Raw genomic sequence first — 72,089 nt, 5'->3', positions numbered from 1 at the left:
CAGACTGGTACATGGATAGGTGGTTGGGGTAAATATGTGTTGGAAGTAGATGCTGTCTCACTTGGTGGAGTACTGTTAGTTGGGTTGGGTGCTAATGAACTTTTACATTTTGCAGAGTTGCTTTTTGCATGTATTTGAGAAGAGTCGCCAAACAAGATATGGATCTGAGAAAAGGTGAATAATATGATAGATTGAAGTGTTTAATTCTGAAATTGTCTAAAAGGTCACATTTAATGACAACTATGTGGTGTGGTTGTGATGATTTGCTAATTTTAAATTATAAGGGAGAGACATTTAGAAAGCTTATTAACCAATTAGAATTGTAGGTGACATCATTTTGTAGTTACTAACAATGTAGGTCTCAAAAGTGTACAACAACTTAATATGCATGTGTTTCTTTCTCTTTAAAATAGAGAAATAGTGTGAATTAGATTAAAGTGCCTGGCTTGCTGGTCTGTTGTAGCTTTCCATGGCTAATTGGTGTAACATTACAAGGACGAAGTCTGCTGCGTGTTTTTGCAGGAGTGTAAATGTTCTCATTTATTTATATTTTATATTGTACTTCCTTTCAGCATAAAGTACATTCAAGAAAATGTTGCACAAAGAAACAAATTAATTAAATATTTTTTGGAATTATTATTTTCTTTCTGGTAGAAAGGTTTGTGACTTTAATGTTTGCCCACTCAGATAGTCATAGTGTATTGCATTTGGTATTTGTATTTTAAAATGGCAAATGTGAGGGAAAGCAAAAGAAAATGGTTCTATTTTCCAGTTACATTTCAGTTTCTGTTCCTGTAGTTGACAGAATGTTGTGTGTTAGACTTTTCATCCTTGGCGTGGTCTCCCTTAACAGCTTGCCTCTGTTTCTCAGGTTGTTGATGTATGCTGGACTCTGATTTTGCTGTTTTTGTTGCTCTTGGCACTTTACCACTGCTAACCAGTGCTAAAGTGCAAGTGCTGCTTTACAAAATGTGTATGTAATTAGTTTATCCATGATTGACATATTTGGTTTATTAGTAAGTTCCTAGTACAGTGCACTAGAGGTGCCCAGGGCCTGTAAATCAAATGCTACTAGGGGGCCTGCAGCACTGGTTTTGCCACCCACATAAGTAGCTCTGTAATCATGTCTCAGACCTGCCATTGCAGCATCAGTGTGTACAGTTTTAACTGCAAATTCAACTTGGCAATTGTACCCACTTGCCAGCCCTAAACCTCATCTTTTATTACATGTCAGACACCCCTAAGGTAGGCCCTAGGTAGCCCCAAGGGCAGGGTACAGTATATGGTTAAGGTAGGACATATATAGTAATGTGTTTTATATGTCCTAAAACTGAAAAACTGCTAAATTTGTTTTTCACTATTGCAAGGCCTGTCCCTCTCATAAGTTAACATGGGGGCTACCTTTAACTCCGATTAAAGTGTAGATTTCCTTTGGGATCAGATGGACATGTGGAGTTTGGGGTCTCTGAGCTCACAATTTAATAATACATATTTTAGTAAAGTTGATTTTAAGATTGTGTGTTTGAAAATGCCACTTTTAGAAAGTGAGACTTTTTGTTCTTATACTATTTCTGTGACTCTACATGTTTGTGGATTCCCTGTCTGGATCAGTTTGACAGTTGGTCTGGTTGTACCCCACACTAGACAGTGACACAAAGGGAGCTGGGGTGTAGTCTGCATTTCCTGATGAGCCATCTGTGCTAGAAGGGAGGGGAGGAGTTGTCACTCACACTTGAAAGGGCTGTGCCTGCCCTCACACAATGCAGTCTCCAACCCCCTGGTGTGTGTCTGGGGCCTGGCCTGGGCAAGGCAGGATTTCACAATCAAGAGAGACTTTCCTTTGAAGTAGGCCTACTTCAAAGGGCAAAATAGGTAGAAGAAGGGCACCCAAAACAACAGACTTTAGAACACTTCTGGAAACCAAGAGGAAACTCTGCCTGGAGAAGAGCTGAAGAGCTGAGGAAGAAGAGCTGCCCTGCCTGTGACTGTGCTTTGTGGAGCTATCCTGAAGTTGCTGCCTCTGCCTGTGCTAGAGGACAAAGACTGGACTTTGTGTTGCCTTCCTTCTTGTGAAGATCTCCAAGGGCTTGATTTAGAGCTTACCTCCTGTTATTTGAAGTCCCAGAGACAGCAAAGACTTCTCTCTGCCAGCACCTGGAGTCTCTGGAGAGACTCCTACTCTGCCAAGTGACGCCCATCCAGTTCCTGGGACCCTGAAAGGAGAAGCTGGCAGCCCAAGATTGAGAAATCCACGCACAGAACGCCGTGCGGGGAAAATATCGACGTGACTCCGATCTGCGGCTGAAAAATCGATGTGCCGCCGGCTTTGTGCCTGAAAATCGACGCTCGCCTGCAACGTGACCCAAAGATAGATGCCCAGGGCTGGAGAAACGATGCACAACATCGCTGACGGAGGCTGGTGAGATCGCAACTCTCGCTGGGTTGTTTTCAGATCATCGTACGGCTGGATTTCTGAGGCAAACACCACTGGGTGTGCAAAAATTACACAAGGCCTGCCCAAACCCGAGAGTGCTGCATCGCTCTCCTGCAGAGATAAGAAATGACGCACGCCAACATGATGAAAGGAGAAACGACGCAAGGTCTCGCTCGTGAGCGAAATTGACCCATCACAAGCCCTTTTTGACGCACACTCACTCGTGCTGGGTTATTTTTGACGAACCCAAGGTACATTTTCACGCTAACAGCATTAGTGTGTGTTTAAAATTACATGAAAACTCTTTTTATATTTTTAGTGATAACTTGACTTGTGTATTGTGGATTTTTGTTGTTTTGGTCTTGTTTTGTTTAGATAAATAACTTCTATTTTTCTAAACCTGTGTTGTGTCATTTTATATTGTTTTCATTAAGTTACTGTGTGTGTTGGTACAAATACTTCACACTTAGCACTCTGAAGTTAAGCCTACTGCTCGTGCCAAGCTACACAGGGGGTAAGCAGGGGTTAGCTGAGGGTGAAGGGTGATTCTCTTTTACCCTGACTAGAATGAGGGTCCTTGCTTGGACAGGGGGTAACCTGATTGCCAACCAAAGACCCCATTTCTAACATTGGTGATCAGCGGTTGGGATTGGAGTTGTATTTGTACTTGACATACAGTTGATTTCAGACCACTACGTGACCACATATTACTTGTCTTGTGATTTTTGCTTTTCTCTCTGGGACTTCTTTTTGTTCTACTTCTTGCTGATCCCTTGATTGACTTTTTTTTTAACTTCATTTGGGAACTTGTTTTTCTGCATCTGGAACTTTGCACTTGTTTTAAATCTTCATCATGTCCCAAGCTGGAGATGCATCAGTTGGAGCTGCTTTTGACCTAGAGAAATTGGAGAGCTATACCAAGGCTCAGTTAAAGCAGTTCTGTAAAACTTTTGACTGTCCCATTAAGAGCTCATCTAAGAAGGAGGAGCTGCAAAAGGCGCTGAGGGTCTGGGTCACTGCCTAGAGCACTAAAGAGCACACAGAGGATGAGGGAGATGCGGAGGGGGAGGAAGAGTGTTCCATACACAATAGTATTGTGGATGGGCCTGTTATGTCCGGGGAAAAGGTCTCCAGGGCAGGTAGCAGTGTCTCATCTAAGGGTCTGACACCTGAAGAGTTGCATGACAGAAAGGCAGAGAGAGTTTACCAGTTGGAGTTGAAGAAGCTCACTCTAGAGATGGAAGAGAGAAGGATGGCCGTCAAGGAAAACAAGATACTGCTGGTTCATGAGCTTTGCTTAAAAGAGTTAGATCAGAGGAGCCAGTCCAGTAGAGATGGTGGCAGCAACAGTACAGTGCAGCTAGTACATCCCAAAAGACCAAGTGAAGGATTACAAGACGGAGGATGACATATACTTGTGGTTCAAGGGGTATGAGTCTGCTCTCCACATGAATCTGGTCCCTGAAGCTTATTGGGGGGCGGGGCTGTGGAAGCACTTTGAGGTAGAGGGGAGGGATACACTGACAACCTTAGGGGATGCTCAGAATCCCACCTACACTATCATGAAGGATGCCCTACTCACAAGGTATGGTCTCACCCCTGAACAGTAAAAGGATAAGTTTAGGTCCTATAAGAAGAAGGAATCCCAAACATGGTTGGAAGGTGTTGATTCTTATTGCAGGCCACTGTATGGTTGGGTAACGGGCAGTAAGGTAACTACGTATGAGGGGCTTTACAATCTGATTGCTTGGGAGCACTTGTACAGTTTATGTTTTCCAGAGCTGCGCCAGCACCTTTTTGACAGCAAGCTGACTGATCCCAGGAAGCTTGCGCAGGAAGCGGACCGCTAGTAGACCACCAGGGTCCAAAAGAGGTATGGGGGAGACCACGCCAAGAGTGGGCAGGGTCCCTCTCAGAAGAAAGGGGGTGGAGGGTAAGGGTAAACAGGGGTAGTTCTCTAAAGGGCCCCAAACTGATTCCCAGGGTAAGGATTCCGTACCCCCTAGTGAGAAGAAGCCATGGTTCTCCAAAGGGAAGCCAGTGGTCCCTCACGTAAGTGCTATGCATGTGGCCAGGTGGGTCATGTGAGGGCGGAACCCAAATGCCCCGAAAGTACACCAGCACCCACTGGTGCGCCGTCCCAGGGTTTCGCTAGTGTGGCGCTTGGGGACGAGTTGGTTCCAGGTGGGAGGGAGCCAGCTGAGATGACCCTTGTCTCACTAGGGGACAGTGACATGGTCCAGAGAACCCTTGTGCCTGAGAACACTAAGAAGTACAGGAAGTTGGGTGACCATCAATGGACAGAGGGTGGAGGCTCTGAGAGACACAGGAGCCAGTTTGACCACAGTGAGAAGTCAACTGGTGTCTGAAGAGCAGATTGATCTCCAGGTACTTCACCAAGTAGTTGCAGTGGACAACTCAGAGCGCCTGTGCAGAGTGGCACAGGTTCCCTTTGAATGGGGGGGGGGGTCTCAGGTTCCTTGAAGGTAGCTGTGAGTCCAACCATGCCTGTTGATTGTTTGCTAGGCAATGACCTGGAGGATTCCTCTTGGAAGGAGGTGAAACACAGGTCTGACTTGGAGATGTTGGGTCTGCCTGGGTGGGTATGCGTATCCACCCGGTCAATGGCAGACCATCAGGGTGGTCAAGAGCCCCTGGAGCCTTAAACAGTGGCCCAGGGGACTGCCAAGAATCGGAAGGGCAGGGGGCATGGGAAACCGGCCCCAGAAGTTCCCACGGTCCTAGAGGAGGCGGAGCCTGAGGATGACGAACCTGAGCCTACAGGGGAACAGGTGGCTGAACTGGGGGAGGTCCCTGAACTGTTGCAGTGGCAGCAGGAAGGGGACCCACCAGGGAGGCATTCTGTGAAGCACAGAAAACGTGCCCTACTCTAGAGGGACAGCAGCAGCAGCAGGCTGCAGCCCAGGTGGCTGGCGAGGAGCACAGTACTCACCTGATCTATTGTGAGGATTGCCTCCTGTATAGTGAGCCTAAGGTTCCTGAGTCTGGGTCAGCTCGTATGCTGGTGGTACCCCGGTGCTTTAGGGCCTTCCTACTGGGGTTGGCTTATGATGTGCCTTTGGCAGGACATCTGGGGCAGGACAAGACCTATAAGAGACTTGTCTCCCACTTCTATTGGCCCCAGATGCACAAGCATTCTGCTGCACACTGTAGGTCTTTCACAACTTGTCAGGCAAGTGGCAAGAGTGGGGGGAAATGTAAGGCTCTCCTCCAACCTTTACCTGTTGTTAGTACTCCCTTTGAAAGGGTAGGTATTGACATTGTGGGGCCTCTGGATCCCAAGACTGCCATGGGGAACAGGTTCATCCTGGTCTTGGTGGACCATCCCACCCGGTACCCAGAAGCCATTCCTCTGAGGTCAGTCACTTCCCCTGTGGTGGGTTATGCACTGATTGCGGTTTTTACCCGCATGGGGTTTCCCAAGGAAGTGGTATCTGATAGGGATAGGGATAGGGATACCAACTTTATATCCTTGTATATGAAGTCTCTGTGGAAGGTGTGTGGGGTAACTTACAAGTTACCACCCCCAAACTAATGGTCTGGTTGAGAGATTCAACCGCACCTTGAAGGGCATGATCATGGGCCTGTCAGAGCCCTTGAGGCAGAAGTAGGACGTCCTCTTGCCATGCCTTCTGTTCGCTTACAGGGAGGTGCCTCTAAAGGGACTTGGGTTTAGTCCCTGTGAGCTCATCTATGGCCACCCTGTGAGGGGACCTTTAAGTCTGGTCAAGGAGGCTTTGGAGAAAGCGTCTAGTAAACCCCCCCGGGTTGTATTTAGCTACATGCTGGCTTTGAGAAACCAGATTGCCCGCTTCAGGAGTCTCGCACAGCAGAACCTGGAAGCAAGCCAGGAGGATATGAAACGCTGGTATGACCAGAATGCCACTCTGGTCGAGTTTCAACCTGGTCAGAAAGTGTGGGTGATGGTGCCAGTGGAGCCTAGGGTGCTCCAGGACAAGTGGACTGGGACATTTGAGGTAGTGGAGTGCAAAAGTGAAGTCACCTACCTGGTGGACTTGCAGTCTCCAAGAAACCCTTTAAGGGTCCTGCATGTCAACCGCCTCAAGCAGAACTTTGAGCGGACTGAACTGTCCATGCTCCTTGCGACAGATGATGGGGTGGAGGAGGAGAGTGAGCCTCTGCCTGACCTCCTGTCTGCAGGAGAAAAAGATGGGTCTGTGGAGGGAGTGATCCTCTCCCCCTCCCTGACTAAGGAGTAGCAGGGTGACTGTTGCCACGTGTTGGGACAGTTTGCCTCACTGTTTTCCCTGATCCCTGGAGTCACACACTTGTGCACACATGATGAGGACACTGGGGACAGTACACCCAATAAACAAACGAATTACAGGGTGACTGACAGGGTCAGGGCTCGCATTAAGGATGAAGTATCCAAAATGTTAACCCTAGGGTTATTGTGCACTTCAGCAGTCCTTGGGCTAGCCCAGTGGTATTGGTCCCAAAGATTGTTGCACTTGGTGCCACTCCAGAACTCAGGTTCTATGTGGACTACCGGGGACTCAATGCAGTCAGCAAGACTGACGCACACCCCATCCCCCGAGCTGATGAGCTCATTGACTGGTTGGGAGCTGCCAAGAACCTCAGTATGTTTGACTTAACATCTGGGTACTGGAGAGGTCAGCATTCTCTACCCCAGATGGACACTTTCAATTTAATGTCATGCCATTTTGGATTAAGAATTCCCCTGCCACCTTTCAGAGGTTGGTCAGCCAGGTGTTGGTTGGGCTGGATGAGTTCAGTGCCGCCTATCTGGATGACATTGCTGTGTTTAGTTCCACATTGGAGGAACATTTGCAACACCTCTGGAGAGTGTTAGAGGCCCTGCAGAAGGCAGGCCTCACTATTTAGGCAAGCAAGTGACAAATAGGACAGGGTTCTGTGGTGTACTTGGGACACCAGGTGGGGAGTGGCCAGTTGGCAACCCTACATCCTAAGATCAATACCATTCTGGCTTGGGAGCCTCCCAAGACCCAGACTGAAGTGAGAGCCTTCTTAGGTCTAACAGGATACTACAGGAGGTTTGTCAAGGGGTATGGTACCATTGTTACCCCCTTGATTGAGTAGACTTCTAAGAAGCAACCCAGGAAAGTGATCTGGACAGAGTCTTGCCAGAAAGCTTTTGATGCCCGAAGGCTGCCATTTGCACAGCACCTGTGCTAAAGGCACCTGACTACTCCAAGGAGTTTGTTGTGCAAACAGACGCCTCAGAGCATGGTATTGGAGCAGTACTCTCACAGCTTAATGAAGAAGGCCTGAATCAACCCGTAGCCTTCATTAGCAGGAGGTTACTTCCCAGGGAACGTAGGTGGAGTGTCATAGAACATGAAGCGTTTGCTGTGTTCTGGGTACTGAAGAAGCTAAGACCCTACTTGTTTGTGACTCACTTCCGGGTTCAGACTGACCACTGGCCCCTCAGATGGTTAATGCAGATGAGGGGTGAGAATCTAAAACTGTTGAAGTGGTCCATTTCTCTACAGGGGATGGACTTTACGGTGGAACACCATCCTGGTACAGAACATGCCAATGCTGATGGTCTGTCTAGGTTCTTTCACCTTAGTGATGAGAACTCCATTGAGGTTGGGTAGTTGCTCCCCACTTTCAGCTGGGGGGGACACGTGTTGGACTTTTCATCCTTGGCATGATCTCCTTTAACTTTTTTCCTCTGTCTCCCAGGTTGTTGATGTGTGCTGGACTCTGTTTTTGCTGTTTTTGTTACTCTGGGCACTTTTACCACTGCTCACCAGTGCTAAAGTGTAAGTGCTCCTATACAAAATGTGTATGTAATTGGTTCATCCATGATTGACATATTTGATTTACTAGTAAGTCCCTAGTACAGTCCACTAGTGGTGCCCAGGGCCTGTAAATCAAATGCTACTAGTGGGTCTGCAGCACTGGTTGTGCCACCCACATAAGTAGCTCTGTGATCATGTCTCAGAATTGCCACTGCAGTGTCTGTGTGTGCAGTTTTAACTGTAAATCCGACTTGGCATGTTTACCCACTTGCCAGGCCTAAACTTTCCCTTTTCTTACATGTAAGGCACCCCTAAGGTAGGCCCTAGGTAGCCTTAAGGGCAGGGTGCAGTGTATGGTTAAGGTAGGACATATAGTAATGTGTTTTATATGTCCTGATAGTGAAATATTGCTAAATTCGTTATTCTCTGTTGCAAGGCCTGTCCCTCGCATAGGTCAACATGGAGGCTACCTTTAAATATGAATAAAGTGTAGATTCCCTTTGAGAGCAGATAGACATGTGGAGTTTGTGGTCTCTGAGCTCACAATTTAAAAATACATATTTTAGTAAAGATGATTTTAAGATTGTGTGTTTGAAAATGCAGTCTTCATTTCCAGATGAGCCATCTATCCTAGGAGGGAGGGGAGGAGTGGTCACTCACACCTGAAAGGGCTGTACCTGCCCTCACACAATGCAGTCTCCAACCCCCTGGTGTGTGTCTGGGACCAGGCCTGGGCAAGGCATGATTTCACAATCAAGAGAAACTTTCCTTTAAAGTAGGCCTACTTCAAAGGGAAAAATGGGTGTAAGAACGACACCCAAAACCACAGACTTTAGAACACTTCTGGAAACCAAGAGGAACCTCTGCCTGGAGACGAGCTGAAGAGCTAAGGATGAAGAGCTGCCCTGCCTGTGGCTGTGCTTTGTGGAACTATCCTGCAGTTACTGCATCTGCCTGTGGTAGAGGACAAAGACTGAACTTTGTGTTGCCTTCCTTCTTGTGATGATCTCCAAGGGCTTGACTTAAAGCTTGCCTCCTGTTATTTGAAGTCTCAGGGACAGCAAAGACCTCTCTCTGCCAGCACCTGGAGTCTCTGGAGAGACTCCTACTCTGTCAAGTGGTGCCCATCCATTTCCTGGGACCCTGAAAGGAAAAGCTGGTAGCCCAAGAGTGAGAAATCCACGCACAGAACGCCGTGCGGTGAAAAGATCCATGCGACTCGGCTCTGCGGCTGAAAAATCAACAGGCTGACGGCTTTGCGGCTGAAAATCGACGCTCGCCTGCAACGTGACCCGAAGATTGACACCTGGGGCTGGAGAAACGACTCACAGCATCGCTGACGGGGGCTCGTGAGATCGCAACCCACGCTGCATGGTTTTTGGATCATTGTGCGGTTGGATTTCTGACGCAAACACCGCCTACCCTGACCATAGAGTGCTGCATCGCTCTCCTGCGGAGAAAAAAACCGACGCACGCTGACCCAACAAAAGGAGAAATGGCGCAAGGTCTCGCTCGTGAGTGAAATCGATGCATCGCAAGCCCTTTTTGATGCACACTCGCCCGTGCGGGGTTATTTTTGACGCGCCCAAGGTACATTTTCACGTTAACAGTGTTAGATTTTTGACATTTTGGTCTTGTTTTGTTTAGATAAATAACTTCCATATTTCTAAACCTGTATTGTTTCATTTTGTAGTGTTTTCATTAAGTTACTGTGTGTGTTGGTACAAATACTTTACACCTAGCACTCTGAAGTTAAGCCTACTGTTCGTGCCAAGCTACCAAGGGGGTAAGCAGGGGTTAGCTGGGGGTGATTCTCTTTTACCCTGACTAGAGTGAGGGTCCTTGCTTGGACAGGGGGTAACCTGACTGCAAACCAAGGAACCATTTCTAACAGTTTCCAATCAAAAGCTAGCACTTATTACATGTAGTAAGGCAACCCAATGTTGTCCTATAGGAAAAGGAGGCCCCACAGTAGTGAAAAATGAATTTAAGAGTTTCACTACCAGGAGATGTAAAACCTAAAAAATACATGTCCAAAATTGTAATTACAAAGCACCCTGCCATGGGGGCTACCTAGGACAGGGTGACTTATAAGAAATAAAAAGAGAGTTTAAGGCTTTGTAAGGAGGTATATTACCCAATTGAATTGGCAACTTAGAATTACATTCAGGATGCAATGGCTGGCCTGGAGCATGTTTAAAGGGACTGCGCAAGTGTGTGGCACAATAGGTATTGCAGACCCTCCAGTAGCATTTAATTTACAGGTCCTAGGTATGTGGTGTACCACTTTATAAATACTTATAAGTAAATTATATATGCCAATTAGATGTGAGCCATTTTTACTATGTTTATGGGAGTGAACACATGCAGCAGGAGTAAAGTGCTCAGAGCCCTAAAACCATCAGAACAAAATCTAGAAAATTAAAAAGGTGAAGGCAAAACGTTTGGGGGAAGCTAACCTAAGGCTTGCAAGTCTAACACTGTCACTTTTATATGTTCTCTGTTGCTCCCTTTTTGAGCTGGCTAGAAACAGCTTTAGCTATTTCCAAAGCATAAATAAACAAATGATATATTTATAAAGGGGCTTTAGGTGAGCTCCTTCCAGCTACTGGCTTGTATGGGTCTGTCTCCTATAGCATATAGTTAAAGAAATCGTCATTCACATTTTGGATTAGCCCTGATGAATATATTGGATTCACAGTGGTGTTACAATCACATTGGCTGTTCCCTTCACTTAGTTTGCATAAGAAGTGCTCCCCATTGAAATACATGGAAGTTGAAACAATAAGCGGGGGCACATAGCTCCAGCATATTCTGCAACATGTGCTCTAGTCCATGGGACATGGCTTCAGTACTGTCAGCTGCCTGCAGGTAGGCAGGAAGTGAATAGGTGTCTTAGGGTCAGCAGAGGGTGCAGCTTGGGCTAACATCCTGCCTCTCATTTGAGGGACAACAACATATTGGTAGCAGAAGAGAGGAGACACCACCGGGACAAAGGACAAAGCACCCAGCGATCGCTTGCCGACCTACTTATTCACCGTTTCACGCTCCCAACAGCCTCCACAACATTGGTACCAGGCGGCTTATTTACAATTCAGAGCAGTACTACTAACAACCCACCCATTCACTATTGAGAGCATCAGGCAGCCTTCCCTGCGACTGCTACTAAATCAACAGCATTTTGCGGGCTGACTCACAAAGTTAAATGTTTCACAATAAAAGTCTGCCATAATGGGTCAGGCTGAACACAGAGCGCAAGGTAGACAGTCACCGACAGCCTCCAAAATACAGTACTGGCCCCCCATGTGCAGCACAAAGCATAGTTCTGGTGTGTCTCTGCCATACGAGCGTTGATGCTCTGTTCTGAGGCATATCAATCCCGCCAGACACAAACCAGCTCTGCTAGAGCCTGTAATGTTTAAACAACTATAATATTGGTAATTATTCGCTGTCTGAGGCCTTAGCCGATAACGTTAGTGCCACCTCTCTGCATCCATCCCTGCATTCACTCACACTCTCAACCACTCAAGCAGCTACCTATTCATCCAGGCATGTATCACTGCACTCTCCATTCATCCATTCATGTATCACTGCACTGACATATACTCAACCATTCATCATTGCCGACATTGTATTCAACCTTTCATCGTTACACACGCATTAATTCAACTATTCATCAATCCACTCACTCATTCGTCAATCTGCGCATTCATTCACACATCCAAGCATTCACTCATTTTCAGATTCACCTCTCATCACATCCACATACAGAAACTCCTCAAAGAATGAACACTCACTTTTACTTATAAAATACCCAGACTTGTTCGCTTTGCCAGTGGTAGTTTAGAGAGAGTAAGTATTTTATTTTGCTGCCACGAAATATCATTTTATTATAGACGTGTTCGCCTGCATTGGAACAGCAGGCGGTTGGTGTAACTCAGAATTAAAATGCATTAGCACATTTGTTTACGGTTGTCCATACTGGATGTAGGTTCTGCAGTTCAGGAACGCGATTCTCTGTCAGAGAGCTCTTTCTTGGTATCTGCAGCAGAAAGAGGCATACTGGATAAACTAATGGGGGAGTTCCGCACATGAACTGTAGCTCAGGAATGAGGTACATGGGAAATGTTTTATGGATCTCACTTGGAATAGCAGGAGTGCAGCAGCAGCACAGAACTCAAGTGATCTGGGATGACCTTCGACGACCTTTCTTCCCCTAGGAATACATGTCAAGGCTTGGGAGGCAGATAGTCAGTATATTTCAATGCGTCTTGGATAGCATGAGACGGTATTGACAGGTAACTAGACTGACTACCATGAACCATGGTTAAACCTCTGGATCATCAGAGCGCGCCGAGGAACCTCTGAGAGGACCGCTGTGATGTGTAGTGGTCTCTTCCATCTCCAAGTGTGTGGTACTTAGTGTTGCGTTTGGGTGATATCAGAGGCCCTGAAGTAAAGATGGCCTCTAAGTGCATGTCACAATCTGCCATGCTTTTGAATTCTGGCATGTGTCTCATGTACACAAACATGGCCCTGGCTCTGTTGTCTCTTCCCCCAGTCAGCAGTTGCTGTTGCTGTTGCACGCTCACTTGTTCAGGGTACTTCTAGATATCTTCCAGTTTAAAAATACGTGTTAAAAAAACTGAAATTAAAAAAAGGATAGACGTGACAATTCATGTCACAGAACAACAGTGCTTTCTAGTTCTTACTTTTACAAATTGCAGTCACAGAATCACAGCATTCCTTAAAACAAATGTGAGACAAATTTAAAAGGAGCTAATGAACTGCATATCCTGACGTCAAGTTGGATAATGTGTATTCGTGAGTGAAGGTATGCTTTGATTGGTTCATAATATATTTCACCTGGGAATTATTTGTCAAACTGTTTTTATAATTTTGGTCTTAAAATATCTGGGCCTTTGCTGTGGACTAAGACTTGTTTAACAGGTCTCTGTGGCAACTGTTTTGCAAAATTATGCAGTGTAGCTTCTGCTACTGGCCACTGGGAGGGCTGGCTTGATTACCTGTTAGAGCCTCAAGCCAATGCCAGAGTATGTTACAATACTAATAACTAGCACACTGTGAGGCAGCCATAGAAAGTTTTCGTTTGCATCTCATGGATGATGGTGGCAGTTGTCTGTCCTAGGGATAATGTAGCTTGGAATAAATTTGGTCCGATTTCAGTTTTGTAGTCTGATATTTATGTGACATGAGAAATCTGACGTTTCAGCCAGTTTAGGTAATTTAATTAGGTATTCCCACTTGTGAATGTTAAATACTTATGCCACCTGCCGGCTTAGAGCTAACAAGTTTGTATATGTTATAGTCTCTAGATTTAGAGAAGTTTTGCTTTCTCTACTGGTTTTAGTTTGATAGTGATGGAATCTTCCAAACCAAACTTATGTCATGAAGTCATCCATTCTGGCCTTTGCTTTTTGAGACGTCCCAGGAAAGTGTGAGCAGAATGTTTTGGAATGACCTTGAAGTAGAATGAGCTGCAGGGGTTAGTGTTTGGTAGAGTTGCAGGATACAAGACAGCCTGTTCGTAAAACGTGCACCTGAGGAGCCTGAAGTTCAAGAGAATGTACTGTGCACAGTTATAGTTTGAATTGTATAACCCCGGTATTTCCAGAAATTTGATGGTCATCTATCTAATTTGACCACATTTTTACATAGTTTACTGTATCTTTATCACTGATGCGAGCAGCATTTTCCTCAAAGGTACACAAGGATTGTGAGTCCACTATCTTTTAGGCTGTAGGCCATTGTATCGTTCTCCCGTATGCAGTCTAAACCAGGATTGACAAATTGTTTGTGAATTAGGTGTCTTTTATTATAGGTAGAGTGTTTTATGTGTGTAATGTTTTTGATGCGATCCCTTAATGTAGACTGATGGGCAAGATAACCTCCAAAAGGATAACTTCTGTGATTTTTCTTGTGTTTTAATTCTTTTGTATACTGAATACAATTTCAAATTGTTTTGGCATCACATAGAAGAGGAATAGGTTCTATGACAGGATTATGTAGAATTATTGAATCCATAGCCAAAAACACATTAATACAAAAGAACCAAGAAAACATTACATATGAATATTGGAACTAAGAGCTTAATAAGCTCGATCTTTAGATGCATTTGTGTGAGTTGAGTAGTTTGTAGACTTTCCCACAGAAAGTAATGGTGTAATATAATGGAAATGCTGGTGAGAATAATATAAAATATGGCAACGTGTACTTTACAATGAGGGCGCATTTACAATTTTTGTGGAAATGACAGCATAATGATGAAGTATTGAGTCAAATAAAAACTCAAGATTTCTTTCTAAGTTGCCTTAATGGCTGACGATGATGATACTCAAAAAGTGCACATATGCATCTACATACCACTCTTAAGAAGTTTACCTCAACAGTGCAGCTGTCACCAGACTTTGTGATCAACCTAAAAAAGGGCTTTATGAGGTACTGCCAGGAGAAGGGCTGAGGCTCCATCCACATTTTGGTAGCCACAAGTATAATTGTTGATTTGACAGAAGTTGTTTGCTTCCAGAAAAAATACTCGCCCGCCACACAGCTGTAATTATGTTTATTTATCAAGGTCCCTGAGTTTAAATTGTCAGAGGCATGCACATGCAATGTAATGCTATTAAAGTGCCTTGCATAACTAGATCATTTTCTGTGTTTGTGTTTTTTTTCTGGCAGCTGCACAGATGGGAGGAAGGTTCTCATTAACCGTAGACTTTAGAATTCAGTTTTGTGTTTGAGATTCTACACAGATTTTTAGCTCTGGCTTGACAGTGCAACTGTTGCCTGACCTTATGTAAACAAAAAAAGATCTTTCAGAATCATACTGGGAGATTGACTTAGGTTCTGCCCTCATGTTGATTCCCCTGAGTACAAGATTTGATTGGGCCATATATGTATACTTAGAGGACTGTGACGTGCTAAACATTCCCTGGTTCAAGCACATTAGAGATAAGTGCCAACTTATTAAAGTAGATGAGGTGTGGAGAGATCCCCACAATCTAACAAAGGAATGAAAGGTACGAATAAGGCGGTGTTACTGGGAGTTAATTTTGACCCAACTATGGTCCAAAAAGGACCATGGTAGTGGAACGTTACAGTTTCTAGACCACAAATGTAGCCCCAAGTTTGAGGCCTATATGGACAATATTAATCCCCGCTATGCTAAAACCCGTTTTTTATCAAATTTAGGTTAGGAACACTGCCTTTTAATTCATTCATTGCAAAATGGTGCAAGGAGGTCCACAATCCAAGTTTCTGCCACTTCTGTCCTGAGCAACCAGTCATTGGCTCATGTTATGTTTTTTTGTCCTAGATATTCGGTGCCCAGAAAGAAGTGGATAATCCCTTTATGTAGACAACTGGGGACAAGGGAGCATATTACATCCTTGCGAATCCTTGCAAGCGACACAAGCGACAAGGTGGTTTTTGCCGTTGCCAGGTACTTACAAAATGCATGGGCTATAAGAACCAGAGGAAATAATCCTGACCTATCGGATTAGCCATAAATAACCGATTATCACGGTCATCGAATCATGAGGGCTTGCTTGTTAAAGAAAAAGGAATAGTGACTTTAATTTTGTATTATTACTACAACCAAGCGTTCGAACAGCTCATTTTAGCTTAGATTATAGTAGGAAGAAACAGACTACCCTATGTAATTAAGTCCAGCCTGGCCCCTAGGATTTTAAAAATAATGTTAGTTGTTTTGAACCGTTTTATAAATAGAGTTTTAACATTTTTGTCTTGTGGAATTATCGCTTTTGCTTCTAATGTTTTATGTGGAGTTCTGTATTTTTTACTAAATTATCATTGTATTGTATGGTTATTGTGTTGCTAATGGCTTTTATGGCTTTTAGCCGAAATAAAGTTATTTATTGATTGATTGGACTTAGGTTCTGCCCTCATGTTGATTCCCCTGAGTACAAGATTTGATTGGGCCATATATGTATGCTTACAAGAAAAAGACTGCTTGTACTCTGTACACATTTTATCTTACCACAATTTCTGCTAAGCCATGCAGTGCCCCTTCCCACCTGACATCTTGCATGCATCTACCAGTCTTTCAGCAACTGTGTGATCTGTGGATGTGTATAGATATAGTAAACTGAGTATGTGCTGGAAATTCTAGAGTGCCAATCTGAGAACTAATTTGTCATTTTCAAAAGGCCATGCCTATTATTAAGTTTCTTGACACTTACCGATGAAACAAGACAATATGGAAACATTATTACAAATTAGTATTTACAGTAAGTCATATGCACAACTGGTGAAGGCAAAGGCATTCCTGCACATGTTTTGTCAAGCTAAGATGTATATTTTTGATTTTTGGGACTCAAAGCTGCATTGATCTTACACTACTGTGATCTCTACATGCAACCCATCAAAATCTCAACCTGTAATTGGTTCTGCCTTGTCATGAGGGTTGAAATATATTGGGTCTTCGAAGATGAGCTCTGGCTCTGCTAGCTGTTAAAACTGTCTCTGTAGTGCTGACAATTCTACATTCTACCTCAACTCATTGTTTTGAGTTCATTCTTGCAACACATTGAAACAAAAACATTCTGTTGTTAGACATTTAAAACGAATTTAGATACAATAAAGCTTAATTCATCAGTACAATGCAGAAGTGAAAAAATATTCAAGGAGAAATATTGTGTTCACATAAAATTTATTGCCATATAGACCTCTGTGTATGGTACATTATGTACAGTATATAGTCAATCCCAAAGTTATCCATATTATATGAATATCCTCTGCTTTGGACTTTAACACCTCCTTATTCTTCAGCCTTCTGTAAGAAAAAGAACAATGTTGTGATTCCCATGTTTACCAATTGCATTTCGAAAAATAATGAGCACATGAGCAATTTCAAAGAAGCGTACATTGAGTTGGATGTATGATGCATACAGTGGGCTGCACACTGTTAAGGAAGGCTGGACTTCCCAGTAATCTCTTCAGTTATAAGAAAGGATAGCTTGAGGATTATAATATATTAGGTAAAGCACTAGCATAAGGATTCATTTTACTGCTCTACTAATAATATATGTTTGTCATCAAAAGCGTACCAAGTAAGCCAGGTGTCTCTTCAATGTTTGCAAAAAAAGGTTGTACAAACACTGGAGAAAGTATCTGGAAAAGGAGCATACTGGACGCTCAAAGGGCTAATTAAATATATTTATTGGCTAGCCTGACTTTATTTGTACGGGATACTTTACCATAAGGCGACTCAAGATTAATTCTTCAGTGTAACCATGTCTTGCAAAATAAATATAGCCCTTAGGTCATGTGAACGTAATTAGTGATTAAAGAGCATATGTCCTTTATATGTCCTCAAAGAGCAGGCGTATTATCTGTAAACTCGTGAGTGTAATTCAATATTTCAGTGGTAACACGATAAAGTGTTACCTAACTTATCATTGGCAGGCTTCTAACTAGTTAAGTTGTTCAGACGACCTTTTATTTAATGAGATTAAAAGTCAGAGCAATCATTTCATTTCCACCAAAGTTTCTAAAGTAAGACAATTTGAAGCCCCTTGTTTGTATGCAAATAATCCCATCCCAACGAATTCCAACAAGCATTTGGGGCTTCGAACCTCGATTTGCACATCTTTATTACTCTTAATGTCATAAAAAAGGTCAAACAAAACCACTCTTACCTTGCCAATGTCCCGGCTCTTGACTCTCAGTTTGTTGACCTGAGACTCTGCGATGTCTGCGCGCTCGGCAGCCTCCTCCAACTCATGCTGAGTCTTTCTGAATCTAGAGAGGTGGGTGTTGGATTGTTCCTCCTGAAACAATTAGAATACTGGTACAATCTAGAACTGGAGTTTCAGAAGCTTCAGACAATTTTGTATTGAGATGTTTAAAACAATGTAAAGAAGAGCCAAGCCCTTTATATTGGATAATAATTAAAGTATGTGTAAAAATGAAAATAATGTACTCAAGTAATACTTTCACAAGTTCAATCAATCATATGTGCGAACAAATAACATTCGTGTTATGGATAGATAATATTCGTTGCTTGGGAAATAAAAGCAAAAACAAACTGATGTCAAAATTGCAATTAAACAGCAGGGGTTTCAAAAAGGTCCACTGTGACCTGTCTGATACCTCATATAGAATCTGTAACTGAGAATGGCGTAGGGCCAGAGTACCATTTCGTCCCAGCCTCACATCCAAAGAGAGTCTCAAATTCATACACGTTTTATTATTTATTTTAAAAGGCAACACACGTTACTGGGGCATGGAAAGCTGGTGTAGGTGCAATGTCGGTGGACCTTTGTGAAGAGCAAGATTACCCAGTTGTAACATTTATTAGTGAAATAACTCGTACATTACAACAGTATCCCAGCATTTCTTTCTTCATAAGTTGACACACTGTTTTCATCCTTTAGTTATGCTAATTTCCACAATCAACTCGAGGTTATGAATTTCTTGAAACGTAATCATTTTGTCCTTTGAAAGTCGTTTCCTACAATTTCCGGGAAATAGTCAGTCCCACTCTATCATTGAATTCAAGAAACAAGTGAGTTCTGATGTCAGATATTGTTGAGTAATAATACGCAACTGTAATCGTCAGATTCCAAATATAAGCAAGGTGTGTTACTCCTGTATTATCCTTGTTGCCGGTTTGGAACAATGTTAACGTTTGCTGTTGCATGAGGTCTGCTAAACAGGTTCCGGCCAATGCATTCCGTTTAAACTGTGCACGCTTAGTTACTATTTTGTGTCTTGGGCCCTGGCACTAGTTTAACATTGAGGGGTGTCCATTGAAAACCTACACTTTTGTAAGGCAATTACACATGCATTGGTCATGTTGCAACTTGATGTTTATAAGGCTGTGTTAGTAAGAAACAAAACCCTTCAACCTAATATCATATGTCATCAAGTGTCCTAGTCCTCAACTGACAGCCAACCATCTCTCTGCAGTTACATGACTCAGATAAGAAATATAGAAATATCTATACTGGAAGTAGGTTACAGAGATAGCCAGCAAGACCTAACTGGTTTATGGATGGAGTTTAGCCTAGAAGTCAAGTCTGTTGTCAGATTTGATCTAAGTATTTTATTTTGCATACTTCTGAGATAATTATTGCTTGAAGCTAGCCAGATTGGTGTACTGAGTTATTAGCACCATTGGTTGTGGAGAGCAGAAACCCAGCCTTAATTTGTAATCAAGCAGTCTGACAGCGGTCAGGCTGGGAAAATTCAAAGTGATTGTCTATATTGCCTCTAGGTTGGGTGAGAGACAAAATTGTGATGCTCTCTTGGCACTTTGCCGTTTTTTAATGAGGCTATCTGTTAAACACTCCTGGACTTCTAGGCTTTGTGAGATAACGCCCTTCAAAGGCATAGCAGATGGGGTTATTAATGCCTTTCAAATGGAAAGGGCCAAGCTGAGCTGCAGTGGGTGGAGCTCTATGGCCAACTTGAAGGAAAACTGTTCTCGTGATTCGACACATATTTTTGCTTTTTATTGGTGTTTGAAAAAATTACTTACAGCCTCCTCTGCTTGTCTCTTGTAGGCTTTCACCTTCAATTGTAACTTGTCCACCAAGTCCTGGAGCCGTAAGACATTTTTCTTGTCCTCTTCAGACTGTGAATAAAAGAATTAGCATTAATTGAGAACATAATCGTTTATATGCTCTGTTTATAATCTGAAGAATTTCCCACGGCCAAGGATGTTATGTTTTACCTGATAGGTGACCTCCTTGAGGCGCCGTTCGTACTTGCGCACTCCCTTAATAGATTCTGCTCCACGCTTCTGTTCTGCTTCAAGCTCATTCTCTAGTTCCCGCACCTGCAACAAAATATTCTTGTTAAGAATTCCTGTTAATTGTAGTAAGGAATACATTGGTATAACTATTGTACCATACACAGAACACACATAGAAATTCGGATCTAGCTGGGTTTCTTCCATTGTCACCAGAGTGAAGGATGTAAATTGAATTCGGCAGAGAAGACTGTATGGATGACCTATGTTTGAAAGCAGATTGTTGACGTCTTACATGCATCACAAGTGAATTATAGAATTTACAAAACCTCTTTTCAAATTCCTTTCCAGCACAAATGATTTTAGGATTGGTATGAGATAGCTTTTGATGGCTAAGTATAGCTGATTTGTTGGAAGTATTTATTCTATAGTGATAGAAGTGCAGTTGTCTGGTGTGTTGGCCTTAAATTGTAAGAGAGAGAGAATCCACAACATAACAGTAAAGTATGATGTTCACAGATAGCAGTTGTTAACTGAAACTTCATGACACTCTAGCATTCCTAAGGACCTTTTCATCTTTGCACTGTTACTTATATGTATGCCTGGGTGTGCTACAAGTGTAGCTGCATTTTATACTGAACACATGTATATTTGAAATATTGTGCATGCTTGGGTTTCGGTCCTGGAAAATCCAAGTCTAGTCCGCTATGTTTATATCCTCAATTGTTCAATGTTCTTTGTGTGCCTCAGTTGCCCAATGATTGCAATAATTACCGCCTGGCATATACTTACATCTAAAGAAGCAAGACTGTCTCAATGTGCAGACATCTTGATGGAGTCTGTGTTACAGTCTTAGTGGTAATTAAAATGCTATCAAAGTGTGAACCAAAGCTAACCACTTGCATCACTGCAAATCAATAAAAATACCAACACTTCTGATCTGAGATGGCATGGTACAGGGAAATGATAATGAACATTACTTGGGTCGGAATGGAGTCTGTATTTTATAAAAGTAGTACAAGGCAGACTAAATTGGTGAATTAATATTGCTCTCCTCTTGTAAATAAATTGACCCTCAGCACGTGTAGCAGATGGTTAAAATGACTATCATTTATTCAACAACATGTTCTACTTCAATGCGTACCCTAGCTTCCAGTTTCTGAAGCTGCTTCTTGCCACCTTTCAGAGCCAGTTGCTCAGCCTCATCCAGGCGGTGTTGGAGGTCTTTCACGGTCTGATCTAAGTTCTTCTTCATTCTCTCTAGATGTGAACTTGTGTCTTGTTCCTTCTTGAGCTCCTCTGCCATCATTGCAGCCTACAAAGGGGAAGTAATAATTTATAAATATCAATAAAGCCTCATTAAACAACGTAATTAATTTTGAAACTGGTGACATGATTTGGTCAATGAATATAACAAAATGATGGAATTATACACACATTCAGTTTGAGTCTCAACAATTTAGGACAATAGGCATAACTTACATCTGTGATCGCCTTTTTAGCCTTTTCTTCTGCGTTTCTTGCCTCCTGGATTGCTTCTTCTACTTCACTCTGAAGTTGTGCATTATCCGACTCCATTTTTTTCTTTGTGTTAATGAGGCTAGTGTTCTGTTGATTATATTTGAAACATATTTAATCATTTAATTTTCACACTGTTTTTAAACATTTTGAAAGCATATATGTTTAACTTTTGTTTGTTTTTTCATTAAAATAAATTACTTTGTTGACAGGATTTCCCTATAATACAGGCCATCAATTTACACAATCATCACAATGTCGATTGGACAATGTTGCACATCAAAAGAAAGATAATGCACCAAATGCAGTAGAGCGGTCCAGAACTGCTAGTGAAAATTTATGACTTTTTTTTAGCAGAGTGTATTAAATAGGATTTGGGAGCTGCACTAATAAAATCTGGTAATGTGATGAATTTAAGAATTTATGTTATTTTAGGGTTACAAATCTGAAGCATGATTTACAAGTACACTGAGCGATTTGGAACAGGTTTTATAAATGTAAACTAGAACAAGTTAGCACCTTAAGGGAAACTGAGTACGACAAACAATTGATCATTTCCCTTATTGTTCTTGATTAATACATGTAAGAATTAGCAATAGAAAATGGAACCATTGACAATTGCTTGAAATGGAATTACATCCTACTCCAACAATCCCAACAACAGGGATAGATGGAGGCAAGATAAAGCATTTCAGTCTTGTAACGTGAAGACAATTCAAGCAGAAAATGTTTGAGTGTCATGGAGCTGAAACGAGAACATGGTGGATATGTGAGGGAACGCACAAAGATGCTTAAATTGCATCCTGTAGATGAAAAAAGTAAAACATTTGGAGCTAAGTGAATGGAAATCTGTGAAACACCTCTGACATGGTATACCTGAGAGTGTAAGAGCTGCACACGCTCTGTAACATCAATAAGTTCCTGTTCAGCTACTTTGCGGCCACGCTCAGTCTGTTCTAGAGCAGCTCTCATTTCCTCAATTTCAGCTGCCATCAGGTTGCTTCTGCGCTCTACCATAGCCACTTGTTCTTTCAAATCTTCATTGCTTCGAAGAGCATCATCCAGGTGAATTTGAGCGTCCTATGTGGGAAAAATAAAGGAGGTAAACATATGCGATCTAACATTCTTGGAAGCAGATGTTAATAGTTAGCATCTTTATAAAGAAGCAATACCTTAAACTGTCCCTGAACGTTTCTCAGCTGTTTCTGAGCTTCAGCTGCCTGGCGGTTGGCATGTCCCAACTGAATTTCCATCTCATTCAGATCTCCTTCCATCTTCTTCTTTAGCCTTAGGGCATCATTCCTGCTCCTGATCTCGGAGTCTAGGGTGCTCTGCAAGGATTCCATTGCCCTCTGACTATTCCTCTTAATTTGATCGATCTCTTCATCCTTCTCAGCCAGCTTTCTATCTATATCCGATTTCACCTGGTTTAGTTCCATCTGAACACGAAGGATCTTTGCTTCTTCATGTTCCAGCGATGCCTGCAAGTGTGTAGATGCATTACTTACTTGATATTATATCTCAAGTTGGAAACATTATTAATTCACATTCCCTAATTTACCTTAAATAGTTTAAAATGCCCTGGTATGACAGTAAGATAAACTCGTACTTACCTCTGCCTCTTCCAGTGCAGAATGAAGATCACTCTTCTCTTGTTCAAGTTGTTTCTTGGATTTTTCCAACTCATGAATACTCTTTCCACCTTCAGCAATTTGTTCCGTTAAGTCAGAAATCTCCTCTGAAATTGAAATAAACATGTAATTAGAGAAAAGGCACACAAGATTAACAGCTTTTTTTTTTTTTTAAATGAATACAAGATGCATGGAACACTTTACACTTCACTGAACACCAACCACAGAGGATTGCACATTGAAAGCTAAATTAAGCACTTTTCTATGAAACCTTTGCTTCTAAGCAACGGTGCTGTGGTAAGACAGCACATTTAGAGGTTTGACAGGGTGGGAATACAAGAGAGGATGCAACATTTTTACTGTGTGGATGTGAAATACCAAAGCCAAAGCATACATTTTGTTCTATGTGAAAATACCCAAAATTGTAAATTATAATGCACTAAGTGAGAAATGTTAATTTCTAAGAGATTGACATATATGTATCCAAAAGAAAGTCCTTTAATTTTTAAAGAAATACACTGTTTATTACAATATTTCACCCCTTGAACTTCTAGATGATATACATTTCAGTATGGAATCAAAAACTTTGCCCTATTCTCCCAACTTTTAAATCCCAGATTTCCATTGCCTCCTTTTTACAACTCCTCATATGTACCTTCAATTCGGAAGAGAGATTTGGCCATGAGGCAATGTTTGTATGATAACTGAAATCCAGTAACCAGCAGCGTGGGGCATAGGTAGGATGAGGGGAGTGTTATAATGCCCTCAATACACCTCTTCCCAATACTGACTCGCAAACTTAAATTGTGATCCTGTAACAGGTTACCAAATCGCTATTTGGGCTTGGTACATAATAAAATGTCTTGTTGCTTTTGCAAACGGGCCGATTCTGTGAATCGACACATTTGCGATAAAAAAAAAAAGCTTTATACATGTGGCCCCAAATCACAAATGGTATCAATGGACACAATGCATCTAAATTAAAAGACATATCAAACACTAGAATTTTGAATGCTAATTTATAATGCATTGAGTACTTACGTTGAAGGTTTTTGTTTTCTCTCTTGAGAGTCTCAAGATGGTCCAGTGATTCCTCGTATGCATTTTTTATTTTGAAGACCTCAGTACTCAGTGATCTTGACTCCTTCAGAGCTGCTTCAAGCTCAGCCTGTGCTTCATCATGCTTCTGCTTCCAATCTGCCAATACCTATATAAGTTGGCATGACACAAACCTTATCAATGATATATCCATTTGAGCTAGAAGAGACCATAAAGTACTTCTGTACAATGTAAAATTCAAGCTTCGTCATCTGTGTTTGGTAGCTACAGAATCATACAGAACACACAAACCATAATATAAGCAAGAAAAACAAGCGTTAAAGTTTGAAAACCATGCTTCATGTTCTTTGGTCTTTGTGACATTTGGAGCCATATTTATCAACACTGTGCTGATGCAAAGTCACTAAAAATGAAGCAAACGATTCATTGCAAATTGCAAAATGATGATTTAGTATTTACTTTCCAGAGCAAACTTTTTTTGTGCTGGAAAGATACCTAAACGAAAAAAACTTAGGGGTTTCTGCTGCTTTACATTACTATGCATCAAGAGGGGTCCCATGGGTGATGCAAGTACATTTCCACACTATCATCCACAGTTTTTTTTCAATGGAAGCCCAATTTACTAACAATGGTAAGTAGGACTTTGTGCACGAAATCATGCTTACTCGAGCCAGGTGCAAAGTTGGAGAAATGTTCCCAAACTTTGCAAGTGTGCTGCACTGTGTAATACCCATACAAAGCTGGGTATAGTTTTCTTAGCCTAAGCATATTATTTTGTACCAGAGGAGTACTCTCCAAGAGCAACAAGCAAGAAACTGAACAAACCTCATTCAGTAACATAAACCTAATTGGCTTCGAACCCCAACTTTCACTGAATGCTATGGCACTTGGATTCACTCTGGACACCAACCTCAACTTCAAGGGACAAATTGCAAAAATCGCAAAGATGGCCTGGTACCAGCTCTCTTCTAAAGAGTCTATTCTGGACACAAACTTCAAAGCTTTCATTGAAGTCCTCCTACTGTTACATCAGGAGAGTGGTAACTCCCTACTTCACAGCATCCTAGACTCCACATTGGCACCACTGAAGGGCATCCTACATGTAGCAGTCTTGGTGAAACTCCATTGGTTCCTCTTGCCAGACTACACCATCATCAAATCCAGTTATATCTTTAACAAAACCAACATGAAAAGCTAACCATCTCTGGTGGTTGTCGGCATACCTGTTGCCAGCACACCATCAGACTCCAGACTAAGAAGTGTAGAAAAGAAAAACAAGACAGAAGCCTTTTTCAATCTATGCACTTGGGGTCATTGAAGATACATCTCTTTGAAGAACACTGTATCACAATGCGTTATCAGTCCACAAACCAGCCACCTTTCTTATAGCTCATTTACTTTATTTCTGTTTTTGATCCTGTACAGCACCTTGCTACATCTTGGCTAGGTTTGTGCTATAAAAATACAATGTACATACATACAAAACATATGCTTGATATTATGTACACACCTTTCACTTTGGTGGAAAGGTATGTGTGTCTCTAGTAAGTCAGCGTTTGAGAAGAAAGCAGCAGCACCACATCTTTGTAGATATGGCACTGTCCCGCTCTGTTCCTTTCATGCAACACAGCACAGCAACTTTGCTTGTTCCACTTCGATGCTTGACCTTATAATGCATTTGCCCCTTTGTTCCATCTTGGGAATAAACTTCAAGATTTCACTACTTAACCACTGACTCGGTGTATTGGAATGATGCATTTTTGTAACTCTTGCTTTAAGGAATACATTTTTCTGGGCTGAGTTGAGATCCAACCCAGGATCCCTGAGATTGCTTGTCTTCTTTTTATATGCTCAATTACTAAACAGTAGGTATGTCCTCTACTTTAAGGTATAGGAACAATTCAAAGGCATCTTCAAATGAATAGGAACACTCAACATTATAATTCAGCTATGTATTTTCATCGTAAGACAATCCTCTGAATGGAACATATGTTGTGGGTTTTCAAGTAGTACATATGAAAATCTGTAACACACGGAATACCAAAAGATGCTCACGATGATCCAAGGCATAACTATGCCTCTTGCATTACCTTGTCAAAGTTCTTTTGCTTCTTGTCAAGAGCTGCACAAACTGAGTTTGACCTCTCTACATCAATCATAAGATCCTCAACTTCACCTTGAAGTCTCTGTTTTGTCTTTTCCAGTGAGGCACATTTAGAATTAACAGCCTCAATTTGCTCCTCTGCTTCCTGTAGGCGCTGAGCAAGCTTTTTCCTAAAAAGGAAAGAGATTTAGATTTTTAGAACAAGTGCTATATTAGACCTTAGAAATGTATAAGGATACTACTATCTTTTAATGCTTTGCTCCACATTTGTGTTTGTTGCAGGAAGGGAAGTCTTCTCTCAGATGTTTTGCAGTGAAGTGTTGTTCTGTGCCATGCAGCAGGAAATGTTTCTATTGTACTGCACATAAAGTTTGACAGTACTGATTTTATATAAAATGTGACAAGCTATGCTCAATGTTTCAAATAGGAATTTGAACACTGAAGATATTAAGTAGTTGACATGCAATAAAGTTACACCATATTTTAATGGAATGTATTGCAACAGAGTCTAGAAAAATACTGAACTACTTCTATGTCGTTTACTTCCCCATTTGATGAAAATATTTATACTTTTAATGTATTCATATTTGGCTAGTTATATTGCAGACTTATACATATTTGCTTTTATGTTCAAGAACAAAATATACTTAATGTTTTCAAGTTCTTAATGTACTCTTTAAAGATTTGTCTGTATTACATTATTATTATGTTAAATACAAAAAATGAAGGGAATATTTACTTGGCCTCTTCCAGCTCCTCTGTTCGTTGTATAGCATCTGTTTCATACTTGGTTCTCCACTGAGCAACTTCCCCATTAGCTTTGGATAGTGCTCTTTGCAACTCAGCCTTGGCCTCCTGCTCCTCTTCATATTGTTCACGGAGTAAGTCGCAGTCATGGCGGGAAGATTGCAGGCTATGTGCCAAAGCATTTTTAGCCTGTAGCAAGCAATTAAATGTCATTATTTTTTTTAAAACTTTTTTTCTTCCTGATCCAGAATAATGTCAAATATAGCAAACAAGCAAACACGTGTTTTTATGCATTGTCTGAATGGTCACAGTACCTAAAATGTCCAATATGTGACAGTGGGTGAATCTGTTTACTTATATCTATGTTATCTATGCAACTGCCCACACATGTGGTTGATAACTAAGTGAGGAAAATGTAAATTATGTTTGAAAAACTAATTTATCATAACATGGTAAAATAAATGAAAGAATATGCCTTAATGACTGCCGCAACACAAGTGGCATGCGATTGAAGAAATTATGTATTTGTACTCAACAAACATATAGACAAGCATAGGTGCTAGAGCATAGGCATTGGGTAAAGTGATAAAGTAGATGACAATCGAATTGCTTGTAGATTATTAAGACCAAAATCAGTATTGAACCCATAAGTGAGTACTACAATAAAGTATGTGAGCCCAATGACACTAGAGTAGATCTAAATCCGTTATGCAGTTTTTATTCATATGGGTAAATGCGAATTCATTATCAGATGAAATTTAATAAGAGAAGTAAATGCCATTTATGTAATGATGACTTCAAATATGGGTAGGCTGGGCTCTGGGCATGAGATTGTTTACTACCATTGAAATCTATTGTGATAATAGCCTCATAATAATATCTGAAATCGCCATACCATTGTAACTGGAAACGTATGATGAGACCTACTGTACATCTTTCTGTATTCTTTCTCAGTTCTTTCACCCACCAAAAGCCCCTGCACCATTTATAATATGGTCAACAGCGTACATGCAAAACAGTTGTTTTCAAGCTATCACTTACTGAACGGCTTGTGCAAACTCACACCTAATATAAATTCTATTAAAGAATTGTGAAGTTGTGTACATCTCACATATTTGCATGAAGCAATGTACTGAACTATTTTCAGTTATACACAATGTCCTTGTCTGCCATTTTTACATCACATGAATACAGGTCTACAAATATAATAACGATATTATGGATTAATTTGGAGTTCTGGCCTATAGCCTCATACAGTATTTGTAGGCACATAATTCATTTTTATAACACAACAGCTGCATAAGATGCAATTAGAGGAATTCTATTAATCATATCCTGACTCTGAAGCATGATTAATATTCGTTTGTACATAGATACGTTTTTAGAGAAAATATCTTCTCTCTAAATTGGCTAAAAATAGGTACATAACATCATACAAAACTTTGCTGAAACAACTTCATACAGGGTGATATTACCTACCTTTATCTCTTCCTCAAGGTGCCTTTTAAGCTCCTCCAGTTGCTGGGTAAAAGCTTGCTTGCTTCTGCTTAGCTGAGAAATTAAAGACTCTTTTTCATCTAACTGGCGAGAAAATTCACCTGAAAGCACAAATTATTAAAGAGTTACAATTTTGTTCTGACATATGCTGTATGTATGTTATTCTCAAAGCAAAATCATACTTATTATAATTTGAATTTACCATTCTCTGTTGATAGGCGAGCTTTCTGTGAATTGAGATCATTGATTATTCGTTGATGCTCTTCATCTTTTGACTTAATTTCACTGAGTTGATCCTCAAGGGTTCTGCATGTTTTCTCTAGGTTAGCCTTTTAAAAATTAAATATATTCAGATTTTTTCTGACAATGTTTTGTCAATATTTCACCACAATTTAAATTATTTAAAATCCATTTCCCCACCTGTGTAGAAGTAAACCTACTTTTGATTTAGTGACTAACTCCATGTTGCTTGCCAGGTCATCAATCTCCATTTTTAGTTCACTTTTCTCCTTTTCCAGCTTCTGTTTGACTCTTTGCAAGTTGTCAATTTGCTCCCCAAGTTCTGCTACACTGTCTGCATGCTTCTTGCGCAGAGCAGCTGCTGTAGCCTCATGCTGCAAAGTTGACTCTTCCAGATCACGGCGCATTTTCTGGAACTCTGCCTCTCGCTTCTTGTTCATTTCAATCTGAGCTGAGGTGGCCCCACCTGCTTCCTCCAGCCTCTCACTGATCTCTTCAAGTTCTCTTGAGAGATCAGCTCTCTGTTTCTCTGTTTTAGCTCTAGCTGCTCGTTCTGCTTCTATCTCCTCTTCAAGTTCTTCAATGCGAGCCTGGAAAAATATTTAATGTTAAGCTTGTAACGCAGTGCATGTGTTTGTGTAAATAAAACTATTGAAAGAACACTGAATGTGTTTGACAATTCTTGTTCAATAAGATGTACAGAAGAACTTATATTAAAGCTTGAGCTGAATAAACTGTGCTGATTCCACTGGTTATGTAATAAACACCATGGTATCCTTGCATCGATTTACTTGCGAAGTGGAGTCTATCTCCTTCAAACCTTCATGTACATTCCTCACCTGCTCCTGACACATTGACAAAGTGGATATGGAAAGAAAGGTAATTGTTTGAGATGTTCAGTACTTTTTTGCATGCATGCCTAACCATGCTTTATCATATGTGTAAAATGTTTTACAGTTTATTGTAACAAATGTGTTATACGTTTAGCAAACCAATACAAATTTTCAATTGAAAGTATTAAGTGTTCTTAAAAAATCACCCCCAACAAGCCTAAACATTTTAATGTAATTCAAATATAAAACATCCAACAGATAAGAATTTCAAATACTGTTACATCAAAACAGCTATTCCTCTGAATAGTTCCATATCGATGGCCAAACCCTAACTAACTTAGCACATTTTTCATGAGAGCCTTCGTACATCACAAGTAACATATGAACTTATGTTACATCTTGTTAAGTTAACATAGGTAAGATAAGATAATTTTGTGGTGGATGATCCTGTGCTTTAAACTCAATATCACAGAGATGACACATCTTTCTTGCCTTAGATATTCTGACCCAAACATCCACAGCACAGAAAACCATGAAAACCGCCAACCGAAAAAGTATAAAGGTTATAGATTTTCTGTTGAAGCTTCAAAAAACAATTGTTAAAAAAGGAAAGCACTAGCAAACTGTGGTGAGAGTTGGATGACCAGTAGGTAGGGCTGACTTACAGGGATCAATAGAACTGTGGGTTGACTGTCTAGCCAGAAATTACAACTGTGGTTATGGAGGAGTAGAGGAAGTGCTAAAATGCATTGCATATGTATAACTCGAATAAAACCAAATTAATTTGAAACATGTTTAGCTTTCATATACCAACATCTCATTTTCTTTCTTATTTAGATGGGCACAAGTGTATTGGGGAGATCGACGACCCTGATACTTAACTATTGATTGGACAAAGTGCTTGGTCTTTGGCCTTATAGGATTTTTATCTGTTCCTTTTTTTTATGACTTGGCATGCATCATTCGCTAAACAAATTAGGGTGTATTCCTTCCTTTTGTTGTAATGAAGACTCAATCGCAAATTATATTCAAACAGGTCAGGACGTCACTGCCTACATACTTCAATGCTTGATTAGTTGCAATGATGAATGGGCATAAACTTTGAGTCCCCTCTTTGCCAATGTACATTAACTTTGCATCATTGCATAGCAAGCTTATATTTGTTTTCCTTGCCTTTGTTTTGTCCTATGTCACCTTCGGCTTCACGACCACTGCACCATTATAGCTCACCATTAGGAGCACCTAAATGTGATGTATGATGTTTTTTTAAAACAAAAACATAGACTCAATCTATTCCTAATATTGGTATTTACTTGTATTGTTCTTGTAATTTTGATGTATAGAGTTTTCTTCCTACCCAACTGACTGGGCAAACACATGACTATTTTAAGGCCTTTCATTGAGTTAAAATGTGTTGCATAATTGCTTCCGACAGAATCAATATATTGTTATTATAACACATGCCCAGATTCTGAGGACTATCAGAGGGTATTTTTATGTGTGTCTAAAATGGTCAGAAGCAGACACACCAATAGGTTTCCCTCTTTTTATGCCAACAATTTCTAAATTCCATTCTTTTCAGTGAGATCTTTTCTATTAATTAATACTGCTTTGATAGTGTTACTCAGTATAAAGAATACTGAAACTAGGAAAAAGTGAATAAGATGCCATCACAACTTCCTGGCACTGTCAGATGACTAAACAGTAGGGCCTAACAACCCTCTATATAGTTGGTCATGTCTCCTAAACAATCTGGTTCTGTGGGTCACACTAAACAGTTAATTTAAAGATACAACATCACAAATAATACAATAATCCCAAACAGTTTACCTGTAGTTCCTTAATCTTCTTCTGTAGCTGTACACCTAACATCTGTTCATCTTCAATTTTACTTTGGTACTGGCTAATTTCAAACTCCTTCCTGAAAAAATAAATAGAATAAACACATGCATGAGAAGGGTCTGTTTATCAGTTTCCCTTATCCTCTCTCATCAAAATGGGTTTAGTTTTTTGACAATATGGAAATAGTGTTTATATATATTTCCAAAATAAATTTATGATATAAATAAATGCAGGTGTTACATCTTTTCTCATATAAAAGATTATATTTCTCTTGTAAATATATACATTATGTTCCTATTAGGACGACTGTTGAAATGCTATGGTTACAGTAGGCAAAATATTCATTCGGTATCTAGAGACATTTCATATGCAATGTAAGATGCTTGGAAGATGTTTCTAGGTGAGTATGATGCACGTGTTTGGAAGGAATAACTTGAGTCTCCTTAGTTTTATTAACATCTTCAATGTTCATTTCCGACAGCCAGGACCCAGGAAGAGTTTTTAATTCAACAGCGCCAACAAAATGGTGTCCAGAAGTGCTTCATGTTTACCTTGAATGCAAAATGTTAGTGCTCTAGTTGTTCTTTGGAACTCTGTTGACAAGGGAGTTAACTGACAGGCTGCTGCTGGTATTGTGAGTAAGTGTCACTCTGCATTTCAGAATGCTTTTCTGAAATGGGTGCAAAGGATATTTAAGAACTCACAGAAAAGGTGTCCTTGTTTTAGCTTTCTAGAGCACTAACAATGTTTATGCCAAAAAGGAAGCCATCATTTTGTTCGTTTACATACAGTAAACTGTGCAGGAAATTCCTTTCAGTTTTACAGCTTTGACTTCATCAAGATGGCATTCAGGTGTACCACACTTTTGTCGCAAAAACAGAAGGTTCTTCTCTAGAACTCTTTGGTGACGCTTCAGGTGATCACTAGGGAGCTACATGACAGACTGCTGCTGGTGCTGAAAGTACATACCCTCCAGGACATAATTATTTTGCTTTTAGCAAAAACAATTGTGAAATAGGCAGTTTTGTAAAAATCCTGTAATTTTTACATTGACCTTTTAACTGTTTTAGTGTTACTTTTTAAATCAATTAAACAATTTACTGGACCTAAAACAATAGAGCTTTTAGTACCTATTGTGGGCCTCAGAGTCCCCTACTACTCCAAAAACTAATAAACCACTTGCTCACAAATGTATGAAAAATATGCTCTCATTTTAGCTTCTGGAGCACCTTCAATAATCCATGAGACAATCATCAAAAAACAGTTTTTTCTCATGCATGGTTCATCAATCCCAGCAGAGTGATAATTTTATACAGGGTAAAATCACCAAAGAACTCACCAGAATTCCTAAAATTACCATAACACCATGGCATTGTGACTAAAATCTATTATCAACCTTCTTTTTGTTTCCTTTAAAACCTGGCATTTGCTACAATTGATTTCCAAGAGGATCATGGCCCTAAATCCAGTTGTACATGTTGTGGCCAGCCAATCAAGGGAGTTCATATGGGACCCCCCACTTCAAATTCCTCTGGGGACAGTGTATGCTCACCTTGCATCTTTGCATATTTTTTAATTCATTGTCAGGATGAGGGACCATGTCTAACTACTGAAAAGACTGCCATAACATATTGCTTCTGTTGTGCCCAGCCAATCAGGATTGACTAGTCCTCTTTAAATTTGCCATTCAGATAGCCCAGATACACCTAACTTTTTAACCCCTTTGTGCCCAATCTCAGCCAAATCACACGCTTTTTGAGTTAAGTTCTAACTATGGAAATTAAAATAGGGAATCTCACTTTTGGACACGCCTCCTTATTTCTTGGTCCCCACTTGTTGGATGGTAAAAAGCATGGTGCATATGTAAATCATTTTTATAACTATATGTTTCAGTAATAAGTAATCAGACTGTACCTAGACACATTTTTATAAGTGTCCATTGAAAGAACACACTCCATAATTCAACTTGTAACACCCTTACATTAGCTCTCATGAAGAATACATCATGGTCACGATCGAGCTCCAAGTGACAGCAAAAGCATATACTATCTCCCAATCAGCCTTCATGTTTTGTGCTTAACCAATTGCACAATGTTGAGTGATTTGAGGGGCCAAATAAACCCAGAGTCACTGGAATTATTCATCAGGGGAGAACCACATCATGTGGAAATGTTTGCTAAATCACATGTCAAGAACAGACAAATTATTCAGACTAATGTGGCACATTTTGTGAAAGGATTTCTTCATTATTGTGGCATTTTATGTACTCGTTAACACTCTCTGGGCAAAGGGCTTGCCTTATTTATACCAGTGTAGTCCCCAAATATAGCAACAGGCAACACAAAAGGGACCAGTCAACCTTTGTGAAGAGCCTTTTACTGGGCAGCAATACATGTCACTGTGTGTTTATTAACTTTAGATCGGTTTGAGCTAGAAACATGTTTTTGTTAAAATTTACAGATTATGCAGCTGATGATGAATTTTGTGGGAAATACAGGGATATCCATTACTATGCAAAACACACTGTAGCCACAAAATCAAACATTCCAGTAACTCTGACTAAACCCCAGGTATGGCTATTTTACTATCCTTCCTTGCAGGAGGGGTCAGTGTACACCTGATGTGTCAGTGTTGTATTGAGCATTCAAGCAAGTGTCCGCCAGAGGGGAAGATTTAAGCAGAAGAGAGAACTTTAATTTAGTCATATGAGCGATGTCAGCAAGGGGAATGGGGCAAGATGGGAGCCCATGTCTTTAACAAAAGGTAGAGGAAACACTACTTCACAATGTAGTGGCTGTCATTAGTTAAGCAAGTGTAGCATGGTTCAGGGGCCTTAGGGGGCAACTGGCTCACAGTAATGAATTTCTTGCACTAAAACATGGTATGAGGTTAATTTTCCTTGGTAGCATTAGAGACAAGGGCACCTTTGCTTCTAAAAAGTGACAAGCTGGAGCTAATTTTTTTCTATAACGGGGAGATGTGGCCTAAAAGCAAAAGATACCAACTCTGGAACAGGGTTAAAGTACTGGCATCAGATCAATATTCTGTGATTCTGAGCGAATCATTTACTGTCCCTTTGCCTGAAGAAATTAATCCGACCTACCTTGTGTCATGTAACTGGTGCTCATGTAAAATGTTTCAATGCCTTTGGGCCAAGTCTAAGCTAGATAAAATTCCCCACAAAAAAAGAGACGTTGGGCCTGTTTCAAAATTGGAGTGATGGCCGAGCACAATGGGGAAGGGATGAAAGAGGTGAGGAGACAGACCCTTGCTCAACCGCAGCTATCACTAGTGTGGTCGCTGCAGTTGCCTTGTGGACAAAGAAACACTCACGTTATAGTTTTCTGATTTTGCTTGATCAATTTTCTGTATTATAAGTCTCACATTTATTGGGGATTACAAGCTACAGAAAAGGTATCCATGACATTATCCCATAAGCTCTGCCCCTGCACTCAGCCCTGCTCCTCCTGCTCCCCCAATTTTAGCCATAAAGTGTTGGAGGGTGGGTGCTGACATTTTCCTCTGGGGTGGCCCACAGCAAAAACGTTTGAAGACCTCTGCATTACACAGTGATGCTATTGTTAGGTATTATAATAATATCTTACTTAACATTAATGCTTAGAAAGTCACTGAAAAAAAGAATGGCAGCTGAAACATGCCACTTTAAACTAAACTCTGAAACTCACCAGTTATAGTTATTTTAGCTGACCACAATTTGGATCACTATCATGCATTGCTTATGACCTCAGATATTACATCACTCATGACATTTTTAATGACATTATTGATGACATCATCTATGACATCTCAAATGACAAATGCAGTGCTCATGGCCTCACCATTAATGTGCCAGATAAAGTTACAAATGTCATACAAATCTTACAAATTGCTTATCACATCGTCCTTAACACTGTGTAAGAGATACCTATGAATATAGCACTATTTAGTAGTTTAAGTATGTGCTGCTATCTAATTACTGCGTTCTTTTGGATGCTGTTACATATTGGTATTAATTGTTATCAGATCATTTTTCGAGGCCCTGGGCTCAATCCACCTTGGACTGCCCCATACTGCATGGTCCTTAGCTGGCTCATGTGTCTATGCTGGCCCTTTCACGGGGTTCACTGACCTTGAACCAGGCCTGCAAACCCCACAAAGCGTCCATCACAGGCCAATGAAGCTTGCTGTGAGTTTATGGCCCATAGGGAGGAAGCCTACCACAGGTCTGTGAACTGTTGGCAAGAGTTCACAGTCCTCAGGTGACACTGCTGACTCTGTTTTAAATATATATTGTTATATATATGATAGTTATGAATTTGAGACGAATAAGCGCCATTTTAATAAATCCTTATGAATTCAAATCTAAAACACATGGCCCCCATCTTATATGCAAAGTATTGCATGAAACTTGAATTCCCAAATCATGACAGCATGGTTACATGACTCATGCCACGACATCGAGACATCTTTAATTACCACCTGAAAACAAAATAAACTTAATTTAAGTACTCTTCTTTTTTTGAAATTTTCTTTTTTTATGATCTTACTTTTTATTTTTTTCATCCAACTGCTGCTTGTCATTTTCCAAATCCATCAGAGACTCCTGAGACATTTTAAGATCTCCTTCAAGCTTCCTCTTTGATCTTTCTAAGTCCATACGAAGCTTCTTTTCTTGCTCCAGTGAACCTTCCAGCTAAAATCAAACAAAAAACTGGAAATCAGCTTTTTGATTTAAAAGAGGGGTGAAGTGCTATGTTACATGTTGCATTAATTAGCTGTGAATTGCTGTACAGTAGGTAACTTACATCGTCAACTTGCTGTTCCAGTTTCGTTTTTGCTTTAGTCAGGGTATTGACTTTGTCTTCTTCAGCTTGGAGATCATCCAGGGTCTGTTGATGGGCCTCCTGCAACGCCTTCTTCTCCTTGGATAGCTTAGCAATGCTTTCATCCAGAGCAGCCATCTCTTCAGTAAGATTCTTAACCTGTCACCCAAAATTGATTCTTAAACTTCCAAAGTCATTCCTAATCAATGTTGCGTTTTCCATTTCCTTTTCATATATATAAGTCTTTACAATGTGCCCTTAAATTATTTCACCATTTAAAATTTTGGAGAAAAAAAATTAAATTCCTGATTGGGTTTAAAAAACTAATTTGCATGGCTTACTACGATTCACATAATTTCAGGCGCATGCATATTTTTGAATCTATTTAAATATAGCGAGTGAGCCAAGTGTGCAACCTAATTGAAATTGAACTTAATACTATCACGCTTAGAAGTCAGACATTATATACAGATAGTGGCCTTCATATCGAACAAGCAGCTAAAATTTGAGGTCAATTGTTATTTTCAGTCAAGTTAACCTTTTGTTATTTCTTCCTAAAATCTAGTTGCTAATCCGTACCTGTTTTAAAAATATTTTCAAAGATTTGAATATAACTGCACAATAATTGTCTTGTATTTAAGCCTTAGTGTTGTACTGCCACATATATGCAAATAAGTTGCAAGGAAAGCTCTCCATTCACAAGGAGTCACAAACAGTCTTTTCTCATCAATATGCATGATTCCTTTTGCTGCTCCTTTAGAATGGCTGCGATTGCAGGGATGGAACCATGAATGGGACAGCAGACTTCCATCTATGCATACACATATGAAGAATACCTATATTTTTTTATTCCAGGTCCTGTCCCTTAAGGGACCTGGGCTGGAATTAAAAAATGAATAGGTATTCTTTAAGTGGCATCAGGCACCAAATCCTCCTGCCCTGATGTCACCAATTGGAATTCAGAGCATATAGGTTGTAGGCTATGGACAGCTTTCGATTTGGAAATCAGTACCCAGAAACTAATCACTGGTTTGTGACTGCAACTGGGGTCGCAAAGCACTGATACATTGAAATGGAAGGACACCTATTCCACTTTGTCTTCACATTCCATTCAATGGGAGTGAAAAATTGCTCATTGTTAGAAAGATACCTCGGAGTCGCATGTGCCTTATGAACCTTGTCACTTTCCATTTTGGGGACGCAATGTTGGTGATTTTACAAATCGTAGGATTTGCACTCACAAAACAGATCTGTGCATTAGGTTGTTAGTTCACATACAGAAGTAACATTAAATCAGAACTGAAATGCAGATGCCTAAAAAAGGGCCTTTCTTTATATATGGCAGAGGAAGAGGAAACCTTTAAACTGGTGGCCCTCTCACCCCACTATACTCATGGTTTTCCATCTCAAATTAGAATTGGCAAAACCACCAAGCGACCATCCTGTGTTGGATGTGACAGTGCTCACCGCTGACCAAGAAGCCTGTACATCCTAGGACCATTGGTTCCCTACTATGTCTAAATTGAAGGACAACAGCAGGGGAAGGTTACATTTCCTCCACACACATAGATTAAGATCCCATGGGTTCTAAACATGGCACCCACTAAAACTTTACTGCAATGAAGGGAACCGCTGCAGCAGTGTCTTCCTTCACAGTAGATAAATCCTTTTCAGACAGGTGGGATTTCTGGACAACGGGGGTGGTCCTCTTCCAGGGAGGTAGAGATCATAACCTTCCCCACCCTCATCCCCCAGCACGACAGCATAAAACCCACCGAGGCCTAAATAACACCCAATGCTTCTCATTTTGGGTCAGCTTTTTGTGGAAGTGTTCATATATTTGTGTGTTTAGTTTTCTGCTCAGCTGCAACTTGCTCAACTTGCTCGGGTCATTGTTTATTATCTACTGAGCTTTTCTACCTGCTCAAATGTATTTTTAAATTAACACCGAAGCTTGAACTCCAACTTTTCTTTCACAATTGTAAAAAAAATGCTGAGTATGGCTATTAACAATTTTAAATCTAGATCGAGCATCATTCTGTGTGTTCTCTGCATATTTCTCTGCCTCTTCATTTTTCACTGGAACTAAGAAAATTGGGCTGATGGAATAATCATTGACTGTACAATATACTGCACCTTGTTCTCAGTGGCATGTTTTTCTTTTTCCACTTTGGCCAGTGTCAGCTCAAGGTCATCGATGTCTTTCTTCAGCTCAGAACACTCGTCCTCAAGCTTTCTTTTCTTGGCTGTTAATTCAGCATTGGATTCTTCTTCATCCTCAAGCCTTTCAGTCAGTTCCTTAATTTTAGCTTCCAGGCTAATCTTACTTTTGATGAGCTGTTCACATCTTTCCTCTGCGTCCGATAGATTTTCAGTTTCCTATGGGATGAAGAATACATCGTGTGATACCAATATAAATTATATATTTCAGCGTTTTTGCCTATTTAGGCTCAGTCATTCTGACTTATTACCATAATTAAAAAAATTCATGTTATGAACACGTGAGAACATATTTTACCCACATTTTGAATGCAGATAATAGTTATAACATATTAATTGGAAAATATCCAAACTGATTTCCTCTATTTACATTAAACCACTTTAACTTATTAAATATACATCTTTTCAACTAATTTTGATGGAGGTGCATTGAACCTGATTATAATCATATGTGTAGCTCATAAATTGTATAAGGAACTTACAGATTGAACCTGCAGCAGCAGGTCATTCTTTTCCTGCGTAATTGCAACCATTTTCTCTTCTAGTTCTTTCCTCTTAGCCTCGGATTTAGCCAGGCTCTCTTTGGTTTTCTCAAACTCTTCTTTCATATTGGCCATCTCCTTCTCAGATTCTGCACTCTTCAGGAGGGGCTTAATCTTGAAGTACAGCTTCATCCATGACCAATGCTTGACATTCATGAAGGAGCGGACATTGTATTGAATGGTGAAGATGGACTCCCTGAGAATACAAAAAGCTCTTTAGCTTCAGAAATAGTTGCATCTCAATGGGATTATGAATGCTTTACCTCTAGAAGCACTTTAGTCCTCTTTTCTCACATATGATTTTGTGTAGGGTGTCAGTATTTCTTCAACACATATTAAAGCCCATTAATTCGAGAAATTTTCTACATAAAAATATAGTGTACATCTAACTAAACTGAGTCAGTATCATTTCTAAAAATGAATAAATGCTTGAAATGTAATTGTTGCTTAGCAAAATCAGCAACAGACGTTTCTGTCTGGATTGGATAAAGAGAACATCCTAACACTTTTGGAATTGGTCCCATTTGTGAAATCTGCAGGATATAGAAACTTTAAGTTACTCTAAGTGCCTTCCAATTAACTTGGCATCAATTTGATAGTATCAAAATCAGGAGCTTAATAAATGAGTGGTTAAATTGTGAGATAAAGGCCCATATATGACTGAATGTAGAATACTGTGATTATGTAATGCTGGCATCCACACTTCTGGAATTAGACAATTATGTACAGCTGTTGTCTGTACTTCAGTGATGTGGCAATTCTGGGCAAATACAGCATTACCCCTGAGAAATAGGGAACAGCATGTGGTAACCAATGTTTCTGCACTGATTTAGGCAGGTTTCTCACTATTTTCAAAGCATTTCTTCCCTGCACATTTCATCTTCATAACCTAAGCATCTAACGTTCATTAGATCGAGCAGTGTAAAATCAACTTTTGGTGAGCTGTGTTGAATCAAATGTATTGTCTCCTGTAAAATGTGCATACCTCCTTTGCATCATCTTCTGGAATTCAACTCTCATGAGAAATCCTCTGCACATAGCTTGAGTTTTGGTGATCAGCTCTGCTAATTTTTCATCTCTCATCTCTTCAAGAACACCCAGAATACCAGCTTTGAAGAACACCTTTAGCACAAATTTACGGTATTGTCAGAAAAATATTTATTTAGATGAATAAAACAAGATCAACTATCCTTATAATTGGATATACGAAAGCAAATGTGTGTTATCATCTTGAGCATTTGAAATACAGTTGTTAAAAATAAAAACTGTAACTAGTTTGTAAAGGTTGATTATAGCTAACACTTTAACTATGTGCTTATCTGCTCCTATTGACCCACCGAAAATGGATGATTTAATATTTGGTAATTTACCTTAGTGTGGCCAAATTTGTATTGAGTGTGATCAATATCAATGGATCCAAGAAGCTTTTCAGATGCCTTCTTACTATCAATAAATTGACCTTCAGGAATAGCACTTGCATTTAAGACCTTGTATCTGAAGAGAAGGAAAGATGTGTTTATTTTGGACCTGCTTCAATAAGAACATCACTCTGGATTGAAATAGAAATTTGCACTTTAGAAAATAAAAGTGAACACTAAGACATGATTATCATAGTTATTGAAAAATAGGAACAAATAAGAGAAGATGTATACCTTCAATACTTTACCAGTTAAGTAAGAACTTTCACCATTGACATACTAAGTTACATTACGGACTTTGTATAAGACATATCATGTTTGAATATGGATGCTCCAAGTCTGCCAGGGTTAGCAATTAACTTCAGATCATATAAATCTTTTGGAGTAGCTTGCTTGTATCTAAAACTTAACTAGCAAAATGTTTAGCAACGTGTTTAGGTTAATAGTGAACCTCTGTGTCCTCAAAGTCTTGCTGATAAAAACTATTTTTTCTATACAAACCTTATGGAACAAATTAGGCATATTTGATCAGCAAATAATAACTCAATTCACACGCTAAGTGTTATGCAAATAAACATGTTTTATAAGCATTTTAAACAGATCAAATCACATCAAAATGCATTCTATTGTAAGAAAAAGATATTTTGTTTCATATACTTTTCTTGCATTTAGATTGAGAATGTGAAATGTGAAGGGAACATAATTGAATTTATATAGTGTTGGAAAAAATGTAAATTAAATAATTTCAATGTATTTAACATGCACAAATTACCTTTGTTTGAAGTCACCATATATAATTCTGCTAGGGAATCCCTTCCTGCAAATTCTTATGCCTTCTAGCACACCATTACACCTCAGCTGATGGATAACGAGATGGTGATCCATTATACCTTAAAGAAAGTTGTTTTCAATAATGCATTTTAATATGTAGCCAATAAATACATTCCAATTTGCACAACTTATCTATGAAGTGATTAGAGTGCTATTAGATCTAGAATGTCTGATGTAAAATGCAAAGAATAATATGTTTACATTTTAGAAAGCCAATTATCTATCTCCTCGATATTACTGCAACCAATTACTTTTATGAAATAATCTTAGGTGTCATACAAGTGTTTTTTGCCTTTTTCGTGGTTATGTGATGTGAATAATTAACTGTGAATTCTAGTTCAAAAAACACATTATTTTTAACAATCGTTAAAGTAAGTATCTCTTTTAATAAACAATTATTTAGGCTGTTGAGAATGCAAACGTGTGGTATGATTTCCAAGAGGTTTCCTCTCAGTATCATTTGTGTTAAAATGCTATACATTGATGTGCTCACTCTTTAACAGGAGTGTATGTAGCATTGCCACATTCAAAACTGTGTCTTCATTTGTTTAAGTTTCTGACAAATCCCCTTAAAGCTGCATCTACTGTAACTTATTATGGCCACTTCCATGCAACATACTTTCTTGAGTAAACATGTTTTATTCTTGAAAACTAAGGATTTTGCAAGGAAGAAGTCATACTTACAAAAGAATCATTGCTATACAGGCCCATCAACCTCATAAAAGGAAAAATGTGTGTGGAATTTTATTAGGTTGACTTACCAGGTGTTTTTGTCTCATTGGGGATCAGACAACGCACAAAATGAGGGTGGGTGCTCCTAAGGTTGGACATCAATTTGTTTAAGTTTTCCTATGATTAAAAGAATAGATGGCATTTCAGCATATATAACGTTTATTTGCTTTTCAGTGTAAATACTCTTTAGTCTTGAAATTCCTGTAAACTACTTACTCTGAAAAGTGCAGACACAGTCTGAAATGAGCCTCCCTTCTTCTTGGCACCCTTCTTGCCAGTATCTTGAATAAATTAAGTACAATGACAGATATTTAAGAAAGAAATCGAAAGTATCTTAGAAAAAACCCACATCAGATTTATGATATAAATGTTCATTTTTAACATTCATGGTGATGGTGAATTTACATACCTAAATGATGCATATTTTTCAAATTTTGTTTTAGAAATATGCATCCTTTATTTATTGGTTTTCCATTTGTCTTATTCATAGCAACAATAATAATAATAATTTGGGCATCCACTTTCAGAAAGATAGAGGATACATTGTGGCAAGAGAAATGAATAGAAATATTTCTAAAAGTAAAAGGTTAGGCCTCTTGTAAACATAAATAATACATATGTACCTGCTTCAGCACCATGTGTGGCATACAGAAAGGATAAAAGCTTCACAGATGCTTTTTGGTACAGCTGAATCACAGAGTCATTCAGTGGGTCCTTGTTCTTCTCAAGCCAGCCAGTGATGTTGTAGTCTACAGTGCCAGCATAATGCACAAGAGCAAAGTGGGCCTCGGCTTTGCCTTTGGCGGGTTTGGGCTTTTGGAAGTTGTTGCACTTGCCCAGATGCTGGTCATAGAGCTTGTTTTTGAAGGAAGTGTCTGTAGCCTTAGGAAACATGCACTCCTCCTCCAGGATGGAAAAGATACCCATGGGCTGAGGAGCAAAAAACACAGAGATTGCAAATATAAAACCATTTTCCAAACCGATTTTGCAAAAGTCGAACTTATTTCACAATATTAGGTGATATAAATATAAATATTGATTTAGCTTCTTACTTGAGATCATTACAGAATAAATGCATGAATGTGTGGTAGATGCTTCAAATAAAAGTTTCTCTTTAATAATAGTTCTACCATACTTTACACTTCAATAACATTTCCTTGTTCATGATGATAGAGTTAATAATATATATTGGAATTAAGAAACAACATGGCCCCATCAGCTTTCACTGTGGTATGTCTTTATTGTTAAAATTATAGAGAAAATAATAATAATCTGCCAAATGTAACATACAGATGGGCCTAGGTTTCAAATGTATATAGTAAGGGTTTTGCAATCAAAGTTAGTAGCACCTTTACAAAGCTGACTGCATCACAAAACAGAGTGTTTTTTTAAGTAATTTGGCAATTAGACAGAAGAGGGGGGGGTTAAAGGACTGTACTTAGGGGAAGTGCTAGAGAGCACAGATTCATAAAGCTTGCAGAAGTAGACATTAGCCATACAATTGTGTATGATGCTTATTACAGTTATGAATAGAACTATTTCTCCATTTAGTGACTTTGTTTTTGTACCCTTGCACTGCTTGTTTTGAAAATGATGTGTAATGAATATATATAAAGCCTATTATCAAGTTAGACTTTTGTTTCGGTCGGCTCTGCATTATTTAGCATACACCTTTGTGAGTTATCATATGAAAATTAAAAGGCCACCAAGTGTAGAGAAAAAACATTATCTTTCCCCAGTGGTCCATCTTTAAAAATCATTAATAACAGCCATGTCAGAAAGTTGCTTTGTTTGATGATGTCTACTCAGAATTTGAAATGCATTGTAATCTCATTCACTACATGGCCCCTTTAAACCTATTTCAAGACTTTCTTTCTTCCATGCCTTCTACTATATTCTAAGGAAGAGGACTATTAGTTGGGAAAGGAGTCCACCACAAGCAATAAAGTCACAAACCTGTTAAGTTAAAGGTGTAAGTCATTTTAAACCTGAGCTCAACCCTGGGTAGCTATGGCACTTAATAGGCAGGCTTAACTTAAAGACAATGTGTAAAATATTTAAAGGTGCCAATATGGTTAAAAAGTCAGTGACAGAAAATTAATTGCAATTTATAAAAACAGAGAACGTTTTTAATAAGCAAAATGACTAATAAGGTGAACCAGAGAAATACATGTTTAAAGATTTAAGTGAAAACAGTGCAAAAAATCCCAGAGCGGCAATGGAAGTCAATGTGCTAAGTAAACCATGCCCTAAGCAGGATTTGCAACTGAACATGACGGAGCGTGGCTCAGATACACCAAATCAATTGGTTCCAGTGAACCTCTAAAAGTCAAATAATTTGAAAGAGACTCTGTCAAGGAAAGTTTTGAAAGTTCTTCTAAGTCCAAATGCAGAATGGGACTTTGTCACTTTTTGAGAAGAAAAATCTTTCCCAGGTGCGTTGCCAAAGAAACTGTAGCCACAACCATTCAACTGAACGCTGAATACCTGAACCGGGTTGGTCCTGCTGGTGCTCTGGAGCTTTAGAGTTTTTGTATTCTGTGCTGGGACTTTTTTATAAGTCCTAGCCAGCTGCGGTTCCTCCTTTAAGGCATAGGAGTGTCTCGCCTCTACCTAACATGCCCCCAGTGATGAAAAATAAAATAGTAATTAAGATAATTTATTATCATTTTATTTTCCGTCCTCCTGTCCTGAACCAAGTTTCAGGATGGGGCGGGACCACTGCTGCTGAGTTGAAGCAGTGATCTATGTGTAGTTTAAAGTGTGCATATCTTTTTGGCTGGCTGGCTGTCTTTCGATTACCAGTCAGACATGAACACTTTAAACTGCTCTAACCCAGTTGGCTGAAGACAGCTGGGTTAGAGAAAGCCTAGGCCTCCAGTGCTCTTAAGAGCTCCGAGAAAGAGAGATAGAGAGAGAGGGAGAGAGAGACAGACTGATTCCTCCAATCCTGACAGTTCTTTCATGCTAGTTGCCAACATGAAAGCAGAGCCAAGATTGCTTAAGGGAACTTGCTGGAGACCCAGAGGAGACCAGAGTGAGGAGTGAGGAGTGAGTCAGACATCGTGCAGCAAGCAAGGTGTTTTTTATTTTTATATACATACACTACTCACCTTGCATACATGCATGCACGCACGCACACATTTGCCAGCTCCCCTACACTACCTACATGCCAGCCGCCCCTGGTCCCAGTACAGTAAGTGACTTTGGGTCTGATTATGAGTCTGGGGGTCCTAGGACCACCAGACTCACAGTGGCTGTTGGACCGCTTTGGCTGTGGCGGTCTGAATGCCTCATTACAAGGTTGGGGGGAAGACCCACCAACGTTCTGCCGTCCCCACCAGGATCTCAGATCCCTATGAGCTGACGGCAGTGCAGGTTGTAATCAGCCAGGATGGAGCTGAACTCAGTATCGCCCATCTGATCACAACCTTGTTCTCTGCCAGCCTTTTCATGGCAGTGCCACTGCCATGAAAAGGTTGGCGGAGAACAAGTGCAGGGGTCCCCCTGCCCAGGAACCCCAAAATGTGCACTGTCTGTTGTGCAGACAGTGCCCATTTCAAGGGTGCTGGTGCCCACTGTGTGTGGCTGCATTGCCACCGGCTCTAATATCAGCCAGCAACAATGCTGCTGCACCTTTCCCACTGGGCTGATGGGCGGGAACCTTGATTTCCACCCGTCTGCCCAGTGGGAAAGATATGATAGAGTCGGCGGGGATGTCACCAGTATGGCAGCAGCCACCCAGTCGGGAGTTTCGGGTATGGGTGTTGTCATCCGCCAAACTAATAATCTGCTCCTTAGTCATTTTTTGGGAGGGGAAGGGACCTTTGAGCAGGATGAAGCTGAAAAACAATACGGTGCTGTGGAGCTGCTGGTCAGGATGCTTGTTTTGGTTGGTCCCGCTGAAGCTCTAGAGGAAATTTTTTCAAAAATTCCTAAACTTTCCCCTGATTTCAAAACAACCACAGGAGCACATTTTTAAGGGCCCCAGGACCTCAGGTCAGGCTGTCAGAGTTTCTCAGGGTATCAGGCAGAGGATACCAGTAGGGTCCAGTAAAGGTCTAGTTGTTATAGGTCAGCTGGGCACTTCAGTAAAAAGAACTCTTGCAGCTTGTTGTCTAGGTAGCCAGATGGCCCATGGAGTCCACTTCTTTGCCCTGGGTACAAGTGGGAGCAGATTCAACCCTTCAAGGTACATTACATATCTTAAAGAGGAGGTGCATTTCATCTTCTGTTGTTCCATGGGTCCAGAAAGTGTACTAAGGAGGGTGCCGCAATTATGCCTGGCACCACATAGTGGGTAGGATGACACCTGGCTCCTCCCAGACCAATGGGATAAAAGTTCCCAGAGACAAACCTCTCAATTTTGCACCACTTACATGTTTTCCCGACTGCAAACAATAACACAGTGATCCTTATTTCCTAATTCCAAGATGGGGGAATCCTTCTTTCTTTGCACAAAGACTGTATGCTCACTCAGAGGTGTGGCCAGGGTAATAAGTCTCCTCCTCTGTGGTTCTGGGGGTACTTTTCCTGCCAGTCTGCTATGGTGACAAAATATAGGCTATTCCACATGTCATCTGACATCTGCTTATGGCAGGGCAAGCCCCTCTAAAGTTAATTAGGTTCCTGGGCCAACCCTAAATGGTCTACTAGCCAAGGGAAGAACACAGCTTCAGGCCATTGTCCCTCCTCTAGCAGTAGTTTACAAGCTTCATTAAGGTCAAGTATGTGATTGACAGCTGCTGGAAAGCTAATACAGATTACCCTCCAGGAGTTCCAGGGAGAGAAAAAGTACATTTCTAAAAGTTACTTTTCCTAAATACAGTTTTTAATAAATATGAAAATGAGCAGTTGCATCATTTTTCTAGCTGGTACCGAACCATAAATAGAGTATTAATATTTTAATCTGTACTCTATTTTTTTTCATAGAACAGATGGGGCCTTCCAAAGCAAAAATAGTTTTGGAGTTTACTACTGTCGGGACATAGTAACATTAAAGTTCTACATGTCCCAGTTTTAAATACTATGCATGCTACTTTGTGGGCTACAAAGCCTACAATGGGTCTTATTAATATTTGAAAGGAAGGGTTTCCTCCCATCAAAGGGTTATTTTTGCAGGTCGGCTCTAGGTTTAAACTGCAGCAGTCAGACTACATTTTTAGGCCTGAAGCCATATTTTCCACACTAGTGAGTGGTACAATAGGTACTGCAGTCTCCAGGTAACATTTAACTTCCTATGTCATAGATGTGTTTTCTGCACTATATACTATAAGAAACATAAAAAGCCAATCAGAAGTTAACTAATGTAGCCATGTTTTAGGGGTCTGGGTACATGCACTGGGGCCTAGGCAGCAGTCCCCCAGTGCACAGACTCACAAAACAGCAGCATTAATCAAATGAAAATTGGGATGACTATGCAAAAAGGAAAAGGGGCACTTTCTCACTTATACACATTGTTGTTATTGGCTTGTGGCTCTTCAGGTTGGTTTTGGAATCATTGTCACTTTTGTTTATGTTTATACTATATTTTTCTAAGATATTTTGATGACTATTTTTCTGGGACTATTTAACAATAATAAATGAAAAAATATTTTAAACACATCTGCTGTAAGAATTTCGACTGTTTGTTATGCATAACAGAAGCTTGCAGAACAATACATCATGTATTAATGCTAAAAGGCTGTGGTAAATTACTCCGAAACATTGAAGAATGGTAGTTTAGCATTGACTATACCTTCTCAATAAGCTCAATGCAGGCTGCCAAGTCCATTCCAAAGTCAATGAATTCCCACTCTATACCTTCCTTCTTGTACTCTTCCTGCTCCAGGACAAACATGTGATGGTTGAAGAACTGTTGCAGTTTTTCATTGGTGAAGTTGATGCATAGCTGTTCCAATGTGTTGAACTGAACAGTCAAGTAACATAATATTAGAATTAGTTTGCACAAATGTACTATCATTATTGTATCATAAAATTTTTTAGGATATCAAATCAATAAATAAAAAGATATAACTAACTTACGTCAAAGATCTCAAACCCAGCAATATCCAGGACACCAATAAAGTGCTGTCTTGATTGTTTTGTATCCAGCTGCTGGTTAATACGAACCACCATCCACAAGAACATCTTCTCATAAACGGATTTAGCCAAAGCACCAACATTGTTGTAAACCTTAGTAAAAAGCACGACATTAATGAGTATTTTGTTTTCTAAAACCCCTTAAATATTGATACAGCTAATGAAGGCAGTTCTACTGTACCTGTGCAACAGTCTGGCCCTTGGTCACATACTCATTCCCAACCTTTACCCTTGGGTAGCAGAGAGCCTTAAGCAGATCGGCGGAATTTAGACCCATCAGGTAAGCGATCTTATCAGCAACTGTAATCATGGAAATGTGCTTAATTGACTATTGAATCATTATGATGATATTTATTCTAACACATTTTCAGGTTTCACAGTTTCAAGAGAAAACTGAATAATTTGTCTCAATTAACAGTAGTTTTAAATCAATATGTTAGTTCTGCCATTGAATATTGCAGGAAAAAACAAGTTTTTACATATTGCCCTTCTTTTTTGTAGTACCTGACTGATGTCAACAGATATTCATGTTCCCAAAAACCTCCCGTTGCACCCTCATCTCTCAGGGAGTGTAGCGCTCGACTGCATGAGCACACCAGTCAGAAAAGCTATAACTCATGCCCTCGCCATGCACTGTTTATGTCCTCATATATTATATCACTACTGAAGTGCTCAATAACATGATTGATAACATCATTGATGACATTGGAAATGTCATCATTGATGAAAACACTGCATGGTGGAGGCGCGAGTTACAGTTAGGCGGTGTAGCGCCTGACTGGAGAAGTGGCAATCAGAAATACTATAACTCGTGCCCTCTCCATGCACTGCTTATGACTTCACATATTACATCATGCATAAAGTGCTCTGTGACAACATTGATGACCTCAGTGATGACTTCTTAAATTACATAATTGATGGCAACACTGTGCATGGGGGGCACGGGTCACAGTTTCTTCAGGAAACTAACTGGCAAATGTTGGTGGGTTTTTTGTTTTATCAGTTTTATCTCAAGAAACTATAACTCACTCTATTGCCATTCACTGCTTGTGACCTCACATATTACAACACTCATGACATGTTCTATGACATCATTGATAATATCACTGATGAAAACTGAAATTACATCATTGATGACAACACTGTGCATGGACGAAACTGAAATTACATCATTGATGACAACACTGTGCATGGTCGGCACACGCTATGGGACCTGATTTAGAATCTAAATCCCATAGGTTATAATTGGAGTTAGATTTCAGCAGATGGGAGATCCATCATCATTGTGACGGAGTAACTTATCCACCAATATCTCAAACATGCCCATTGTTTCTTGTGTTAGCTATAACTGATGATCGTCAGCTTTTTCTTTGTTTAAAATGTCCCATTCAAGCTGGCATTTTTTCATGCTAGATACTTTTAGTTTGCACATGATTTACAAGTAATCATTTTTAATGTTTATTATTCATCTATTAATGTGATTAAAGCATTAATTAAATCAGAACTGTTTTCATTTGCCCTAATATACTACATTGATTGAAATGGTTTAGTTAACTTTGTTCAGTTCAATTGTCAACACTAATACCAGACCCATTGTGTTCAAAGTGAGGATAGTAAGGGGGCTTACTAAAATGTAAACATCTTTACCTTCAGTGCCATCTGGCTCTGCCTGCTCCTCTCTTTGCTTCTGCTTGAACTTCATGTTGCCATGGTGCATGACTGCACCTGTGAGTTTGTAGATGCCCAACTTTTCATCTGGATTAAAGCCCAGGATATCAATGGCACTCTGCACATAACAAAATGATGGATCAAATGTGTGGTTCAACTTTAAACAACGTAATAAGATACTTATCGACTGCTTTTACTAAACGAAAAAGGTTCCTGACATTTGTTATGAGCCATATTCAAAAGCCTTCCTGTGTAATTATGAACTATGGTTTCTTGCAGACTTCATTCAGGAGAAATGCATTTTAATATCAAGTGTGGCACATTTGTTATTCCCACTTCTCTGTTTATAAAATTTTAATTCAGTAAATTAATATTAGTTTAGCCTAGCTTCAAGTCGTGTGTAGTATGGTGTTAAAGAACTACATTGAAATAAAATGTTTACTTTTTAATTAGAACAAGCTGTATGTAGTCACATTGGAAACAAGAGGGTTCAAGTGGTCATCACATTGTAGAACCAGGAAAAATAAGAGGATCTTTATCAGAAATCACTACTTAATAAACAAGCTTAAGAAAGGAGGGGGCGATCTCTCCTGGTCCTCAAAGCATATGTTGGAAATATGTTGGAGAGTGCAATTCAGAACAAATCAACTTGATAGTATCGATAGTGCTTCATGAATTGAAGTGAAATTAGTCTTGTACGTTACATTGTTTAATATATCTTGCTTGCAAGATGGCCACTCATCTGTATATTTTCAGATGTTTGAATAACACATACTGAGCAATGTGTTGTAAGCAGTTTCTAAACAAGTGCACTGATCAGGAAATATCATATTTATTGCTTTGAAAAACTATCTTTAAAGAATCAACATAAGCGAGCAAACTTACATCTGTAGCCATCAACTCCTCAGCATCATCAATGCTGGCCACAGTGATTTCACCTTGGCTCACGTATCCAAAATCATATGGATTTGTTGTAATCAGAAGCATATCTGAAAGCAAATTTGTTTTCTCAATTATAAAACATATTCGCTTTGTCAAATTTAGCATTCTGTGGTTTGAATTAATTGTGTACAGGTGTATGTTACTGCGGATACCTACCAATAAGCTCTGGCTTCTTGTTGCACATGACCTGGTAAAAGATGTGGTAACTTCTTTCGGCTGCTAGCTGGAACGTTACTCTGGATTTTTCCAGAAGATCTAATCACAAAAGTATGACATTAGTTTGTTATACAATTTCCTCGGTCAATCAGATTTAATGATTGCGTGACTTACATGTTTCTATATCAGCAGAGGCCAGTTTACCGGTGGCCCCAAAGTGAATCCTGATGAATTTACCCTGTGACAACAAACACAATAAAGACATATTTAAATACTAACAATGTACATTATGTGAACTGAAACTACATTCTAAGTTTGCTCTTTGGATGTTGCATCATATAAATGTTGTTCCCTCATATGGTTATTTAGATTATCCTAGTGCTGATCGTCCATAAATTTGCTACAGCATTTCCAAGAAGTACAGCTTGCTTAAGATCAACTGTGCCACCACAGAAGGATGAAACACTTCTTCCCCCAGGTCATTCTAAACTCATTCCATCTAAGTCCAAACTGGTGTGATACATCAATCCTATAAATTCATTTTAGACTGTAATAATTCAAGCATATTATACCAGGGCTAAGATCCCTACAGTAGCTGCCACTGGAGCACAAAGATGGGCCGCCTAATAGATAGGGATGTAATTCTCCAACAATCTCTAAACCTTATCATTGCGACGCGTTCTAGCCAGTCTCACAAAGGCAGCAAAGATGTTTGACACAAAAAAAATAATCCCAAGGCGCAACCAAGCATTTTCTGTCACTGTCCAGAACTCCTCTATTCCGCCGTTTTGTGTCTTAAGGCCCCCCCAATGTTTTAAAAAGAACTGAAAAAAACAGTACACCAAGCAGCTCAACTTTAGCTAATGCAACTGGCCCATTTTGCGCATCATGCTGTTATGCACAGTATGCTGCTTCATATGGTATATTCCCCAGAAATCCATACCACTGTATGATTCGTATGTACGTAAAAGTACAGGTAGTCTAAGAGTAAATCCCCCAGTACCTCATGTAAAGCCATACACCAGCTTCCTTTTTATGGTGTGGATAATGTGGCGGACGAGGTAAGCCTTCAAACCACTTTGCACTTAAGCAAACTGTAAAATGTTGAACTATTGTACACCCAAAGAAATTGTAATTCTTCTTCCCAACCTACAGTTGTGAAGTGTTCGTCTCGCCCTCTGACAAGTTACAAAAAAAACTTAAAACCTATTTATTACATTTTTTACCTTGTCCTCAGTGCTGCCTTCCTCAGTGTCTATTTTGTGGACTAAATAGTTAGGATTTCTGTTTACAGCGTCAAAAATCGACATGAAAGTGCGCTCTGCAAATAAATGTAACATACCATACCATGTCTAGTGCTTTGCAAGACAATCATGCCAACAGCTGCACTACATTAACTAACCGCAAAAAATAGTTAAAGGCATCAAGTGCCTGGCTTTGTAATGTCAGCGTTGCTGATTTTGATTGGGTAGCTCCTGTCTGTGCTGATCGGTCAAATGGACAAGTACAGCTAATTAAGGGGACTCATTGACACACTGCTCTCAAGGCTTCCCAAGGATCCTGAATAACACTGTGTGTTATAAGATGATTGCGTGAAAACCAACAAATACAACGAACAATGCCAGTTTGATTCTTTGGGTCATAAGTATGTCGTTCATAGTTGTGCTGAAAACATTTGGTTTACATAGATAGCAGTCAGTGCATGCCTCCTTTTGCCTGCGTGCCAGTTTTATCTTACACCCATTGGAAAGTAAACATATTAAAAACGGTGCAGTAATGACACTAATTGTGTAACTTTAAGTTGTATGTAGAGAATACAATACAAACATATTTATATTTTCTATATTGGAATGGGCAACTTACAAAACGTGAGGAGTTGTCATTTCTCACGGTCTTGGCGTTACCAAAGGCTTCCAGCAGGGGGTTGGCTGAGATGATTTGATCCTCCAGGGTGCCCTAGAACCAAAACACATGAATCTCTTGATGATGTACTCGTCTTTTTTTCAATCATCGTTTAACTCTCAGTCCTCGTTGTTCCTTGTTAGCCCATTTATAACCACAAGTTGTTTGCAGTGCTTAAAGTCCAACAAGGTGGAATGCAGGCGCCATTTGTATTTTGGTACAAATTATTTTAATCAATCAAATCACTTCCTGTAAGTGTACCTTTGTGTTTGCTTCATAGAACAGCATAGATACTGTGTTATTTATGTCTTGCCTGCGCTTATGTGGCATAGACCTCGTGCAAGGATATCAGAACTCTCTGATATTAAATATGCTATATATGTTATATGCACAGATTGAACACCTGATCGAAATACAATGGTAGCTTTATAGGGTTGTACGAAATAATAAGAGAGCCTGAGATGGGTAGGTAAAAGGGAGAGAGAGGTGTTGAACTGCAAGGGGAGTGAACGGCCATTTAAACAGCCTGTTGTGTGTCTGTGTGAAAAGGGGGTTTTAATGCAGGCGTTTCAAGAGAAGGTGGGCCTTTACAGAATTCTGCAAGAGGGAAAAGTAGGGGCTCGGGAGACATGCCCAGCTGCTTTCCATCACAGCCCTTTTCGCAGTTCACCATTGTTAGAATCTGGCATTTGAAGTGGAAAAGTGAAGAGGTCACTTCTTGCAGCTCCTTGTCCTCAATAGTGAGAGTACAAAAAGTGCCAATCACACTAGAGACCACCACCTACGGACTACACTGGTTTGTGTTCATTTTGGAATTACAGAATGGAACATCAGATTTCTTCTGTAATACTTAATCCACTGAAGAACAACATCAGTGGTTTACTCAACGGGAGAATTTTTATTTGTGTGGGGACATTCCCTCTCAAAGGACTAGGGGACTTCTAGCAAGCAGTGTTAGAGTCTGTCCCTTACGCCGGGGTGATTTGTGGAGCCCTGAATTGTGCAGTGTGTGTATCTGTATTGGGCCACGATGTATATACAGATGTGCATCATGGTATTGGTGCCAAGTGCACATTAAATATTACCCCATATAAGGAAAGAGTGCAAATGTACATTGTTTTATACAAATTTAGAAATGAACTTCCAGATTTACAAAAACTACAGTCTCTAAATTTAAGGCCCTAAAATGTTTCCAGTTCCTAAACACTGATGGAATTAGAAGGCAACTGACACATTAATTATTAGTAATAATGATATGGTTGATAAAGTATTATGTGGTTATCTTTTAGAAAAAAAACATATAACCATTTTTTTTTTCTGTCATATAGAATCATACTACAAAAAATATTTAGGTTAATTCTACCTGTATTTTTCCAGGATCTGGCTTTTTCTTGTCACCAGAGGCAGCAATTGATGCAAAGTACTGGATGACACGTTTCGTGTTCACAGTCTTGCCTGCCCCAGATTCTCCACTGTGTAGTAAGGGGAAAAATATAAATCAACCACTCCAAGTAACCAACATATGTCTGGTTAAGATAGACAAAATAAGTAGAATAATATTTACGTGATCAGGATTGACTGGTTTTCACGATCTGAAAAAGAAAATTGTCGTTTTTTTATTAAAGGAGTGAGATTTATTTAAAGTTTTTATTTTTTATTTTTTTTTACTTTAAGGCGCATACTTCTCTACTATAAACATCTTAATTCAACACACTATTCCCAGTATTGTGGTAAAACCAGGAAGTAGACTGCCTGGGGATATAACAATTCCACATGGTGTTGCTTCTCCCAGGTGCTTTAATAGCACTCTAAGGGGCTCATTTACAAGAATCTGAAGCATCAGCTCAGATTTCTTGCGCTGTCCTACAACCCCCTAATGATACCATGGATGCACTGTTTTTACAATTCATAGCTCCATGGCGGACATTTTTACAGATGTGTCAGAAAATCTGACTCACCTGTGGTACTAAACTGATGCATTGCTGGACTAGCGTAAAAACAATGACACTACTCCAGCAATGCGAGGAAGGCTCCAACAGAGAAAAGCTCTGTGTCAGTTTAACGCCTGCTCTGATCATGTGTTAAAATTCTGACACAGTGAAGAAGCAGTGAAATGTTGTAAATTTCACTGTGTCAGTTCTGCATTGCTTTTACCAAAGGGAACATCTACCTTGCATACATTATACCTGGCGCAGGTATAATATGACGCAAGGTTTTGCTAACTGCCACACTGGGCCCTATGTGTCCGTTTTTAAATGTTGAGCAGTGTAAAGCGCTGCTTGAGCCACCGTGGCGTAAAAAAAATTACACAACAGTGGCGCAAAGGCCTTGTAAATTACACCTACAGGTGGGGGCTAGCATGCATTGCTTTATTAATAAAATAATAAGTGCCGGTGCCCAAAGCGCTGCTCAGACACCTGCAGCTAGCGATATAATATGTCAGATTGCAAATAGTAAGCTTGTGCAGTTACAAATCCACCACAGACCTCTTCAGTTCACTACCAGGCACTTTCTGCCCCGTTATTACACTTATAGAGGTGTCTTATTTCTCCCTTAGTAACAGATTTTCTGTATTTCTCTTCCTCCATCATTTCATTTTGTTTGTTTTTCGCTCTGTTGGTCTCGGGAAATGTCTGATCTGGAGAAATAAGTGCCGGTCCCCAAAAATAAGTGCTGGTGCCCCCCCACCAGAAACCACTGGTTCAAATTAAGCCCTGCTAACATGCCAGTAGCACACATTTTCAAAAGTTTAACATTACAAATCAAGTTTGTGAAAAACTCCTGGTTTTTGCAAAATTTGAGCACAACTTGTCATCCTGATTCAAACACAAACTTATATATATGCTACATTTGGGACTTCTGGGTTAGTTTAATGAGTGCTATACAATGGTTCATCAGTGCCTAATTTGTTAAAAAAGTGTGAGCACCATAGTCCTTCTAGGGACGCCACGGCAGCTTGCATCGCCCATTGCCCCTGCCTACGCTGCCATGACATTAAGAACACAACTACTAACCATGTGCACCCCTACAAATGTGACAATTCAGACTATTCTAGTCCACCCACAGCTATAATATTGATGTGAGCTGCAGGTGCTCTTCTTCTTTAATCTATATTGACTTATTAAACACACTTGTGCTCATCTCAAAACTAAACAGACAGCGGCACTATGTGGTGGACTGTCATTGGAACCGGTGCTGACAATTAAGTGCCAGTGCCGAGAACCTGAAATCACTAGCTCAAATTAAACACTGCTGGTTCGTCCAGAAATCTTTGAAGCGGAGACATGTCATGGCTAGAGTCTGTCATTGCTGAACATCACAGAAAGAGTCTGATTTGGGCTCACAGTCAATTTAAAATAAACGCACAAATGGTGTAGGGAGGAATGCTTGCAAATAGTCTGCACCACTGACAATTGCTCTGGTTACCAATCCACCCCATTGTTTTTCACCAACTCCGCTATCACAAGTAATTGCCAGTAATGTATACTATTCACAATGATTCCTCCTATCACCTTTTGTGTGAAGTAATGCAAAGCCTTCAGCGGCCATGTGCATGTCCAGACACGGGTCCCTTGGTTCCTGTGCCACAGAACCTGAGCTATACCCTTGGGCCACTGGAATTATGTGATTGTGCATCCAATGTGTTTTTCGCATAATTGTGGATTCGCCACATAATCCATCATTTGTTGCATAATCTTCAAATGTTAACACAAATACTAATTTGTTTCTAGCTCAAATTGTTCAAAACTTACTAAAAACTCAGCAACACGTGTAGTGGAAGGCCCTCTCCCAAGCCTAATAGGTCATCTTTCTGTTGGATATTGCTATATTTGGGTGTTGAACTGGTATTAATAATGTGCAGCAATGCTGTGAAAATGTTAGCAAGTATAAAATTGACAAACAGAATAAAGTAATACTATCACAAAATGTACCGCTTCATGCTGCATGATTAGCTTTTTCTTGTCACATAATTTCCTCAACCCTGTCTCATAATATGGCCGCATATTTACAGGGGTCCTGGCTATACCTCACTGAGGAGGCCTAACTAGGCTGAAACCTTTGACTGGGGTTTTATGTGTTCCATTCTGAAGGGGGCCTCGCCTTGCAGTTCGTGATTCTTATGATATTTGAGAGCTCCTCTATACTTTAGATGCCTCCAGATGTAATGTTTAGAAGAGTGACTTTGAGCAATCTGCTCCGACCTGGTCCTGAGACCTGAATGATGACTACAGGCACTCATTGCTTTTTATCCCTTGGTACTTTATATATTCTGCTTTGTAAAGCCCTGCCTCCTTATGGAATACATAAACTGTAAGTACCAGGGTACAATTCATTGCTGGAAAAAAAATCATGTTTGGGTGAAGGTGTTAAAAGCAAGAGGAACACATTTGGCAGCACTACAATGAGGCGCTCTCCAAAGCATAAGACGTCATCTTAGTCAATAGACTTTTTGTTACCACAAAATAGCATTCAACTTCACCATGGCAACCCCAGGCTTGCAAGGCTGTTTTTAAGACGTAACCTGCATACTAACTGTTTGATAGTATATTGTACAGGAGACTGAGATAACATTTAAATTAGCACACTCAGGTGACCTTTGGGCTATACAGTGGTGCCATGTCACGTGCAATGCCCCTAACTAATTCTGGTTTTTTTTACCCAACAACTTGCATATCGGAGCTTAAACTTGTAGGAGAAGAGAAACTACACTTCCCAGAATGCTTAATTCAACAGGCTAAAACGCCCTGAATGTCTGAAAATACTGGGCATGAAATAGAGCAACTAAGCAGCTGTAGAACATATTTTCCTACCCAAAGGTTTATAGTTGAGCTAACCAAATCTAAGATTGATTAAGTTTCAAATAAGTTATACTGCGAACATAAGCTATTTGGTGTGCATTGGGATGCCTGTAAAGTATAACATATGTATGTGGTTTTATCCAATGGTTATATATTAAACATAGTGAGGTCTTCCTATAATTCGCAGGTTTTATATCAGACTACTGGAGACCAACGCACTCAATGCAGTCAAGAAATTTTCCCATGAAGTTGCTTCAACACCAAACTGTGTGATCAGCATCCTGAGCCAGAAATATATGTTTGCAAAACACTCTTGAAATACTTACCAGTTAACATGAACTGATAGGCGTTGTCGGAGATGGAGAAGATGTGTGGTGGGGCCTCCTGACGCTTCTTGCCTCGGTAGCCACTCACCACTTCCGGGTTGTACACTGGCAGCCACTTGTAGGGGTTGACAGTGGCGCAGAAGAGACCAGAGTACGTCTGAGCAAAAAGTAGAAAATAACACAGAAATGTTGCCAATTGTACAACAAACCTGAAGTTATTGCAAGTAATTTTGAATTGTAACCAAAAAGTCATAGAAAATATATTTCACAATAAAATGTGTGCACCAAGTGCAATTGGGAAAGCGTGATCCTACCAGATGCCTGAGCAATGCAATCAGGCAAACTTCAAATTTATTTAGAGTTGAATTGGCCAATACATATCGTCATGTGGGGATTATAACCTCTCAGGCCCTGATTCACAAACCTTCACTTTAAATTTGGAAATGCATGCATCCTATACTTAGACATACGTCTTCCGTAGGTTTACAGTTTCTATGGATTCACAATGATTCCAGGATCAAATATGTAAATCAAGACAGGTCGCAGTTTGTCTAAGGCAGTGGTTCCCAAACTTTTGACTTCTGTGGACCCCCACTTTATCATTAGTGGAACTCAGGGACCCCCACTGAATAATTATTGGAATGAAGGGGACCCCCCAAATGAGTCATTACTGAAAGCTGCTAAACTAATCTGTTAATATTATTTAAATTTCTAAGCAGTCTCGGACCCCCCTGAGGAGACTTTGATGACCCCCAGGGGTCCCCGGACCACAGGCTGGGAACACTGGTCTAAGGTACTCTTGTTCCTCTACACATAATTCTGTGGATTGTCCACACAGCAGACAACATGCCAGTGTACAAAAAAATGGCATGTGCACTTTGTTTTGTTTCAATTTTTCCCCTCAGGAAACATCTTTTCCCCTTGTGTAGAAACCTATTTCTCTACACCAGCAGAGAACATTCTGCTGTCTCCTTCCCATTTCAATCATCCAAAGTCACTTACTTCTTAATTTTAAGGACATATCTTTTATATAGATTTCTGGGGTGTGGAACAAAATGTTTTAGAAAATCTAGAACTTTGTGGCACTTTACTGCATTTTGGATGGTCACCATCCTGTAACATTCCTTTTCTCATCGCTAACCTAACATTTGCAATGTTGGCGAACCCGCAATACTGGCAGGGCTTACCCCCTCATCATTTTACTTGACCACAAAGCTTTCTTTCATGAGACGTGTGACTTACTTAAGGGAATTCAGTGAATAGTAAATCACACTTACTCCCAGGCAACCTTTGCAGACCAGGCTCTAGCTTTCAACTTCAAGGGCAGAAGTATATTAAAGATTTTTTGGCTTCTGTATCTCGCGATATATACAAAACCCCAGTTGCCAATTGAGAGTTCTATTAACCAAGAATTTACAAGATAGATATAGAGGGGTCAGCTCAATGTAGCTTTATCTGAATCTTGGTTTAAGATAAATTTGCATTTAATGAATTAAATCTGAAAATAATTCAACTAATCACTGAATATTCTCCAAGTCTGTCATGAAACCGTCTCTCCTGGACCTATGATGGGCATCAATATGGTAAACAATACATATCTGATACTATTTATATTTTCCATGCTAGATCCACAAGTAAGAAGAGACTAGAATGTGAAATGGCTCTGCTGCAAATACAGATTACCATGCACAAATTCCTATCACTTGATTCATATAATTTCATATACAAATGAACGCAAAATTTGCAACGTTCAACAGGTTTTGTATTCATCTTATTTTTTTAGCTGGGGGGAGGGTTCGGTGACCCTAATGCACAATTGCTGCCAAAAACGATGGCCTCGAGGTCATGCATTAAATTTCCGGCAAGGCAGACTCAGCCTTACATCCTTTCGAGGTAGGTTAATTGGGTGCCTCGTAAATTGGGTTCTGGTAAGATTGTTTTACAGCGTTTAGAAATTAAGATTTGAGGTATAAAGGTCTATATGTAAAACTAAGGAATTCTGTTATTATTAATTACTGTTATGATGTAGTGGGGTCTGACAACTATTTTTAGAAAAGTATACAAAATAAGGAACGTAGGCTTAGAAATATAATTATCAGCTGGTACACAAGCAACAGGATGGCTTGCTCTAGGATGCCTCTGGCACTGCCTCGCTACACCTTGCCTCAGAGTTCAAGAAACCTGTGGCAGGAAGAGCGAGGATATATTGCTACAAGAGTACTGTTTCTTTTATGTTTGTATTTCCTACTCATTGCCTAATCCCCTTAGTAGCAGCTGAGGATCAAAGGAAGAGACAAGTTGTAATGGCATCAGGAGTCAAAATGTGTATGATGTCATCGGCGTTATCCCTGAAATCTTGGTAAAAAAAATGCTCATGTGCTCAAATGGGCAAGCTTCGATTGAGAACTCTGCATCCTGCTGGTACAGTTACTGAAAAATGTGCATAGTCAGTTCTTTGTAAATCGTTACTAGACCTTTAGCAAGTGAAAATGTTTTTCTCAAACTTTAAATTGCTAATGACTGATAGACGACCTTTAAAATGTTTTGCAAGCAAGTTGACATCTTCTAAACATTTACAAATATTACATTGACAATCAGTTCTATTCGAATGTGTTAGAAAACCTGATTTCCAATAATATTACAGTTCATATCAGAATGACACTGCAAATAGAAACTTGAAGGCGAATCATGGGATAATTGAATGTTCAAACTACATTTTTGCTTGCTGATAGTCCACTTGATTAGACAAACAAAGCAATAAGATTGTTTTGTATTATTTTATTCTATTATTTTATTGTGTTGTATTTATTGATTATGTGTTTTATGTACTTTTATAGCCATTTCAATGCACCAAATAAAGAATTTAAAATGAACTGAATGGACAAGGAATTAAATGGTATATTGGTTACAGTGGGTAATATATTTATACAAAGCAGCATCTCACTTTGTGATTAATGCCATGCAGAGAAATAATAATCAGTTTTACTTACATAGATCATCCATGCTGCATAACGCTCTTTGAGGTTATACAACACAGTTGGTTCATTGAGGTGAGTCATCATAGCCATGTCTTCAATTTTATCATACTTAGGGGGGTTCATCGGGTAGACTTGGTCCTCCTTGACAGTTACATTCTGGTGAAAAGAGAGGAGTGCCAGGTGTCAAACATATCTACTGATGGTGAGAGCCTTGGAGAACTTGAAAACAAAAATCTTTCATGTGGTCACTTACCTGGCCAGCCTCAGTCTTTACGGTGACTTTGCCACCTTCTTTACTCTGGATGACACCCTTCACATACAGCTCCTTGGGATCAGCTACAAAGCAGGACGTTTTTGCATCAAACGGACGATTCTGGTCCTCAATTCTTTCCTTCTCAGTTTTACGGAGGAACTGGGCCGCCACCCCAAAGATGGCCATCTCCGCGTCTGAACTCATGGTTGCAGCGTTCCTTCGGAAGCAGGAGAATATCAATTAAATGGGCACCTAATCAATATTTATACATATGTGCCTAGTGCACTTTCGGGTTCCTCATCAAACAATGTTAGCACAATGCTGAGGGATTCTTTCACAACATAAGGAAGTCAACAACAACCTAAAGTCATCATGTTTGCTAATGTTATCAGGAATGACAATCATAACAATAATTTGTATATTCTAAGTGCTAGCTGCAGAGTGGACAAGGCAACATATTTATGGTCACGCCCTAAGCTCTTTTTCAAAAACCGGTTTCTGGAGAAGGTGGAGAAGGATGAATTAGAGACTGACTTTTAAATCATGCGTTGTTATCTTGGTCTCTAGTTGCGTGTAATATTCAAAAACACAATCCAGGAGTTCAGTTAAACTTCTGATATTACACTAGAGTCTAGGATGTGTTGTTGTGCACCTTCTTTTACCTCTCATGCCACTCATTCTAAACAAAGTTGTGAGTGTTTTCATGCCACAAAATACCACATAAATGTTCCAAGACTTTCAACACAATTGATCAGGCAATTTCTTGACCAGAGGAATCTGTTCAGTCTTCTGTGGCTAGGGTTTGCTTGAGGAAATCCATCATTAGAGGTCAATCTTAATAATCTTTTAATCCTAAAGGTCATGGGCTCAAGAGACAACAAGGCGCTGTCTTTTAACCTTGCCTGTCGTCCCGTTGCTGACACTGTAGAATGCGTTGGCTTCCTCTGTTACTTCTATGCCAGTGAAATGCTGATCATTAATGGTGGATGTAGACGAGCCCTGCAAAATTGTTCAGGGTAAAACCATTTGAGCCAAAAATACTTCTGAAAGGTTTTAGAGAAGCAAGCCAAATGTGGATGGGAATGTTACCTGCTACCGAGGAGAGATACTTGGTGCACTTCAAAAAATGATTCACACAATGTGGTTTACATCGCTCTTAAAGTAAGTGAAGGATCATAATCTCTTTAAAACAAAAACATGGCCAAATATTCTTTTAATGATAGCTCCAGTGTCTGAAGTTAGACCAAATGGCCGTGGGTAGCCCCTTCAGCTCCAGTTTGCTCCCTTAATTAGTAAAGGTTATTTGGGAACACCTTCTGCTAGGCTGATGCTCATACTGGGAAGATGTCTGTTTATTCTTCAGTAGTCAGCGTCCCAGGGCACAGGCCTTCATCACTGCTTCAAGGTCACAGAATGTCATGTTGCAAGGTTAGATTATAAGCAAGTACAACGACTGAGCGTTAGATAACATTGCAAGTGAGAGGTTATTTGGAGAAAGGGATTTCTTCCTATGACTGAGGTCCCTCGGATTGTGATATAAGGATAGCCTGAACGTCACTCTTAAATGGGGTTAGTGTCAAAAAGTGTGGTGCCATTGAGACCTGTGCCATCAGTGAGATGACATGTTTAAGGAAACTCTCTCTATATATATGTGTGTGTATATCTATCTATAGATGTGCCCTTTTTTTAATTTAAGGAAAACAGTTCCTATACTTTTTTGTAAAAAGACAATACCCCAGGACGGTTGATTCTGACAGCTGAAATGCTTCAGCTGCAGTGTAAGACAAGGAGTCTTCTGTAATGTGCAACCGATGGAAGGGCAGACAACTAAACAAGCTTTCTTTCCAGGGTGCCTACTTGCCTGCAAGAAATGTGAATGTGTGTAACTGGTCAATCTACAAATCTAAGGGATGCTTGGAAATGTTATTGGCTTTAATTCATGGAATCACTTGAAGCTTCCTGATGACACACACTCCCTTTGAGTGGTACTGCAAGGGAGTTACCAGTTGAGTGGTGAAGTGTGTGCTTTCAAAGGACAGTTATAAAAAAAAAAGACTGCACTATGGGACCTTTTAGCACTAAACATACACAAGTCACTATTCTCAGTGGTGCAGCACAAAATGATGGGGCCCCCCTGCAAAGTGTGTTTGGGGTCCCAACGCCTCCCATATTTCATATGTATTCATTGTCCTTGGACTGGATGGGGGCCCCTGAAGAATTGGTTGGCCCCCTGAAGGGCCCCCTCACATACTTCAGGAGTGGCAGGGGCCTGTGTTACTCCCCCAACTATTCTCCACTGCTCCATCCAGGATTTAATTCTGTGTCTCTCTGGTTACAGACACAGACATTTGCAGTGTATTAACTACTATAGGTTTTGTGAAGTATGGTAGTGCATTTCTCACTGATTAGCTTAATTTGCATGTATTTTTCATTCAAGGTGTGCATTATTTTATATACAGTTACCTGAATGTGAATGACTGAAAAAGGTTACAGAATATTTCATTTTTTTAGGCGTGACTGTGACCCCTGCCATACACACTCACCCCACCCCATAAGGCACAGCATCACAGTTCCCAGACTTTTTGTAATGCACTTGGGCCACTGAGAAGAATGAAATATTGAAGCGGCGTAAGTACTGAGTACTAGTCAAAACCCAGACTAATGGCCAACAAGGACATTTGAGGTGAAGTACAGTAGATGCTGGATGCTACGCTCTCCACACTACTGGAGCTGAGAAATTGTAACTGAGTTCACGACTGCTAAATCTAAGGTTGCTCAGGATGTATTGTTGATTTGTCATCAAGCAGGAGTCATTCAGATCAGATAACCTCCCTTCCTAAGATGCTTTGCTAATGATGGCCAACTGTATCACTGTACTGATTATCAAATGTGGTGCTTAATTTGTGCTGGTGGCTGCAGGTGGGGCCCACTGGCCCTTTATTTTGGGCACCAGAACTACATTTTCGTCATCAGACTTTGACCCAAAACAAAAGAGAGAAAGTCGGAGTAGGAGGAAAGAAAGATTAAGATAAAGATGGGTACACACTGACAAAGGGAGTAAACAGGGATGAAAAAGAACCTGCAATGGTGCGATAAAGACACAGGAAACTGATGAAAGTGGGAAGGGGCGTGAGGTAGAATCAATAGTAGGCAGCCTTCATTTTATGCAACTTCAATACTCGGCAGTAATGAGCTCTGAGAGAAACTTTGAGCCCCGGCATTTATTATTTTACAAATGAAACTCGGGACGAATGGTATGAAAGAAATGGAGAAAAAACACATCCTGGAAGCAATTTGGAAGCCAGCCTTTTGGTACAGAAAGTGGCCACGAGAGCACAAAACAGTGGCCTATTCAAGCATGGAGTATAAACTCAAAGAATAATATCATGCCTACCTTTACTTAAGGTTTGCCTTATCTTACAGGGGCAGTAGATGTGTCTTCGTGTTAAAGGTATTGGCAAGCGAAAAATCCACGTGCACACTTTTATATCATTAAAGCTAGTGGCTTACGTTTCACTCAAAGACAGTGGCATGCAACACTTCTTCAAGGCACTTACCTTTATTTCCCCCCCGACGGAAATGTGGTGAGTCCACAAGGCACCCTGAAACCTGGAACAGACAGAGAGCACTTGTAGCTTTGGGTATTTTATAATTAGCTTCAAACATTGTTGCACTTCCAGATTTAACTGGGTAATACGTCGGGGGGTTAAGCAGACAGCTACGGCATGCGTCACTTTGCACTTGTGAATTCTCCCCTCTGGGACATCTACCAGCACATAGTGTGTGGGCATTAGGTTTCACAGCTGCACAGCGCAGCTATTCTCTGCCTATTCCAGGCATTTTTCCCATGCAAATCTCACAGCGGTAGACTGAGCAAACACTGGCTCATTATCAGTCCAATGGTTAATTACAACAGATTTTCAACAAATGAAATTTAAAGAGAAAGCATGCGGGTGGCACTGCTTGTAGGGCCCTCAGGTACTACGGCGGGATGAAGGAAAGAAGCTCACGCGCCCTTACTAGCCAGTCTGGAAGGAAGTGGTCCCTCTTACCTCTGGAAGCTGAACTGGCAGCGGATTAGAGGGCACCTACAGACTCCGCTCTTTTATATAGTCAGATCTGCCCACTCAGCAGTATGGCCATCTATATTTGGTCAAATATTTTCTCGGGATTCGTCGATCAAATTCTAGAGGCTTTGATTTCCCCTCCCGTTCGGTTATAATTGGCAACAGATGCTCTGCCCCGAAGGATACGGAGGCTTCGTTTGTTCTGTAAAACTTGCATCGCTCCCGTCGCGAGCCTCGACCCAGAAGTTCCTTGATAGTCGCACTACAAGAGTGACCGGGGAGAGAGAAGTAATTTAGCAAGTCAGGAAAGAAGAACCGGGAAAAATGAAAATTACAAGAAGAACCGAAAGGGAGAGAGGGAATAAGCTTGGAATTCCACTTGGACCTACAATTTATTTTAAAATATGAAAACGTGCTTTAACTACGTTTTGGGCATTTGTATTTAGTTGATTTGCATCCATAACCTAATGAGCTAGATTACTTTTCTTTAAATGGCTAAAAAATAGTCTACGATCAACAACTGTGCGAACCGAATCTATTAGTGGCACCTGTTCTGAAGATGTAGAAAAGGGAATTTAACATATATTTCGTAAAAAATGATTTAACATGTTGAGAGTTGTGTTCGTTTATAATACATGAGATATAGCAATTCATAGAGCAATTATGGGGAGAAAATCTAAACTTTCTTGGTCACGTTTCCGGCATTTAACTGTACAATTGTACTTTGACTGACGTTTAACAAAACTCAAGCATCAGAGAGAGCAGATTGATTATTTTGGTATAGCGAATGGCGCTTTTTATTGTTGGTAAGTGTGTCTGAATGTTATGTTGTGTTATTGATATGTTAGGTTATGTTGTGTTGCGTTGTGTGGTGTGCTGTGTTATGTTAAGGAATTATGTATGGCATAGCTTGCCATTGTATGACCTTGGAACAATGAGCTTGTGAAAACTATAGCGTTTTTATAGCTTAACACAGTGGTTCCCAACCAGTGGTCCGGGGACCCCTGGGGTCCACAACTGCTTAGAAAATGTAACAATAATAGCAGTTTAATAAAGTGCATATAAATAAAGTGGCTGAATATACAATTGATTTTTTTAAAATGTGCTGTAAATGTCAAAGAATTTGAAATTTGAGGCTTAAAATGAAATTGGAATCCTTAGATTGATTCATGGGAGCAGTGCAGGGTGCATCAGACATCACCCATATGGAGATGTATGGCTTCAATTAAATTTAGAAAAGCTCCAACCTTCTTATTAAAAGTCATTTTTATTTAATATATATTTGTTTGTAATTTAAATAAAAATGATCATTTGTGCATGTGTTTGATGAATGCTTGTTTCTGTATTTTTGTGTACTGTTTTGTGGTTCAAATCATCGACAATGTTTTTTTTCGGGGTTTGGCTTTCAGTAATGTGCCAGTTTGGGGGGGGGGGTTGGATTCCAAGAATGATTAGTTGGGGGTCCCTGGGTTCTAGTAAAGATAAAGTGGGGGTCCACAGAAGTCAAAAGGTTGGAAACCACTGGCTTAACACAAGGGATATTACATATCGGCGTTTGTCTCTACCTTCGCAGCAATATAAGATTTGATTTATGGCCGCTGCGCAGCTTGGTTGCTCTGTTCGTGTTTTCTTTCATAGCTGGGATCTTTCTGGTGCAAGTAATGCTCGTCGCTGTCTTTGCTGAACGCCTTCTGCGCTCAGTCAGGCAAGCAGCTCTCCTATTCTAGGCACGACACAAAGAAAGGCTTCTCGGCGAGCCTGTAGTGAACGGCAACACAAATGATGGACGGCACTTTAACAGCTTTGAAATAAGAGCGTGGATTTCGGATTAAAAGGCGTCTGCGCACAAAACTGTTATTTACGAATAAAATCGGCCTGCGATGTGCTCCGCTGCTCTGCCGACGCGCAACGAGAGGCTAACAAGCTGTGAATACACCAAAGAACGAGAGGCTATCGTGGTGTGAACGGCTCACAAGAGAACCGAGGATAACAAGGAGTGACTATACTTACGCACAAGAGAACTAGAGGCCAACAAGGAGTGAATATACTTACGCACAAGAGAACTAGAGGCCAACAAGGAGTGAATATACTTACGCACACGCGAACCAGAGGCTAACAAGGAGTGACTATACTTACGCACAAGAGAACTAGAGGCTAACAAGGAGTGACTATACTTACGCACAAGATAACTAGAGGCAAACAAGGAGTGACTATACTTACGCACAAGATAACTAGAGGCAAACAAGGAGTGACTATGCTGACGCACAAGCGAACCAGAGGTTAACAAGGAGTGACTAACTTACGCACAAGAGAACTAGAGGCTAACAAGGAGTGACTATACTTACGCACAAGAGAACTAGAGGCCAACAAGGAGTGAATATACTTACGCACAAGAGAACTAGAGGCAAACAAGGAGTGAATGTGTGGTGCATGGGCTATTATGAAACCCTTCAGAGACAGTTAAGCCTTAACCCGTAATTGGCCTTATTTTACCAGTTTCTCATTCAGTCAACATGTAGCCGAGATCTAGGGACTGTTATAAGCATACTAACTTCCCAGGAAAGTTGCAGTGGCTCACTGAACTTCTTCATTACAATATATATTTTTGTTTTAACTGTACAGATAGATAGATAGATAGATAGATAGATAGATAGATAGATAGATAGATAGATAGATAGGTAGTTTACGCAGTATTGCGCATTATCAGAAGAGAGCATGCAGTTTGCAAACTGGCATACATAAGTGTATGTGCGTGTCTGTGTAAGGGTGTGTATGACTGTACTGAGGCATACACGTGTAAATGTATCTTTGTTCATACACGAATATAGACACACATTTATATGTATGCTTCTGTGTCTGTATGTGGTAGGTGTATATCTGTGTGTATGCTTATTTCTGTGTACGTATAAATGTGAATGCCTACATACATATGACTTTGTTTATGTGCGCGGTGAGTGTGTGGACATACATTGACCTTTAATTACTGTGTCTTCTTTCGTCCCCTTTCAGGCCCAACCCTAGTTAGTAGCTTTCACTTGACAGGAAAGCAGCGTTAATTGCAACAAAAACTTCACCTAATTATCAGCTGTCACTCCCCACCTCGGTGGTAAGAGTGGGGTAACGGGGGGTTCAATTCTCGCAAACTTAACATCAGGCCACGATTACGGTGATGACTGACAAAACTCTTAATGACAACACTCTACGGCTGTCTTAAAATGTCCCAATATGTCCAGTGTTCTGCTCAAATGAGTACGATAAGATCTAGATCCGGGAGGACAGAGCTTATAGGAAATATATTTACACGCCAAGGGCCATCCTTAGAGATTAACTACAAAATAATTACTGAATTCAAAAACTAGACCGAACAAGTTATCTTAAAAAAGCTGATGCAAATGTCCAAAAATCGAGGTTTAGCACGCGGGGAAAAAATATCCCTTCTGGATATTTTTTCTGCAAAGTTTTTTCGTTTTGTGATTACATTTATGTGTTACATGTAGTGATTGATCGCATCGAGCTAGCTTGACCACTGGAAGTGTATTTTTTCGGGGGGAATGGGAAGGGAGGGAGTAGGGGCCGTTCCCTCCCAAGAATGTTTTTTTTTAATATGGTGCATTTTAAGCATATTTTTTATTATCAATCCTGGTCCAATAATTGGATGGATGCAGACTGGAGGCAGGGTTGCACGAAACAATGAATGAACAGTTTGATGGCCAGGAGTTGGAGGATGAGTTAGCTCAAGAATTGATAACAAAGAATAAAGACTACCATCTATGTGGAGCAACTCGTCTCAATTGAACGACCAAGTGTGGGTGCTCTGGTTTTTATTTTAACTTCCACATTAAAGCATCACCCTCCCCAAACACTACTTCCACCAATCCCTATGCAACATAGGTAGCCTGGATGTATTCACACAGTGTACCAATTTAGTTCCTCAAAAAATTAAACACAGAGGATTAATCTTTGATATAACATGGGAGAGAGAATGAGATAACCAAGTAGTTGCACAAAAACCCTGCATCAATCCCAGCTTCACTTGACCTCAATGTTTGATCCTGAGCGATTACTTTTTAGATTTCACCTACACAGCGCTTGCTTGTGAAATCTATTGTATTCAATACACATCTTAAAAGGGGCATACATCCCACACTTGCTTTTCATTGGTTCCTGTACCTGATACTTACTTTTCCTCAGTTTGTATTGGCTCTTATCACACTATTTCTCTGCATTTACCAATGTGTGTTCCTTGTGTGTTTGCTCTTATCAGTGTCCATAACCCAAGTACTGCTTTCATCCACCTTGTGGAACTCTTTTTTTTTTTTTCAGTTTTTTTCTGTACAGCGCTTGCTTTGTTTGTCCTCCGCACTTTACCTTATCTCTCATTGGCTGCACGCATTTCAAAAATGCTTGTTTTTTTTTCATTTTCACACTCCATATAAATGCATGTGTTCTGTTTGTGCTCCCTGTTGTAAAGAATGTAAATCTTTAAGTCATGAAGTGGAGTAAATAAGGTATGAAGATTCAATGTTAGTCAACGCTCAGAGCAGACTCTTCTCAGCTGGCCAGCCATCACCTGTCACAGCTGGAACATTCACCCTCTCAATCTTATCTAGAATTCCACACTGTAAGATCCCATGAGAATGAAGGCACGAGCCATGCAGCACGCACTTTCATTCAAGTACAAGTACAACACTTCCCCTTCCATTCCATGTTATTATGTTTTCAAAATTTGCACTATAACACAGAAATAACCATGTGTTGCATCAGACAACATTTTGAGCAAACATAATCTTAAAGGTACGCTGGCGGTCTGCGCTCTCTTGTATTCCTTTCTCTTTGGTCAAGTGTTCATTTACTCTGTGATTCTCTTTACTGACCTCTTTTCTTGAATTGGAATTCAATGCCCCTTCTGCTCCAGTGGATTCAAATTCATTATTGTCATCATCATGTACCCACTACATTGATCACCTTCTTATACATCACACTCCCCCCCTTCTGATATAATGCAATCTTGCAACAATTCCACCGCTCACCATTGTTTAACACAACATAATGCTGGAACACCTGCCCAATGTTATATGGTCCCTAAATTTCGATAAACCTCTCAACACCTTTCCTGACTTAACTTTAACCCAGCCTTCTTTTTCAATGTCTTTCTTCTGACTTAGATATCCCTTCTCAACTTTAGATTCTTGTTCCCCATCCCCAGCTACCCACTCTTTCATCCAAGCAGGGACCATTTTAGATCATGGAACTGTTCCTCTTGTCGGTTCAAAGGGAGACCTAAGTATGGATCCTTGTTCTTTAGTGCAGTACATCCCCATACCAAATTACCCACTGCTTCTCTAATATTATGACCATGAGCATATGCCATTTGTATGACAACTTTGACCATTCTATTGGCTCTTTCTAGATTGCCATTACCTGTGGAAGATGTACAATGTTGTTTAATCCCATGGTAATGAAGAAAAGTTTTAATTTCAACAGATTTTAATTGTGTGCCATTGTCAGTTATACACAGAATGGCACCCCTTCTTCCAAAAACAATTTTTTAGAGTGCTAATGGTGATTTCTGTGGTAATCTCTTTCATAAAGACAACACTTAACCATTTGGAATGTACATTCACATCTACTAAGGCAAACCTATACTTATCACACAAACCAGACATGGGGCCTATAAAATCAATTCAGACCATATGCCAGGCCTTGCCAGGATCAACTATATGTTCCTTTATGTACTGATTTCCATATATGACATTTCTCTACCCATGATACAACCTAACTATCAATACCAGGCCACCAAAATTGAGCCTTGAGCTGACGCTGAGCCAGACTTTGTCCCAGGCGTCCTTCAGGTGCCATATTTATCAATTTATTCCTTAAACCCACCGGAAGCACAAATCTATCTCCCCTCATTAAGATTCTTTATTCCCAGATATGGTCATTTCATCAATTATGTTAACAAAAGGACGCATGGGGACAGCCACACTGCTTTCTCTCTACACCCTTGAACTACCACCTTCATGACTTTTTTAAAACCATTATCTTTATCCATTTCTTGAAACCACTCCTCTTTGGTGAACGCCCTGCACCTCCCATCACCAAATCAAGTACAGAAGCAATAGGTTAATCACTCCAACCATCATTTGCATTCTTAGACTCCTCCTGTATCTCACAATCAACAGTCAATTGGGAGAGGCAATCAGCTTGAGCATTGCACCACCCTTGAATTTGTTCAATTGTATACCTGTACTCCTGAGGTTTTGTGGCCAACCTTACTAACCTGGCTGAGTCTTTGCCTGCCCCCAGAAGCAGTACTTTTACCAAATGTTTGTGATCAGCTATTAACACAAACTCGGTGCCCCATATGTAAGTGCGGTAATACTGTACTCCCTATGCAGCTGTCAACAATTCCCTCTCGATGACTGAGTAATGTCTCTCACCTTCAGATAATGTCCTCGAGGTAAATACCACTGTTTTTCCCCACCTTTGTGTCTCTGTGAGAGTGTGGTATCCAGGCCGGTGGCACTTGCATCAACTGTTACTAGTGATTTGAGTTTGATGTTGAAAGGTGCTAGTATCCCTGCCTCTCAAATCTCTTTCTTGATGCTATTGAAACAATTCTCCTTCTCCCATATAAATGTGTGCCCTTTTTTCAATAGGTACCTTAATACTTCAGTTTTAGCAGCAAGTCCGTGCACAAACTGTGAATAATATTTGATGAGGTCCATGAACGACCTCAACTGATCTTTATCTTTGGGCCTTGGGGCTAACTCAATGGCTTTCAATAAGTCGTTCTTCGGTTTAACTCCTGCTGACAATGTGTACCCCAAATACTCTACTTGTTCAGTCAAAAAACAACATTTGTCTCTGTGCAACATGAGGCCCACATCCAAAAGACACTGTAGAGCTTGCTTCAACACCATGTTGTGTTCCTCAAT

At 40.1% G+C, this 72,089-nt stretch overlaps 1 protein-coding gene across 1 annotated transcript; it reads right to left on the bottom strand.

Annotated features, from left to right (window-relative positions):
- Nucleotides 1–16,880: 16,880 nt before the first annotated feature.
- On the bottom strand, nt 16,881–65,167 carry LOC138246137 (myosin-1B-like). Its single transcript, XM_069200408.1, has 41 exons — nt 65,137–65,167; nt 64,642–64,693; nt 61,085–61,301; nt 60,844–60,987; nt 57,854–58,010; nt 54,293–54,320; nt 54,092–54,200; nt 52,690–52,782; nt 51,001–51,064; nt 50,827–50,925; nt 50,614–50,717; nt 49,708–49,846; nt 48,242–48,360; nt 48,004–48,153; nt 47,717–47,887; nt 42,603–42,909; nt 42,196–42,260; nt 42,009–42,096; nt 41,189–41,306; nt 40,369–40,492; nt 39,984–40,120; nt 38,939–39,194; nt 38,373–38,615; nt 36,219–36,395; nt 35,961–36,106; nt 31,402–31,492; nt 28,939–29,328; nt 28,701–28,827; nt 28,481–28,599; nt 26,994–27,190; nt 26,241–26,424; nt 24,133–24,298; nt 23,074–23,198; nt 22,633–22,941; nt 22,337–22,540; nt 21,425–21,550; nt 21,087–21,257; nt 19,925–20,029; nt 19,730–19,825; nt 17,886–18,017; nt 16,881–17,020 (listed from the first exon to the last, which is right to left on the bottom strand). Exons 3-41 carry the CDS (start codon nt 61,286–61,288, stop codon nt 17,006–17,008), a joined length of 5,799 nt encoding a protein of 1,932 aa, XP_069056509.1. The 5' UTR covers nt 61,289–61,301; nt 64,642–64,693; nt 65,137–65,167; the 3' UTR covers nt 16,881–17,005.
- Nucleotides 65,168–72,089: the final 6,922 nt, after the last annotated feature.

The sequence above is a fragment of the Pleurodeles waltl genome, chromosome 7 (genome assembly GCF_031143425.1).
Source record: "Pleurodeles waltl isolate 20211129_DDA chromosome 7, aPleWal1.hap1.20221129, whole genome shotgun sequence".
Lineage (NCBI taxonomy): Eukaryota > Metazoa > Chordata > Amphibia > Caudata > Salamandridae > Pleurodeles > Pleurodeles waltl.
This window is presented reverse-complemented; position numbering and strand designations above follow the sequence as displayed.

Coding starts and splice junctions, on each gene's coding strand:
- LOC138246137 (XM_069200408.1), bottom strand. CDS start 61,288: ATGAGTTCAGACGCGGAGATGGCCATCTTTGGGGTGGCGGCCCAGTTC. Junction 47,888..48,003: donor CTGGGTTTGAGATCTTTGAC/GTAAGTTAGTTA, acceptor TTGACTGTTCAG/TTCAACACATTGGAACAGCT. Junction 27,191..28,480: donor ACCTTGAGGAAGAGATAAAG/GTAGGTAATATC, acceptor TGCTTGCTACAG/GCTAAAAATGCTTTGGCACA.